The 72,089-nt window shown below is 42.2% G+C and overlaps 2 protein-coding genes across 2 annotated transcripts; both read right to left on the bottom strand.

The window, feature by feature from the left end:
* ANXA5 (annexin A5) lies at positions 28,910 to 64,204 on the bottom strand. The gene is made up of 13 exons (XM_018049165.1): positions 63,807 to 64,204; positions 63,591 to 63,638; positions 47,766 to 47,850; positions 46,260 to 46,354; positions 44,960 to 45,073; positions 42,993 to 43,083; positions 40,248 to 40,327; positions 39,780 to 39,836; positions 34,560 to 34,653; positions 33,601 to 33,696; positions 31,847 to 31,905; positions 31,521 to 31,643; positions 28,910 to 30,063 (listed from the first exon to the last, which is right to left on the bottom strand). The coding sequence occupies exons 2-13, from the start codon at positions 63,597 to 63,599 to the stop codon at positions 30,001 to 30,003; spliced, it is 966 nt and encodes a 321-aa protein (XP_017904654.1). The 5' UTR covers positions 63,600 to 63,638; positions 63,807 to 64,204; the 3' UTR covers positions 28,910 to 30,000.
* LOC108636199 (death domain-associated protein 6-like) lies at positions 58,311 to 60,880 on the bottom strand. The gene is given in 2 exon segments (XM_018049164.1): positions 58,311 to 59,112; positions 59,115 to 60,880. Coding segments are annotated over 2 exon segments (2,232 nt in total). The 5' UTR covers positions 60,745 to 60,880; the 3' UTR covers positions 58,311 to 58,510.

The following is a 72,089-nucleotide window of genomic DNA, read 5'->3' as shown; positions in this document are numbered from 1 at the left end:
TCTTCCAGTCCAGCGTTTCTGATGGTGTATTCTGCATATAAGTTAAATAAGCAGGGCATAGTCAAATAATTTCAGAAAAGGCCATGGCACCCCACTCCAGTACTCTTGCCTGGAAAATCCCATGGACGGAGGAGCCTGGTAGGCTAAGAGTCAGACACGACTGAGCAACTTCACTTTCACTTTTCACTTTCATGCATTGGAGAAGGAAATGGCAACCCACTCCGGTGTTCTTGGCTGGAGAATCCCAGGGATGGGGGAGCCTGGTGGGCTGCCATCTATGGGGTTGCACAGAGTTGGACACAACTGAAGCAACTTAGCAGCAGCAGCAGCAGTCGAATATTTATTTTTAAGTTAAAGATAGCAAATAAATGTATTAAAATACACTTGGAAGACAGAACCATTGTGATGTCCCCCTTGGGAACCAAGGTCACCAAACCATCTATAAACCAGACTGAGTCCTAAGTTCCTAAGGCATTCTCCATGAAGCCACAGGCATGGAAGCGAAAGACAATACAGCAGCAGGTAGCGCCGCAGGAGCCTGAGGCACCTGTTCCTGCAGCTGCCTTGCTGTGTTTTCTAAGCTCAGCTCAGCTCAGTTTCTTCTTTACCATTTTCATTTAATAATTGGTTGCTACTGCCCATATCTAAGTGGATGGCTCACTGGCTCAGAGAATGCCTGGTTATGATGGGTCACCCAGTCACATGATGTCCAATGATCAAACATTCAGTCTCTACTGGGGCCACGCAGCAAACCTGCAGTTATTTCTCAAAAGGATAGCTATCTGTAAAAGAAAGCATGAGTTTGCTATATTATCTGCCTGATAATTCTCCTATTAGAGCTTGCCAAAGTCTTCACAGTGCATACCTAGACGCCATAGGCTTTTCAAGAACCATCCGATCATAGAACCTCACTAAAGAAGCAGCTTTCATTTGCCCTAAGGTAGGACCACAAAAGAGTAAGTCCTGCCGTGCAAAAACAAACTATTGCTGTGGTTCTTACAGATTAGCATGGGGGGAGGGGAGCATTTTCCAGGTCATTAGCTGCACACCAGATGCCAGGCTGTGATTTGCTTTACTGATTTGCTTCAGTAAATATGCCACATCTTGAGCAGAAGCTGCAAGCACAGCCAATACTTGATTAAATATATGCTATTTGATGGTCATTCTCCAAGCTCCATCCCACTTCTACAGAGGCCAAACAAGCAAATGAAATAGAGATGCAACAAACATCAATACAGCGGCATTTTCCAAGTCCTTGATAGTGGCAAAAATCCCTGCAATTTCTCCAGAGACACAGTATTGAGCTTACCATCCTGCCAAGAAGGGGAAGTCCTAGGAGCCTTCCTACCTAATGTCTTTACTTCGTAAGTCAGAGAAGCTATGTGATGATGCTTCCAACTGACAAGCATGTCTATTCAAATTAAGCAGTCAGCAACTTAGGAGATAGCAACAGGAGTCTGAAGGTCTACTGAGCCCACAGTGATTTAAATTTAGGCCAAAACCACCCATACACCCTACTTTGACTAATGGACCACAGCAGCATTTTCCTTCCCCTGGATGTAGCATCAGTTCAGAACCAATGTGTAGTAATCCTTCAAAAGTCTGAGTATCTCCTTTTTCTCAGTGTTCATTCACTCTAGTAAAATGCTACAGTTCCCTTTGGAGAAAGCTTTTCAGTACATGAAACATTTTTTTCTCACATGACTTTATAGTTCAAAAACATAAGGATTTTTTGTGAAAACATTTATGGTAAATCAAAGAGATGATGAAATATTCATTTTCATCCATTCATTCAGAAAATATTACATTTACCAGACATGGTTAAAGCAGACATGAAGAAGTATCTACGGATCTTACAATTTAGTAAACAGAAAAAGGAAATCATCTTTTACTTCATATAATTTCACAGTGTGATAAATTGAAGAAAAGGAATAAACAACATGATACAGATATTGGAAGGAGATTGAAGTGGGGAGAGTGGTTGACAAAGGCCAACCTAAAAATGTGAAATTGAAGTTAAAAACTGAGGAAAGCAATGGGACTACCAATGACAAGCCGGGAGGATAACTTTCCATGCAGAAAGGAGTCTGGAGGAGAGCTTGAGATGGGAGGAAACAGCTGAAGAACCTTGAGCCAAAGGAAGGGTAGTGTGAGCAGAGCTCGGAAAGACAAGCTGGAGGCAAGGATCAAATCTTTTTTAAGTGAGGAATTATTGAAACAGTGAGTTCTACTATACCACAAGATATACATTTTTTAAAACCACAGTCCTGTGCAAAATCTTACAGTAAAAACCACAGGGCATATGGGAAAACACAGGACTAAAGGTGAAATACTCAAAATATCTGTGACGCTTTAAAAAGGATAAAAACCAAATCAAATATTTTAAACAATGGACTACATAGATACTAAAAAATAAATAAACAACTGTGAAACTTTACCTTTAAAAAGCCCTGAAGTTCGCAGGTCAAAGGGGACACGCGAAGGGCTGCTTTCTTCTGGAATGGCCAAGGGGGTTACATAAAACCCAGGAGAAGCCGCCAGCACCTAAGGGATGCGGGTGAGGCTCGGAACCCTCCGTGAACTGAGGGGGCTGCTGGATGTCGGAGGTGCCGGCAGGTGCGCCCCGTTCAGCGGGAGCTGTTCCTGCATTCTGCCTGTATTTTTGATACAGAAGCAAATGTGAAACTTACATTATGCTCAAAATTGTTCCTTTAGCTAGCTAGTTAGCTTTTATCATGCTAAACGCATGATAGCAGAACTGACTGTATTTTAATTGTAGGGGAAGCTATGGGCAGGTTTTTAAGTAGCAAAGTAGCCTGATGGGATTGTGTTTGAAAAGTTCACCCTGGCAGGTCTGTGGGAAATAGGTACAGATGGGTAGAAATGCTGATTCCTGATTTGGGAAAGATGGAGAGAAGGGCAGGTTGGAGGGAAGTGGTCTAGTGGGAATACAAGTCAGCAGATGGATCTTTGCTTTCAGTCTCAGAGGGAAGGTCAGATACAACCAGCATCTGGAGAAGATTTATGCAATGACACTACAGGAGTAAGCTAGGAGGGTGGGCGCCCGGGGCCTTTCTCCTCACTGCAAGGATGAATTTGAGATGCTATGCAGCTCACTTTTGTTGCTCTGATGGGTTGTTTGAGGTTTCTACATAAGGTCACAGCACCAGGACCAAAAGAAAACAAGAAAGAAAAGAGAGATGGAGGGAGGGAAGGGGAAGAGAGAACATTAGAGGGAAGGGGAGAGAAGGAGAGGAGAGGAGACACTATGATACAGGTCTCTGACCCACAACGCCCTGAGGAAACAAAGCTGCAGCAAGGGCGTAACCACATCACAGTTGGCCCTTGAACAACACAAGTTTAAACTGTGCAGGTCCACTTACATTTTTCAGCAGCAAATCCTGCAGTACTGCGTGATCCGGTTGGCTGAATCTGCCTCCCCGGCTCCTGAGGAGCCAGTTGTAAATTATCTTCAGGTTTCTGACTTTGCTGAGTCGGCACCCCTATCACCTGGTGCTATTCAAGGGTCAGCTGTATTTGATAAGGATTATCTACATGATGATCTATCATCTACTATCCTTCTTTCCTCTATACACAGTTCTTTAACCCATTATTCAATCTGGGACATTTTATAGGGTTTTTGGTAGAAAGAAAAATAAACACTGTTGTAGACCAAGTTTGGGTGTGTGTGTGTGAATACAGATGAATTTTTTTGTATTTTTCTCATACATTTATCTACTCCTAAAGTAATAACTTTAGGTATTTAAAGTTTCTAAAAGAATGAATAACCAGTACCCGCTGGAACCTATCTGATTTTTTTTTTCTCATAACTGAAGTTATAGATTTTAAGGAGCAAGACCATAGAAGTAAAATGCCATTTTCATCACATAAAATTCCTAGAAGAAAACAGAAAAAAGCTCCTTGACATGGATCTTGGCAAGGATTTTTTGATACAACACCTAAAGCAAAAGTCACAAAATCAAAAATAAACAAGGGACTATATCAAACTAAAAGGCTCCTACATAAGGCAACAATCAACAAAATGAATGAGAAAAATGTTTGCAATCATAAACTGATAAGGGGTTAATATCTAAACTATAAAAGGAATCATACAATTCCATAGCAAACCATAATCACCATCCTCATCCAATTAAAATCCAGCAAAGAACACAAATAGACATTTTTCCGAAGACAATATGTAAAAGGCCAACAGGTACATGCAAAGGTGCTCAAAATCACAAATCATTAGGGTAATGCAAATGAAAACCACAATGAGATATTACTTAACACCTATTAGAATGGTCAACATCAGAAGGACAAGAGATAAGAAATGCTGGCAAAGATGTGGAGAAAAGGGAACCATTGTACAGTGTTGGTGGGAATGTAAATTGGTATAGCCACTATGGAAAACTTCCAGTATGGAAGCTCCTCAAAAAAATTAAAAATAGAGCTACTATATGATCCAGAAATTCTACTTCTGGCAATATCTGTAAAGGAAACAAAAGCACTAACTCAAAAGGATATCTTCACAATTATGTACATAGAAACACTATATATATATACATATATATATATATATACACACACACACACATACATATCTCCTGCTATTTGCAACAACATGGGTGGACTTTGAAGGCATAATGCTAAGTGAAATCAGTCAGACAAAGAAAGACATCTGTGATATATGTGGATTCTTAAAAACATAGGAAAACTCAGGAAAACTCAGATTTGTGGTTACCAAAGCAGAGGTGGGGGTGGGGAGGGAGAACTGGATGAAGGTGGCCAAAAGGTACAAACTTTTAAAGGAAAATAACTACTAGGGATGTAATATTCACTAGAACATGACGACCATATCTAACACTGCTATATGTATATATGAAAGCTGTTAAGAGAGTAAATCCTAAGAGCTCTTATCACAAGGAAAAGAACATTTTCTTCTCTTCTTCTCTTTTCTTGTATCTATACAAGATAGCGGATGTTAACTAAACTTATTGTGGTAGTCATTTCACAACATATATAAGTCTAATCATAATACTATACACCTTAAACTTATACAGTTCTATGTGTCAGTTATACCTCAATAACACTTGGGGAAAAAAATAAAACAGTCTCTTTGCCGTACTATATCTTTGTCTCTTACCAAATGCTTTGTAGACATGCTCATCCTCCTGGGGTGAATTTAGCCCCAGCTCCTGTGTTAGGGTCCGTGTACTACACAGCTACACACTGCAGCCCACCTCTAGCATTGGACATCTGGATCCAGGTTCTGGTCCTTGAGTCGGCTCATTTCTGCATGACTTACTGGATTTTGTCTGGTAAAATTCTAAGATCTAACATGGGTCACCACTGTTTCTGTAGTCTTAACATAATGTTCTATTATATTCATCAGGTACATATCCCCAACTCTAGCTATTTATTCCTGTCTTAAACAAGAGTTATATTCTACACTCAGTTCAGTCAGTTCAGCCCTCTATTCAATTTCTATGCTTCCTTTTCTTTCTTTCTTATATGACTCATATGCTGAAATCTGGTAGCTGGTTTTGATCAACCACACTCTAACAACTAAGGAGTAATCAGATTCAAAACCAAGGTCAGAAAGTCAGTTAACTGATGTTATATAAAAACAGATAAAATAGTTGTCTGGGAGAAGTCCTTCCACACTGTCTCACCCCAAGTTACATAGCTTAGCCTTGTGTCTAGAAGATTATTCTGTCACTTTTTCCTATACCACTTGATAAATCACTTTCAATCTTGTACTTGCAAACTTGTACATAGCAAGTATGACATCTTGACATAAAACCACAGTCAGACTTTTTCTGTATGCTGACAAATATATTCCATACTTTAAAACCCTATTAAGGGAATAAAAATGAGAGGCAAATGTATATAGAGAACATATTTTTCAGCATTCTTAATGAATATTGGAAACAATTTAATTGTCCTATATAAATTATGATATAGTCTATAATGGAATACCATGCTGTTGTCAAAGAAAACATACAGTCAAAGTATATGGACTGACTGAAAGCAAGTCAAAAAGTGAGTAAAAGAGTTATGAAACATTTTGTAAACTGATTCCCATTTTGGTAAAAACTACATGTGCACTCATAGAAAGTTTTTTAAAGATATACTCTTTGAACACAATACAAAACATTAATCACAGTCATCACTGAGATGACTAATGACTTTTATGTCTTCTGTCATATCCATATTTTCTAGTATTTCTACTATGAACATGTATAATCATATAACAATAGTTTTAACTCTGAGCTGGAAACCATCAAATCATATTGTTTTCATGTCATCTGTGGGCTGTAAGAGTTCGTATTTTTAATTCTAGTTCCATCCTTAATTATAATTTAGTTGTAGTGATCTCAAAATTAAGGACTCACACATGTAGGGAAAAAAGAGACAGGTGAAATATATACCTTATTTTGTAAAACTATTCACGTTGGAAAATATGGTAAATGGCTATTTCAGAAGGAGAGTGTTGTACACTAAAATGTTAAGAGTGGGTCGTTCTGGTCATTATTGAGTGACCTTTTCTTTGCTTCCCTTTGTTTTCTTATTTTTCAAAATATGCTTCCCTTAAAAGGTTTTTAAAAACAGAAGTCAAATGAAAAGTTATTGGTATTGTGTAATATGTCTTTATTCCATGGAATTCTGAAAATGCTCAAACAAACAGAATAACCTGGGACAAGGAGCTTCTCAGCATGCCCTTTTCCTGTGGGGTACTTGACTGCACACCATTAACTGACTCAGAGTAAAAGACTTAAGGCAATTCGATTATAAACCACTTGACTGCAGAGACCACATCTCAGACAATTTGTGCCTACTGAGTGCTCCACATACAGTAAGGGCACAGTATTTTCTTTACCTTTTTATTTTGTACTGGGGTATAGACCATTAACAGTGTTGTGATAGTTTCAGGTGAACAGCAAAGAAACTCAGCCATACATACATATGTATCCATCCTCCCCCAAACTCCCCTCCCATCCAGGCTGCCACGTAACATTGGGCTGAGTTCCATGGGCTATATGATAGGTCCTTTCTGGTTATCCATTTTAAATATAGCTGTGTGTACAGGCAACCATAAGTTTGTTCTCTAAGTAGGGCACAGTATTTTTGTTGAAAGAAATAATGAAGCTCTCAAGATCCTACTCAGAAGTTTCAGGAGACTGACAGTCACCTGAATCCACCCTTATCAAAAATCACTTACGTATTCATTCTTTCTCCCTAGTCTTCAACCCGTCTCAATTAACCAGAATAGGCATCCAGTCCCCTGTAAGAGACGCAGTTCCTACCCCTACCTCCACTCTGCCAATGTCTCCTGTATATCCAGAGTTGCTCTGTTCCACCCAAGACTATCAGAGAAGGCTCAGACTTCTATCTCCAATATACAATAAGGGGCTGTCTCACTCAGGGGGTCTCCTCAAGCTATTGCAAAGGATAAGCCTCTTCTCAAGTTCCAGGCCATGACCTCAACAACCTATTGATAAAAATAATTGTGTAAGTACCATGATGTCCTGTTCTTCCTCCTACCACAGATATTTTTAGGATCAGGCTATTATAAAACATGCATCTTCTAGACAGACTGATAATATGGCATGCCTACAAAACTATATTTCACAAATACATGTTCAACATGTTTTAATAGTAGCAGGACTAGTGCCGGCAATGAATAATTTTTGTGAAGCTGTCATTTGTTACCTTAATTTCTTCTTTAGAGAACTGCATATGTTAATGGGAATGAGATATAGCAGTCTTCTGAAAATTATACCCATGTTTTAAATAAGGTGATGAACCTTTTTGACATCCTCTGTAACAGGTTAGCCTTCATGACCTCCATGAAAAAGGTGCAGTTGGCATAAAGGAGTAACATCCTGAAATAAAATGGCTAGACGGGAAAGAAGCCAGGTAAGAGGACTGCAGAGAAAGCAAATATTCAATAACACCTATAATTCACATTGGGAGGGGAAAAGATCAGAATTAACATTACAAAAACTTGATACCATGAGGGAAAGGACAAGTTTGAGACATAGTTTCAAAGCACAGAGAAAAATGATAAAGAAATGAAAACCAAAGTAAATACAGAAAAGAGATCCAACCTAACAGGGATTACATATTATATTTTTCCCTCAGGAAGAGATCAAAACAATCAGAAAAAAATAAAACCTATAATTAAACAATCCTCTAAATTTGAAAAGGAGTCTTGCTATCTCAGATTAAAACAGTTCACCTCCTTCCAGGGAAATCATTCGACATAGCCTGGCAAATTTTTTAAATCAAAACAATAAAGAAAAGAAAATCTTATAAACTTTCAGTCTAATGGAAATAAAGGGAGAGGGGGAAGTAACACAGATTGGTCTAATTTTTCTTGGTCTAAATTTGTCTAAATTTTGGTTTAATTGGTCTAAACTTGGTCTAAATTTTGGTCTAATTGGTCTAAATTTTGAAGGGAAAGTAACACAAATTGGTCTAATTTTTCTTGGTCTAAATTGTCTTTTAGATTGGTCTAAATTTGGTCTAAACTTTGGTCTAATTGGTCTAAATTTTGAAGGGGAAGTAACAGATTGGTCTAATTTTTCTTGGTCTAAATTTGGTCTAAATTTTGGTCTAATTGGTCTAAATTTGGTCTAAATTTTGGTCTAATTGGTCTAAATTTTCCTTTAGATTGGTCTAAAATTTCTTCTACTGTGCTCAAGAGAAAAAAAGAAACATCTACAGCTTTTGAACAATAACACATTTTACAACAAATCAAGCTGTTTTTCATGGGGAAGATAACAAAATGACATTCACAAATGTACAGACTTGAAAAATACTTCACAAATATTCTTGCTCAAAAAACTCATGGATTATATACTGGCCAAGAATAAGACAAGTCAAAATAATTAACACTAATATCAGGAAATCATATATAATAAGATTAATAAATCCTTGCTGGAATTAAATCCCAAATTCAGAAATTCATTTGAATTTTCTGTACTCAAGAGGATTCTGCCCTCTAGGGGTAAGTTTTAATGAGTCTGTCTCTGAGTTCCTCTTTGTTGATTTATTAAAAAAAAATAATGTGTAAGCACCTCCTTTGTGTCAGGCACTGCACTGGCCCTTAGACTATAGCAGTATATCAGATAATTGTAATTACTTCCCTTAAAAAACTTACAGTCTAGTGTTTCACTTCTGTTCCTTTCTCAGTAGAAAAGATCATTCTTGGGTCATATTTTTCATACTACATTAGGCAAGAATCTCTTCTCATATCTACTGTCCATTTAAAATAACAAAATTATTGTGTTCCAGCAACTTTAGTTAAATTCTTCTGTGCTGCCAGAGTTATTATATGAAAGACTCTTTGCTTCCCCTTAACAGAAGCAGAAATGCACAGGACAAAATAAGTCATTTTCATTGCTAAGAAACTCAGATAATTACTTTCTCCCTCTTTAAACATCACATTAATGAACACAGTCATTTGAACTTTTTAACTAGAAAAGATGCAGATATTATTTGTCACCAAGCATGTTTTCATATAGCCTTATATATAAGAGTCAGGGCTGTTTCTGTGTTGACTATGTCTTAAAATTAACTCTTACAGCAAGTAAGTACATGAAAATATTCAGAGTTCACAGGGGGCCTTAACTGATCTTGACTTCATTACCCTCTCCTTTAGCAACCACTTCCCTTATCAAACAAGAACTTGGTCCCAAGACCTGGAATATTTTTATTCAGTGCTCTTTCTCTCTCCCAAGCTTGCACTGGAGGTGGTACAGATCTAAACAAAAGGAACAGAAATACCAGAATAGTACAGAACAGAGTGTTCCAACACTTACACAAAATTAATTACTCAGAAAAATAAAGGTTATTTTCAAAATCTAATTCAATTTCACAAATCCCTCTTCCTTTTAGAACAATTAGACTGACTGCCCAGATATTTTTTGTGCCCCAAATTCAGGTCTATAAATTATGTCCAACATACCCAACGTGAAATATTCTGCTGCCATTAAATAATATTTAATTAAATACTGATATTTATATTAAATATTATATTTATACAGAACTTGCAACAGGAGACTCATTAGCCAGGTTGTGAGGGAAACTATAACCATCACATTTGATCAGAGAAGCAGATCCACTACAGAATATATATGGAGCAGGGGGGATTTATCCCTACACACTTGTGGGATCTGATTAAACAATCTATGTGTGTCTGGTGCCTAAAGACCACAGAGCCGACAGGAAGGGAAGGTGGAAATAAAGTGCTATCAGAATCTAAGATTTTAACCTACTGACAAGCTCCTAAGTTAGCTTTTTACTGTTCAAGGATTCTGGCAGTAGACATGAGATAATGTCCTCTTGTTACTCACAGTACAGCAAGCAGCATGAACATGAAGTCTGTTTTGGTTCCCCTTTTCTCCAGTCCCATGCAGGGCAAAGCAGAAAGTCTCCAATGGATGCTGCACAACAGTGAATTTACATTCCAGCTGAGAAACACTGAATTGAGAAAATTCACCAAAATAAATATCATAAGCAATAAGCAACTGTTCTCTGTCCCAGATGGAGGTATTATCTCTTCCTCAAGATGGCTTGCTGTAAACACAACCCTGAGAAATGTCCAGGCAGGGGCAGACCTGTATTCCTGGCACTCTGAGCGGGAACGTCCACGGATACTCACAGCTTGTGGTGGACTACCTCCCTCAGCCCCTGGGAGGCTGGGCTTAAAGCCATATGGATGGACTAGTCCCTGCCTCAGTCCCTTACCATCTCCAGGTCTCCAACTTTGCAGGAGATACAGCTGCCCTTCACCATAAAGCTAAACACACACCTAAGCCAGGAGCTGGGGAGTAGGGCGCTGAAGGAGGACAAGTCAGGAGCTGCAGTTGATGCGAGTCCAGCTGCTGTCCCATGCCAACCAGATGAGCCTATGGATAAATGGCAGCATAACACAAGCTACAACAGTGCCTCACTAAGCTTTAGAGCTTTAAAAAGCAAGATCACTGGCATTCCACTTCTGCCGTCCAAGTCCTATGCAAAATCTCTCTCGTGACCCATGCTAACCTGGAATTACACAGCAAAGGAAATCCTGGAAAACACAATTTCATTTTAGCTAAATGAACCTAATATAATCCACCACAGGCTGTGGATATATGGTCTTCATATCAACTTCCTTCCAAAGCTGTTAAGCCTTGATGTCCATCTCCAGGCAAAGAGACCCCTATCATTCTTGCTTCCTGAAGGAATGGCTGAAAACCAAGGGACAACAGAGATAATGTTGTAGACATTATCTAGACAACTAGTCACATTATCTCGGGGGCTCCCAAGACCACCCCAGGCTCAGTCATTCTCCAGGAGGACTCTCGGGCCTCAGCATATAATCATATTTACAGCTAAGAGTTATTACGGTGAAAGGATTCAAAGCAAACTCAGCAACAGAAAAGCCATATGCAGAGAAGTCTGAAAAAATACCAGGCACAAGCTCCCAAGAGTCCCCTCCCCATGGGCCCCACAGGATACTCTTAATCATCCTAGCAGTGAGTTGTAACAACATATGTGAAAAGTTGCGTGCTGAGGATGCTCATTAGTGATTACCTGCCTAAAGTTTTCCCTGGGGGCTGGTCACATCGCTACACTCTGCCTGGCATGTACCTGAGCTCCAGACTCCCAGAAGGAAAGCAGGGGTTCGGCATGAACCTTGCCGTTTGCACAGCACAGACCCAGTAAGCCTCTCTACGGGGGTCCAGCCCCGGTTGGATCCAGGGTATCCAAAGCGTGGATGGCGAGGCAAGAAAGATATATAGATATAAAGAGAGATAAGGAAAGAATTTGCAGTTAAGAGACTAGAGGAGACAAAAGAGGCTGATATTCCTTGGTTTACGCAGAAAGCCAATAAAGCCTCAGACAAGAGACTTTCTCTGTTCACGTAGGCCGCAGGCGCCCTCTCAAATAGTGGAAGGTGCCCAAGGTGGGGCACCTTCTCGAGTGGGTCTTAGAAGCAAGCCCAGGCAAGAAAGTGAAGTCAGAGGGCCCCTGCATTCCAGGGAGTTAGCCTGAAAAGGAGATAAAGAGAGAAAGAAAATATGACATGGGGAGGCCAAGCTTGTGCAAGACCCGTAACTTTATTTTCAAAAGGAGCTTATATACCCTAAGTTTTACATAATGGGAGATGCAGAGTCATGCAGGGGCAGCAGTCCTGACCCTTATCGATACCAGGCTTTCTTTCTGCATACCTTTCCATATACAAAGGTCTCAGGTGATTTACATTATTTTCTGGCCAAGAGGCCTGTTAACATTTTATGGCTCTTTTCCTTGATAAATGTTAATCAATCAGAAAACTCATTTTCCCTTGAAGTGTTTTTTCTTTAATCTGCATCACCCTCAAAGTACTAAATAAAGTTACATTCCTATAGAACAAAGGTGCAGTGGGTTATAACAAAGAAAGTACTTAACTCAAAGGTCTAATGTTGCTAATGCCAGGGCTACTACCTGTTTTTTTCTATATACCAACTATTTCAACAAATTAAAGATATGAAAACTTGGCAGCAAGTATTGGCTCAACAATGAAACCCTTAACCAGTTCTATTCTAATGATTTTTAACTCCTCCAAAGGCTCTACATTCCTAGAATGTTTTAAGCTTCCTGTGCCTCTCGTGGTTGGGAGGCTGTAAACAGTCATATGCGTAGTTGTAAAAGTCTGGTTAAACTTTTCAGGCAGGCTAGAAAGCCGTGAGAGGGGTTTTTGGATTGAAACACTCTTATTATGGCCAGGAGACTTATTAACCAAAGCTCTAAGTTGATTTTCTTCAGAGAAGGGTGGTCTGTTAATGTCAGAGGAGTTGGTGAAAGTCATAAAATAGTAAGACAGACAGACTCTGATTTTTGGGGTAGATGCTCAAGCAGTTCCAGGGGATCCCTCGAGTCCTGATCTGCCTTGCCTGTCAGGTCTCTCCGCATGACCTTGTCATGGGTGGGATCTCCCGTGCTGGCTCCTGGCACCCCTCTTAACAGTTGGGGCCATGATGGGAATCCTCTCAAAACCTAAGTTCCCAGATGCCAGCTGAAGGCCAACCAGACACGCTGGTTTAGAGCAAAGCAGGAGAGCAGAGGCTGCAGTTATGGGGCTGTGGGCAGCAGTCTATCTATGCAGGCAGACAGTGGGGGCCAGGACTGCAAAGATGGTTGCAGGTAAAGAAGAAGAGATTTGAAGTACAGAACATGATTTGGGTTTTACAGAGTTGCCTGCAGGAAGCTACTGAAGGCTTCTGGGCAAGTAGAAACAGGATGAATACGAGACCTCAAAAGTAAACCAGTGTTTTCTTTTTTTTTTTCATCAATGTCCCCTAATACACAGACACAAGCAGCTTTCATACACTTTTTTTTCTGCTAATTACCACTCCATATGAATTTTTAATACCACAGGTATTCTGCTTATTTGCTTATGTACCTATGTATATGTATCTATGCTTTATACACAAAAAGAGTAAATTCTTTTCAGCCCCCAAGAATCAACTTTCACCCTCTTAGGGGTGATATTGCCCCCATTGAAAATAAACAGATTGTAAGATGCATAGAACTGGAGGGTGATTTATCAACAGCTGGGAATACAAAGGATTTCTGTATTCCTTGCAGCAACCCAAGCAAGCGAGGAGGGGAAGAGGCTGGGGCCTCAGGGAAGAACACGTGTTGGGTCCAAGCACAGTTTGGCAGCAGATGGAGCCTACGGCAGGATGCGGAGCCAGGAGGACAAGGTTTTCAGAAGGTGGCCACTTCAGGGGCAATGCGGCAGTGGCTCGCAGTTGGATTACCAGGAGCAGGGGAGGCAGAGGAGCATGGTACCAGGGCATCCGAGAGGGCGACGGGGCCCGCCAGCCGTGACGGCCCTGCACGTATGCTGCGCAGGCGGCCGACTCACCAGACCACCAGCAGGAAAGAAACTGACGTGAGACAAAGGTGCTGGGAGGAGCAAGGAGGCGGCAGTGACGTGCTGGGGGCCTGGGGCAGAAGCCATGTCTGGAGGACAGATCTGGAGCCCGAGGTCAGCAGCAGGACTCCCCCCAGAGCCCAGCAGGGCACCCTGTGACCACTCTCCGTGAGGCAGGCAGGGAGACAGTTTAGTACTGCCTCCTGTATGTCACACTGATCGGCCTGGTAACAGAAATGGAGTCGAGGGAAGGAGCAATGCTGTTGGTGCCTAGGGAAGTAGAAACAGCAAGGGCATGGGGACTCAGTAGCACGGGCCAAGAGGCTCTCAAACGCAGGGCCGCTTAAACGGCATTTCAGGACAGTTTTCTCCCCCAAGGGAAATAAAAATTTGCTTTATTTAAAACAGTGAATTCTTTATATTGGAGCACTGGCTAAAATTCAATACTGATACAAATATAAATTCCTTAGGAAGTCAACGTATATATATCAGGTGAATTTTCTGAATTTCTTTTAAAGACAGCATTTTTAAACCATAGAAAACTAGAAATAATTTCCATCAACACGTGTAAAATAAGCCACAGTTCAAATCTAAGCTGAATAACCAAACCATGAAAATTACCTCAAATAATGTTTGCTATTATTTAGAACATCACGTGGATTTTCAACAACTTAAAACTGAATATATATTCTTCACATCTAATTTCCCCAGGAAGTAGAGACTTTTTTTTTTTTACTACATTTCATTAGATTCATTAGGTGAAAGTCTGAGCAGTTATGAAACCTGGACTCTAAAAACAAAACTGAGGTACTAAAAATCTCACAAAAATGAGACTGGGAGGGAAGTCATCAGTACGAGGGAAAAGTCATCAAATGTCTGGGAACTGAAAGATGGGAAGGAGAAGTGGTGTCTCACGAATCAAAAATACACAGAAAAGAGGCTTCAGATGATGAGAGACAGTCTTCCCCATCAGTCAGTTCAGTTCAGTTCAGTTGCTCAGTCGTGTCCGACTCTTTGCGACCCCATGAATCGCAGCACGCCAGGCCTCTCTGACCATCACCAACTCCCGGAGTTCACTCAGACTCATGTCCATCGAGTCAGTGATGCCATCCAGCCTTCTCATCCTCTGTCGTCCCCTTCTCCTCCTGCCCCCAATCCCTCCCAGCATCAAAGTCTTTTCTAATGAGTCAACTCTTCGCATGAGATGGCCGAAGTACTGGAGTTTCCAGCTTTAGCATCATTCCTTCCAAAGAAATCCCAGGGTTGATCTTCAGAATGGACTGGTTGGATCTCCTTGCAGTCTAAGGGATTCTCAAGAATCTTCTCCAATACCACAGTTCAAACGCTTCAATTCTTCAGCGCTCAGCTTTCTTCACAGTCCAACTCTCACATCCATACATGACCGCAGGAAAAACCATAGCCTTGACTAGACGGACCTTAGTCGGCAAAGTAATGTCTCTGTTTTTGAATATGCTATCTAGGTTGGTCAAAACTTTTCTTCCAAGGAGTAAGCGTCTTTTAATTTCATGGCTGCAATCACCATCTGCAGTGATTTTGGAGCCCCATAAAATAAAGTCTGACACTGTTTTCACTGTTTCCCCATCTATTTCCCATGAAGTGATGGGACCGGATGCCATGATCTTCGTTTTCTGAATGTTGAGCTTTAAGCCAACTTTTTCACTCTCCTCTTTCACTTTTATCAAGAGGCTTTTGAGTTCCTCTTCACTTTCTGCCATAAGGGTGGTGTCATCTGCACAGCTGAGGTTATTGATATTTCTCCCGGCAATCTTGATTCCCCAAAAAGCTTTTGACTCACAGGTATCAGGGAGCATGGACATGAGAATGGCATGTAGGACCTAAAACAGAAGAATTAATTGAAAATCTGTCTTTGAAACAAAGCTCATACACACACAAAACACTGGAGCTCAAGAAACCTCTCACCAACTGCCTCCCCCATCCCTACCCCCAGCCACAGAAAAAGAAAGGAAGGAATGAGGGAATGAGGGAAGGAGGATTGGGAAGTGAGGAACGGGAAGAGAGGGGAAAGGAGCGGAGCACGATGGAGCGGAGAGCAGAGTCCTGAAGATTGCAGGGCACGTCTAAGGAGAACCAGGTCAGTGAGTACGGCCACCCTCGGGGTTAAGCCACACACGTGCTGGTATTTAGAGGTGCCCGCTGTGTAGCACATCTAGAGAGAAATCAGCTTCAGGACAGAAATCCCAGGAGGAAAACGGCGGGCAGGGTGCCATAGACTTGCAACAAATTACCAACACTTAAGAAACAATACAGGCAGACAGCATGAGGATGGGAGATAAAAGTACACCAGGACGGAAATAAAATCACAGAACACAGCCAGGTTAGAGATTCGTCAATACTTTTCACTTTTCTGTTTCAAACTGTAGAATCAATAAACTGACAAAAGACTTAATTGGGATCGTTGACCAGGGTGTATATAATGAAAACACCTAATTCTATAAAAGCAGACAATGGCCCTGCCTATATTTCCAAACAGTTCAAACAATTTTTACATTCATTCTCTATTAAACAGGTTACAGACATTCCTTATAATCCACAAACATAAGACATAATTAAACAAACACATTACACACTGAAACTACAAATAAAAAATTAAATAAGGGGGAATACACAGAAACACTTTATCTTCCTTATCCGGAACAGACTTTACTAGATTCCAATGCAATATATTCTTTTTTTTAAATATAAATTTATTTATTTTAATTGGAGGTTAATTACTTTACAATATTTTATTGGTTTTGACATACATCAACATGAATCCGCCACAGGTATACACGTGTTCCCCATCATGAACCCCCCTCCCTCCTCCCTCCCTGTTCCATATATTCTTTAAGCCTATAACTATTGTTAATATATCTTTATTTCTGTTTCCAGTCTGTAAGATCCTTAAAACAAAATAACATCAGCTTCAGTGCCTATTTCACAATACAAAACAAAAACAACATAAAAAAAACACCATTCGATGCATGATACTGGATGCTTGGGGCTGATGCACTGGAGCAACCCAGCGGGATGGTACAGGGAGGGAGGAGGGAGGGGGGTTCAGGATGGAGAACATGTATATACCTTTGGCAGATTCATGTTAATGTATGGCAAAACCAATACAATATTATAAAGTAATTAACCTCCAATTAAAATAAATAAATTTATATTTTTTTAAAAAGACACCATTTGCCAAATAAGTTATTTGTTCCTAGGAGTATCAAAAGTACAAAATATTCACCTTTTTTTCAGGTCTGTCTTGAAGGTATAATTATCTTCCTTGACACACTGAACAGAGAGATTCAACAGCTGCCAGGGGGCATTTTTTTTCCAGAGACAAGGTCAGGTATTTGGATGTGAGCAACGTTTCATTTGTCAAGTTGTTCTACATCAGCTTTTCAGTAATTTCAATTAAAAAAAAAAAAAGTTTGAGTGTTTCTCCTAATCCTTTGCCCCAAATAACACAAATCATTTAAAACAGTCAGATCCCATTTCTTTATATATATAAAAGTATGTACTAATGAAGAGAAAATCAACCTATTATTTCAAAACCACAGCCAAATTTTCATGGTTAGTCAATGACAACAGCAAGACTGTGGTGCCTCATGGGAGTTAGGACAGGCTTGCTTACTGACACGTTGCTTGGTTGAAGCTGGTGAACTCTATATTAGACAGACTGTGCCACCGACACCTGGGCCTAATGAAAAAAATATTTTTTAAATGGGTGCATGTGTCTACAAAGTCACTGGGCCAGTGACTGTCCCATCTGTTAAATGTGAGGCATAAACTGTATCAACTAGAAAAACCTGCCTCTAACAACATCAGTATTGTCAGTTCCAAGATACCGAAAGACCAAGAGGTTAATTTAAAACCAAAATTGGGTCTGTTTAATTTACATATGTGAAAAAGAAAAACAGTAACATTGGCTGAGCAAGATGGTGGCTCATACATTTGACACAGAAGTAAACAAATTCATGGAAACTACATTCAGGAAAAAAGGTTTAGGTAGTCAAGAGTCAAGGTTAGTTTAAAATAAAAGCTTCTCAGTGTCCTCTTTGGGGACATTATCTACCAGTCCCCATAGAGATCTCTAGATGATTGTTTTTGGACTGAAATATTTCCTAGAAATGTTTTCATCATTATCACTTTCCTTTCTTTCTATAACTATTGTTAATATAGCTTTATTTGTTTTAAATTTTTTAAACTTACCGCAAAGAGATATTTTGACAAAAGCAAAAAAACATTTCGAGACATTGAAAGACACCTCCCTTCCTTGCCCATTTGGTATCTAGATGGGTTAACTATCAATGAAAATCTAGAAAACTAATTTTACAGGGAAAGGGGTATGCTTCTTTTTCTCCAGACGGATCCAACAAACTCACATGGCTTCCTCTTCAGAAGATTTGACCTAAGGGGGGCCCCCAACATTCAAACTAGAGACAAAACACCAAAAACCCCAAGAGACAGAAATTCCAATACAAGCCATGGCAGCTTTAAAAATTTCCAAAAAATGCCTCACTTGATGTCATCGACCTCATGATTTTCCTACTTGGAGACAGATAAAAACCCTTACTAATCAAGCTGAAAATCTGATTTCTCAACAGGGAATGCCTCGGAATCCTAAAAAGATTTTTGTAATATGTTTGCTTTGCTTGCTTTTGCTTCCCCCTGCTCAGGCTGACTTGGTTGATTACACTTATTGGGCTTAGATACCTAACCTCCCCTTTTAGTGTAGGTTAGAGAAGGGACAGATATAGAACCAATCGTATCCACTAATGACTCAACACAGATGCCCCCTCCTTGGAGCTTGGAGGGGCCCTCTCCTCCTGAGGAAGAAGGAAGACTAATTAACATTCCCCTAGGCTATGAATCCCTTCCTTTATGCATGGGCCAAACAAAATTACGTATTAATGTTAGTCGACAAACATGGGCTTTCATCTTGGCTCCGAAAAAGGAACTTCCACACATTGCTTAGTTCACTGGCCTGTCCTTTTGTAAAAACCATGTCAATACTACCAACACTCAAGGAAAAAGACAAGAGTTAAAACAGAACGGGTTTACTTACAAAGACTTTAAATATACTCCCGTTTATTAAGATAAGTGTCAAGCTAAATTAGGGAAATTAATGTTTATGGCCATTTACACCATTGTTGACTGGGGACCCCATGGTATGTGGGTATCTAACTGCTCAGATGATACTAACAGCACTATGTGTGACTCTGCTACTCAAGTAGCGCAGGTCACTAACACTACAATGGAGTATTACCATGACAAAGGACTTCTTGGGGGCTTGATGATGGAATGACCCCCTCCTCGTCCTCGAATCATCCTCAATAAACAGACTGGGCCGGAACAATGGGACATCTGGAAACTTGCTGTGAGTGCTGAAGAACTTGGGACTTGGACTGGACATTTCACAGGGACCAATAATAGTCATAGAAACTATTTCTTTCATTATAATCAATCATATTTCATACAAGCTTGTTTTCCCCTTCCTTTTGTTCTAGCTATAGGAAGTTTACAACTCAGTAAGACTTTACATTCTTTTTTTTTTTTTTTTAATTCGCTCAGTCGTGTCCAACTCTTTGCGACCCCATAGACTATAGCCTACCAGGTTCCTCTGTCCATGGGATTTTCCAGGCAATAGTCCTGGAGTGGATTGCCATTTCCTTCTCTAGGGGATCTTCCCAACCCAGGGATTGAACCCGGGTCTCCTGCATTGTAGATAGACGCTTTACCATCTGAGCCACCAGGGAAGTCCAATAACTTGTATAGATTGCAAATTATATACTTAACTCTTCTGTTTCTTTAAGAAATGAATCCCTTTTGATTCTTCGATCTCAACATAGTCAGTGGTTACCAATAAATCTCCAGTGGCCCTGGGAAGACGGTCCCATGGCAGCACTTGCTTCCCGGTCACTTACTAAATTGCTCTGGTGATCTAAACGATTCATTAAATGGCTGATTTGGGGCATTTGGGGATTAATAGCTATTTGCACCACTGCTGCCGTCACTGACGTTGCTTTACAAACCTCAATTCAAACACATAATTTTATCTAAAATTGGACTAAAGATGCTCATACTATGTGGGCCACTCAGGCTCAGATAGATGAGGATATTCAAGATGAAATACAGGAATTAAAGACAGCCATCAAATGGGTTGGAGATCAATTAATAGATGTAAAAAAGAGGTGATGCTAAAATGTGATTGGAATTCTACTCAATTTTGTGTTCAGTTGAGTTCAGTTCAGTTCAGTTGCTCAGTCATATCTGACTCTTTGCAACCCCATGAATTACAGCACACCAGGCCTCACTCCTGTTCAATTCAATAATAGTCCCTACAACTGGGCACAAATCAAATTTCACTTTTAAAACATACATGATAATGCCTCTCTGAATGTACAATTATTACAAAAAGAAATCTTTGAAATGTTTTCTAAAAATCTGTCCTCTTCCACTAATTTGAAAACTTTAGCTGAACAACTAGCTGATCAATTATCTGGGCTAGACCCACGCAGATGGTTTCAAAGCATGACTCACAGCATCGGGTCTAAAACTGTAATTTTTGTGATTATCTTGACAATTATATTTGTCATTTACCGTTGCCTTCATGCAAAAATTGTTAAAACTAAACAAATTCAAATGATCAAAACCCTTTTCACAAATATTATAAATAAATAAGGGGGAATTGTCAGGGAATGTTTAACAGGAGGATTCCTATGTGCTGTTTCTCATAAATCCTCTGTTCCTTATTAGTTCCTGTTATCAGAAACCAGTGGAGCAGCACGCTGCTCCCAGGACTGAGGTCATAGTGCGAGGGTAACAGGCAGGAAGGCCAGGGGTCTCCAAATGGAGGAAATAGCCTGCACGTGTCAGTCAGACATTTTTATCTCCCTTAAGTGGCAGGAGGAAACAAACTAGCGATATTTTTTTCCTTCTCTATACAAATTTAAAAGCAGGTTTCTCTTAAAATTCTGTGTTGCCATGACACCTGTTTCACCTGAAGTTAACCAATGCCTTTTTCTTATGGAAATGTTTATCTTAAGCTATGCTAATGTGCTATGCATTTACCCCAAACTCTGTCTTCAAGTTGGTTCCGCCTTTTGGGCTCAGAACCTACTTGATAAACCAGTATGTTATACTCCGATATTGTCCCTCTAATCTATGTAAAGGACACTATTTGTATGGTGTTCTGCCCTTCAAGATTCAAGTTAATCCTTTTATGGCCCAAGATAAACCATTTGGAGCCAAGATTATCCCAAAATGCATCTTATGGATGAGGGGCATGGTGCCATTCTGAGTTTTGAGACATTCCTTTCTTTCATTAACAGGATGCTGGTGACCATAAAACATCCAGCTGAAGACTAGCAGGGGGGTACTCTTTCTGCCCCCTTCTGATGCCTATGTCAGAAGCTTTCTCTATCTCCTTTAGACTTTAATAAAACTTTGTTACACAAAAGCTCTGAGTGATCAAGCCTCGTCTCTGGCCCCAGATTGAATTTTTCTCCTCTGGGGGCCAAGAATCCCAGCGTCGTGATTCAACAACAACCTTTCAATAGGATGAGACAGGCTTGAATCTCCTTCAGTAAACATTCTCCTTACAACAAAACTGCTTAGTCTCGATCCTCTTTCTTGAGATATGGATTGTCTCCTGAACTTCTGACCACTATTAGTCTCTTGTCCTCTTGGTAATGGTTGCTGTACATTTGGTTTTCTGATCTTTATCACTGTCAAAAGAAATTTCTTGCACAACAGCCTATATATACTCACAGAAAGATCACTAAAGCACCTTTGCTCCATCAGACCATTGGTCCCCGTGTCTTTCTTTCTTTCTTCCTCTCTCTCTCTCTCTCCCCGCGGCTCTCTCTTTCACTTTCTTATCGTTGACTCCAGACCACCAGGTTCCGGTCCATTGGTCCATTAAAGGACCCCAACACCGTCTCTTTAAGAATTTCTATTTGTTGTGATCCACACAGTCAAAGGCTTTAGCATAGTCAATGAAGCAGAAGTAGAATGCATATACATATCTTTTCCAGATGTTCAAACTGGTTTTAGACAAGGCAGAGGAACCAGATTAAATTGTCAATATCTACTGGATTATCAAAAAAGCAAGAGAGTTCCAGAAGAACATCTATTTCTGCTTTATTGACTATGCCAAAGCCTTTGACTGTGTGGATCACAACAACTGTGGAAAATTCTTCAAGAGATGGGAATACTAGACCACCAGACCTGCCTCTTGAGAAACCTGTATGCAGGTCAGGAAGCAACAGTTAGAACTGGACATGGAACAACAAACTGGTTCCAAATCGGGAAAGGAGTACGTCAAAGCTGTATATTGTCACCCTGCTTATTTAACTTCTATGCAGAGTACATCATGAGAAATACCAGGCTGGATGAAGCACATGCTAGAATCAAGACTGATGGGAGAAATATCAATAACCTCAGGTATGCAGATGACACCACGCTTATGGCAGAAAGTGAAGAAGAACTAAAGAGCCTCTTGATAAAAGTGAAAGAGGAGAGTGAAAAAGTTGGTTTAAAGCTCAACATTCAGAAAATGAAGATCACGGCATCTGGTCCCATCACTTCGTTGCAAATAGAGAAAATAGGGGAAACAGTGGCTGACTTTAGTTTCGGGGGCTCCAAAATCTCTGCAGATGGTGACTGCAGCCATGAAATTAAAAGATGCTTACTCTTTGGAAGGAAAGGTATGACCCAACAAAGGTCCATCCAGTCAAGGCTATGGTTTTTCCAATAGTCATGTATCGATGTGAGAGTTGGACTATAAAGAAAGCTGAGTGCTGAAGAATTGATGCTTTTGAACTGTGGTGTTGGAGAAGACTCTTGAGAGTCCCTTGGACTGCAAGGAGATCCAACCAGTCCATCCTAAAGGAGATCAGTCCTGGGTGTTCATTGGAGGGACTGATGTTGAAGCTGGAACTCTAATACTTTGCCCACCTGATGCAAAGAGCTGGCTCATTTGAAAAGACCCTGATGCTGAGAAAGATTGAGGGCAGGAGGAGAAGGGGACGACAGAGGATGAGTTGGTTGGATGGCATCACTGACTCAATGGACATGAGTTTGGGTAAACTCCAGGAATTGGTGATGGACAGGAAGGCCTGGCGTGCTTCCGTCCATAGGGTTGCAAAGAGTCAGACACGACTGAGCGACTGAACTAATCCATGTCTCAGATATATATAGATATATATCCACATATGTGTATTTGACAAGTCAGTCAGTCATGTCCGACTCTTTGCGACCCTATGGACTATAGCCTACCAGGCTCCTCTGTCCATGGGATTTTCCAGGCAAGAGTACCAGAGTGGGCTGCCATTTCCTATATGTGTGTATGTATATATAAATGTGTGTGTGTATATATATATATATATGTGTGTGTGTGTATCAGAAATATGGATAAAGTTTCCTAGAAAATTTTAAATGAAAAATGATTAAAATGTTTAAGGCTTTTGATACATGGAATGGGCTGGGAAGTGAAAGGATAAGCGCTTCTTCCTTAGAGTTAGTTCCACCCTTTTTGACTTTTTTAATTGTTCCATTTATTGTTTTGTTAAAAAACAAAGAAATTTTTCTTTAATAAGTTAATAAGCTAGTTAGTTCCAGAAATAAGGAAGTAGCAGGCATGGAAAGGAGGGGGCAGATGTGATAAACATACTGAAGGAAGTATTATTTGGACTTAATAATTAGTTTAACATGAAACACAAAGAAAGGGAGGATATAAAAATATTTCCAAAATTTCGAGACTGAATAATCAGGAGAATTTTAGAGCTACTGTCACAAATCGGGAATTTGGGAGGGCAAACTTGTCTGTGGGGTGTGTGATGAATATAGATTCAGATATTTGTCTATAAAAGCCAACGTTTTAAAAAGGTGAATTTAAATTTTTAAAATATTTCTCCATTTCAAATATCAAAACCCGGAAGACAAATTCATTCTGTAGAAGGCGCACTTTTTCTCTATGTGCATCTCCGGCTGTATCTTCAAACGTTGTCAGGTTGAAAAATGAAGAGAAATGTATATCATCCATAGAAAATATTCAAAGACTGTAGGAAAAGGTGACTGTCCTCCATGCTCCATTGCAGGGTTGGGAGCAGGAGAGGAGGTGAGACTAAATTAACTACCAAACATCCTGGGAGGAAAACAAATCAGTGCTTCAGAAAACAACACTGACTTGCCTAAACCAGGGGAAACAAGATGATTCTAAGCCACCAAGCTACAGATGAGTAACCTAGAAGGGAATTAAATTTTAAATTCACTTTTTGTCCGAGGGTTGAGGTGAGGAAGATGTGTAGGGGTATCTTCTGTTGCTGAAAAATGAACAAGCTTAGTTTATGTGGAAGTGCAGTTTGTAAATGTATGCCAACAGCACCACCTACTGGACACAAGATAGACTGTCACAGACCTGGTCTGACATTCCTCAAAGTGTGCATGTGTACACACAAACACACACACACATTCGAGGGGGAAAAATATCCACAGAGGTTTTGATCTTAAGTATACATTCAAAATCCAGTAATAAAATATGTTTCTCCCGTCTATGTTAGCTAAATTAGCTAAGGGTATCTATGTGATTTGGAAGTTTCACTTATACTTGGGATATAGAATATCATTCCTACCCTAACAAAGAGAAAATACTGTGTGTACAATGTATTTTTTGGAAACCATCTGTGGCTGGCAGAAAAATGTCCCCACTCCCAGCAAACAAAAAAAAAAAGTCAATGTCTTAATTCCTGGAATCTGTGAATACATGATCTCATGTGGCAAAAACATCTTTGCAGATGTGACTTTGGAATGGAAAGAGAGCCTAGACTACCCAGCTGAGCCCAGTATAAAAACAACAGAGGTCCTTAAAAAGGGGCTGGGGAGAGAGTCAGAGACAGAGAAGGAGATGAGAGGTCAGGAAGCAGAAACTGGAGTGAACTGATTGCTGTTTTGAAGACAGAGGAAGGCCCCAACGTGGAGGAATCCAGTTATCCTCTAGAAGCTGGAACAGACAGGATGGATTCTCCCCAGAGCCTCCAGGACACAGTCCTGCCAACACCTTGATTTTAGCCCAGTGAGAATGATTTTGAACTCTAGCCTTTCAAACTCTTAAGATAGTAATTTGTGTTATTTTAAGCCACTAACTTCATGATTATAAAGAAAGCTGAGTGCCAAAGAATTGATGCTTTTGAACTGTGGTGTTGACTCTTGAGAGTCCCTTGGACTGCAAGGAGATCCAACCAGTCCATCCTAAAGGAAATCAGTCTTGAATATTCATTGGAAGGACTGATGCTGAAGCTGAAACTCCAATACTCTCGCCACCTGATGTGAAGAACTGATTCACTGGAAAAGCCCCTGATCCTGGAAAGATTGAAGGCGGGAACAGAAGGGATGACAGAGGATGAGATGGTTGGTTGGCATCACCAACTCAATGGACATGAGTTTGGGTAAACTCTGGGAGTTGGCGATGGACAGGGAGGCCTGGCGTGCTATGGTTCATGGGGTCACAAACAGTCAGACACGACTGAGTGAACAACTTCATGCTATCTGATGTCTATATCGGGGCGTTGGCCCCAGAGAGCCGGGGTGCATATCCAAGGGGTGATCTCAGTGAGCCCAGACTCCTGCAACTTCCTGTACAGAGAAAAGAGCTAAATTCTTTGAGGTATTTGGTTTCCTTTAACAATGATCCTTTGACATTCAGACTACCTGCCTGTTGTTGCTAGACTTCTATATAAGCTGGCTCCCCACCAGCTGCCTCCTGGAACAGTTCTCTCAGGGTTCCCTGAGATGCTATTGACCAGGCTTGAGGTCCTAAAAATTCCTGCCAAAGAAAACGTAACTCTCAACTTTCAGGTTGTGCGAATTTTTTCAAGTTGACAATAGACATTTTAATTTGTAGTTTAAAACTACCCTTCTCCCCAAAATAGAAAGCTCATGACAGGCTTCAATGGCAAACCCACCAAACACCAAGCATAAAAGGAAACAGGAAATTTTTCATACCAGCTCTACATAAACCCACACAAGATAGATTAGAAATACTTCTCAATTCATTTTATGAGGGCAGGCTTACTGTGATATCAAAACTAGACAAAAATGTATTTCAAGAAAACTGCAGGCCTGTATCCCACATGAACACAGAAAAATCTTCAAACAAGTATTAGAAAAAAAATCCAGCAGTACTTAAAAATGATAAAGCATTGTTGACAAAGTGCAGTTCCATCCTGGGAATGCAAGATCGTTCAAGAATTGAAAACTGTTGACAAAAAGCTGGCGCTCGCCAATGGCGTTTGCCATCTACCTCTGTGGGGACTGAGTCTTCTGCATGCAGCTGTCGACCTTTGACACGCCTGAAAAGAGTTCAGGGTGGACAACAGGAATGAGGCACTCTGTGCTCCAGGAGAACTGGTGAAACAGTTATTTTCAGGAACTGATTTTACGAGCCCAATGCTTGCATCTCTTAATATCCAATAAAAGTACTAAATCCCTTCATGGTGACATCAGCTCTTCATCACTAGCAGAAAACCTTTTCTCCGATAAATGCCTGACTGCATGAACTCTCCCTTCACCGGAATCACATAAACTGACCTTCCCCCACACCCCACCTCTTTGGAGCAGTCTCTCAGAACCATCGAGGTGCTGTCTCCAGGGTGGCAGTCCTCATTTTGCTCCAAATAAAACTTAACTCACATCTCTCATGCTGTGTATCTTTTTTAAGTCAACAAAATCAGTTGATGTAATTCACCTTATCAACAGAAAAAGAAGAAAAACCAAGAGTCTGATTCAAAATGGTGACATAGAAGGATCTTGAATTTAATCTTCTCTAATGGACACTAAATCTACAGCTAAGAAGGCAAAATTTTCCTCTGTGGGGGATGAAAAAGATAAAAATCTCCTAGCTAAGTGACTCCTATGCATCAGACAAATGGGGAAAAACCTACAATGAAGCTGGGAGGTGAGACTGAGACACAGTCTCACCATAAACCTCACCCGAGCACACTCACTCCACCTTGCCCCAGACTGCCAGGATCTCCCAGGACTGCTTGCACACTCACTCCACCTTGCCCCAGACTGCCAGGATCTCCCAGGATTGCTTGCACACTTGGTCTGGCTCAGCAGTCACAGAAGCTGCTGCTCACGAGACACCTCCTGGTTGCCTGGCTCTGGTGGCCACTGGGGCTTGCACGCAAATGTCCCACAGGAATGTTACGATCAGTCATCCTTGGCCTGTTCCCCCTGCTCAGAGACAGCAGCTTGAAAGAAGTAAAACTGTCATTATTTACAGATGACATGATACTAAAAAGAAAACCCTAAAGACGCTACCAAAAACTACTAGAATAAACGAATTCAGTAAAGTTACAGGATAAAGAAAATATATAAAAACCCCCCTGCTTTCTGTACAAATTAAGAAAACAATCCCATTTACTACAGCATCAAAAAAAAAAAAAAATGTTTAGGGATAAACTTAACCAAGGAGGTGAAAATTCTAAGAAACTGATGAAAGAAGTTCAAGACATATATAAATGAAAGATATATATTCCATACTTATGGATTGAATAATTAATAGTTAAAATGGAAAGATATACTCCATACTTATAGATTGAATAATACTGTTAAAACGGAAAGATATGTATTCCATACTTATAGATTGAATAATTAATACTGTTAAAATGGAAAGATATATATTCCATACTTATGGCTTGAATAATTAAAAGTCCATGTGACCCAAAGCAATCTACAGATTCAACGCAATCCCTATCAAAATCTCAATAGCATTTTTCACAGAAATAGAACAAACAATCCTAAAATTTTTATGTAATCACAGCCTCCAAATGGCCAGAGCAAATAGCATCTTTCACAGAAATAGAACAAACAATCCTAAAATTTTTATGTAATCACAGACTCCAAATGGCCAGAGCAATCTTGAGAAAGAAGCACAAAGTTGGAGACAACATGCTTCTTTATTTTCAACTATATTATACAGCTATGGTACCAAAACAGTAAGGCACTGGCTTAAAAGGGCTTCCCTAGTGGCTCAGATGGTAAAGAATCTGCCTGCAATGCAGGAGACCTGGGTTCAATCCCTGGGTTAGGAAGATCCCCTGGAGAAGGGAATGGCAGCCCATTCCAGTATTCTGGCCTGGAGAATTCCACAGACAGAGGAGCCTGATGTATAGTCCATGGGGTCACAAAGAGTTGGACACGACTGAGTGACTAACACCAACTATTGGCATAAAAATAGACATATAGTTTATACAGATCAACACAGCAGACTAGAAAGCCCAGAGATAAACCCAGGGATATATGGTCAATTAACGTTCGACAAAGAAGCTAAGGATATAATAGGAAAAGAATATTCTCCAGGATACAGTGTTGGGAAAACTGGATGCCACATGTAAGAGTAGAACTGGGCCTACACCATACACAGGACTTAACTCAGAACGGATTAAAGTCGTGAATGCAAGACCTGAAACCACAATTCTCAGAAGAAAAACATGGATGGCCACCTCCTTGACATCAGTCTTCGTGGTGATTTTCTGGACAACAAAAGCAAATATAAACATGTGGGGTTACATCAGTTGAAAAGCTTCCGCACAGCAAAGGAAATCATCAACAAAATTAAGAGGCAACCTACAAATGGGAGAAAATATTTGCAAATCCTATGCCTGATAAGGGGCTAATATCCAAAATATTGGAGGGTAATATCCAAAATATATGAAGAGCTCAAATAATAGTAACAACAAAAAACAATCTGATTTAAAAATGGACAGAGGATCTGAATAAACATTTTTCTACTTAAGATGTACAGATGGACAAGATATACATAGTGTGGGGCGTCTCCGCAGGCTCACATGAGTCATCTTCGCCTCCACAGAGCAGCAGGAGGGCTGTCCCCAGACGTGTCCCCCTGAAACTCAAATGCACTCCATTAACCTTCATGACTCATAGAAGCCAGAGAAAAGAAAACATTAAGACAGATCTGGTAACATGTTTTATTCATATGACTTTTCTCCGAGTGACTTTCACATCAGGAATGTTTGGGTTTTGTTTTTTAGTTCAAGTTTTTAAATCAACTTTTCCAACAAGCAACTAGTGTTAGCACTGCTTTAACTGATGCCCACATAAAAGTCCTACCAATAAATGAGAATGCTTCACGGCTTATTAGATGCTATGTATGTGCTTAGTGGGTAACTGGTGTCTGACTCTGCAAGCCCATGGACTGTGGCCCACCAGGCTCCTCTGAGAGTCCAGGGGATTCTCCAGGCAAGAATACTGGAGTGGGTAGCCACTGCGTTTCCCAGGGGATCTTCCCCACTCCGGCATCTCTTGCGTCTCCCAAATTAGCAGGCGGGTGCTTTACCATCTGGGTTACCAGGGAAGTCCCCCACTTCAACTCCTCCCTCATCCCCTACTGCCCAGGAAATTCTTTCTGCAGTGTTGTATTTCATGCTTTTCAACCAAAAGTCAACTTTTAATAACTTTCGACAATTCAGTGGTCAACTGATAACACTGTCAACTGATAACACTGTCAACTGATCAGCCTGAAACAAATACATCCTTGTTCAATACGTAAATCAAATAAGTTTTCTAGACATACACCCACGAGAAATTCAGGAAGATGGAAATGTTTATTATTCACTAATGTTTTGATTGCAACCACCACAATTTTTTTGGTTTAACTTGGTAGCAAACTTGATTAATAACACTTCCAGGAGTTCACAATTTCAAGGCTAAGGCTCTGACTAAGGTAAGATGGTTATCAATTTAATATAAATGAAGCTTTTAAAAAAGGGTGAAAGCAGTCTGCCTCTTACAGGAAAATATAAATGATCCAGACTTTAGTCCTAGTAACATAAGTACACTTTAGTGCTACAACAGTTAAAGAGAAAGATCTTAACTAAAGATCAGAAAGGAGCACCGCTACATTCTTTTACATTTATGTTTTGGCCACAGCATGCTAGCGTGAGTAAGGCAGTGTGCTCAGCACTGGCGTGTAGAGTGGTTAGCTGCGCTGCAGGAAGGCAGTGGTGCCGGGCGGACACGGCGGGGGGCGGCTCCCCAGGCTCCCGTCAGTCATCTTCGCCTCCACAGAGCAGCAGGAGGGTTTTCTTATAGTCCCCAGACGTGTCCCCCTGAAACCCAAATGCACTCCGTTAACCTTCATGACTCACAGAAGCCACAGAAAAGAAAACATTAAGACAGATCTGGTAACATGTATTATTCATAGGACTTTTCTCCGAGTGATTTCACATCAGGGATGTTTTAGAGAGTATCCTACTGATGAGACTGATGTTTACCTTTTAATTTTACCCCTTAAAAGCTCAGTCCTGTCTAAGACAGTGAAGTGTGTTCTCCCCTCCAGTAACACAGAGAACAGGGAAGCTTTTATAACCATGTTCAACTCAAGCTTTCTGAACAAACTTAAGTCTCTGTCACACAGTATATGTCTGGCCATGGGGGGTTGTGGGCCACACTGGACTGCCTGGCTATATGGCTTTGCCTCAGACAGGAAAGCAAGGTACATTTTGCCTCTGCTTGTCCCATGCACAGATATGTGTGATCAGTTATGTTTCAAGCTCTGAGTCACTGGGAGGACTCTGTAGTGCCCATCAGCCGAGCCACATCTCACACACACACACACACACAAGGAAAAAGCTTGCTCAACTGAAACGCTGCTTTGCACACAACTCAGGCAATGGCACCCCACTCCAGTAGCCTCGCCTGGAGAATCCCAGGGACAGAGAAGCCTAATGGGCTGCCATCTATGGGGTCGCATAGAGTTGGACACGACTGAAGTGACTTAGCAGCAGCAGCAGCAGCAGCACCAGATTCCCCTTTATCAAATAGAAAGATAGAGACAGGAAGGAAGGAGGGAAGGAATAAAGAGGGGGAAGGAGGAAGGGAAAAGAAAGAAAAACTCAGAAGGCTTAAGCCAAATTTAATCACAAACCAGTGTCCCCTGCTTTTAAAAGAACAAAAATGATAGCAATACTTAAGCTCTTTACTGCTACTGCTAAGTCACTTCAGTCGTGTCCGACTCTGTGCGACCCCATAGACGGCAGCCCATCAGGCTCCCCCATCCCTGGGATTCTCCAGGCAAGAACACTGGAGTGGGTTGCCATTTCCTTCTCCAATGCATGAAATTTACTTATATCTAATATGACCTGTTTGGTTCTTTGCTGAACTATGAACTAGTACTAGAAATCAGGTGATAACAGGCAAGAAAGAAAAGACTGATACATTAATAAAAGAAAGGAGAAACTGATAAAGACAGCTGGAACTGATAAAAGGCAGAAAGAACAAACATCACTGTGGACAAGACTGGATTTAGTGAGTCATCTGTCATCACTACTAAATAATGCTCCTCAGCTCACCTGGAGCCTCAGCCTCACCAAGAGCCAACCCTGCACCCGGGAGCCAGCACCTGCACTTCAGGAGACACTATGCCAAATTATGTACCTCAGAGCTCTATTCACACAACTAGAATTTAAAGTTGACAGAAGAATCGGGTTCTCCCATGCATGTCTTCCACGCTATTTATTGTCTTGCTGAGGATTTCCAAACATAATTTAAAGAAAGGTTTTACTACCTTAATCATAGAATAAAGAGAGGTGCCAAAATTCTTCCTAAACTCCTTCCTAATGTTATACAGATCAATCTCACTTCTGGAAACCACAACTCTGATGAGGGTATGATCATCTGTTCCAGCTCCCTTTGAAAAAGAAAGAGAGAAACACACATTGTTTAAAAAATGTCAATTATAGCATCAAACTCTCCTGAGTTGGGCGAGTCAATAAAGTAAAACAATTAGTAGAATTTAACCACCTGTTTTAAGGAGGGGTGGGGGAAATCTCAAGGTCTATTCTCTAAAACATATTAGAGAGATAATTTAGAAGATTCAAGGCATGCACTTACCTTCATAGCATAGTAGAGGGTTTCTGCAAGGTAGGCAGGTATACTGCGAATGGATTTCACTAAGAAAATAAATAAATATAATGGTCACATGCTATTTTAATGTGAAAAGGACTAAGTAATTAAAATCAAAGGTGCCTCATGCCTCTGGCTCTTCTTAAACGCAAGTATGAAAGTAACACAGGTGAAAGAGCTGCTCATTCACAAGCTGCTCTGATTTCCTTGCTACAGAGCATCTCCACAGACAGCGGCTTGAGTCCTCGGAGTTCTAAAGTCTACACAGAAAGGCGTGCGGCACAGGGGCTGCTGCACGGCTTTCACCCCCTTTCTGCTATCACCCCCTTTCTGCCGAAGTGTTGGCAGCCTGCACTGGTAAGCCATAACCTTCTTCATCCCCGTGAATTATACAAATCTCCTAGAAGTTTTCACTTCAATATATTCAAGCTAACAATGCACGCCATTCCCTATGTACTCTGGCAAACCTCAGACCAGCTGCCTGGAGTCTTAATCTAGGTATCCCCTCTGTATTCTGTAACATCCAGGATTCACACAGAGCAGTATGAGACTTGCCCGTTTTGGTAGAAACACCCAAAGAGAAGAGCACCTTCGCTGAACATGTACACATCTACTGTATGTTAGAACTCCTCAGAACCAAGTCCACTGGTTTCAGAAACTATCACACAAAAGTTCCTTAATATTCAAAAACAGGGGATTCCCCGGCGGCCCAGTGGTTAAGACCCTGTGCTCTCACTGCCAAAGGCTTGGGCTCAGTCCCTGGTTGGGGAACTAAGATCCCACAAGCTGCATGGTATGGCCAAAAAAAAGAACAGGAACACTTAATACACAAAAATAACAAATCACTGATTGGAGGCTGTATTTTCTCTTTTCCAATGCTTAAGGAAAACAGCCACTGGTAACTAAACCTGTCATAACTTTTCTGTGCACTCTATTTTGAACAGACCATCTAAAAGATTTCTATTAAAATTCATTAACTACAGATTGAAATGAAAGGCTACTGTTACTGCTGGTTCATGCACACATTGAGCTTATTTTCCTGAAGACAGCGCAAAAACTTCAGCTCAACACCATATACTTGGAACAAACAGCAGACAGGGGTTCACTCCAAACCCGTATGAAAACTGGGACTACAGCAAACTCACAGACTAGATATTCCCTGGATCTGGAGAGTGTAATAATGCTACCGTAAAATGCACAAACTCGGCCTCCAATTTTCCACGCTATTGTGAATATTTAGCTAAAATAAAATTCTAAACTATTTACTCAGGTTAATAACCACTACCACATTTTCCATTATAGCAAAGATACTTTTTCTACATCAGACCCCAATTTCTCAGTGTGCTTCAAAACTGTGACAATGGTATTCTAAAGAAAAAACTCGACAGGTATCAGAAATAACATTTACAAGAAAAATGTTTACCTCTTGAGATAATAATACCCATACTTCAAGTTCACAATGAAACAGTAATATTTTTAATGGCATTTCAAAGTGATTTCTAAAAAAAAATTCTCTTAGTGTTTCCATAAGATAAAATGAAATAACCAGATATTTCACTTTTTTGCAACATCAAAGCAGATTCTGAATTGGAAATCTAGGAGTTTGCTTCACCCGTATGTCATGACTAAGCTCTTTTTTTATATAAAGAAATTGATGGATATTTTTCACAGATAGCTTCAACTGAATAAAATACTTTAGCTCTTAACACCATGAATATTATACACATTATAAAATTACTTACCAACAGCAAGGAGAAGCTGTTCCAAATTGCCAGAAGTCTCCCGGTCAATGGTTTCTTCTATTTGAAACCCGGATATAGTCATGTATTTGTCAAACACTAGAAAACATGAAGACAATTTCTTAATCACATAGGAACCACTCTTTCCAGAAAGAAGACATTTACTCTAAACAGGTACTGTCCGACCAAACACAAATTTCCCCTTTATCCTTGCTGACAAACCTTGATTTTGCTCAGAGTCTCAATGTGCCAAGCTCAAAACAACAGATTATAAATGTTCTTTGTTCACTCATTTCCCACTAGTTATACCCAATAAGACCCAAAAGTAAATTGGCTGGAGAGGATTCTGAAAAATCTTTCTCTTTCCTTATTAACTAAAAGTAATGAACGAATAGGATTAGTTTACCCTTGTCTTCTGGCTGTGAAAACGTTTGGAGCAACATCAGCCGTCTTGTGACAATGAGGTACGGAGATGAGAAAGAGAACCAGAGCAGAGAACAGCCGAACAGCAAGCAGAAAGAGCCTGGATCCTGCCAAACCAGCCAAGCAACACCCGACAGAGAGCCCCACCCTAAAGCCACTCTCAGCAGGGTTCCCTGCTACTCGCAACTGAACTCTACCACCCACTAGAGGGACCCACCCACTAGAGGGACCGATGAAAATCCAGAGCAGAGCTCTGAGGTACCACCTACAGCTTGGTGATGTGTGACTACGAGTAACAGTCTAGTGGCCTATCTCCCTCGTTACCCTGACAGCAAAGAGCAGAATAAGGGTCTCAAGTTTTGTAAAACCTACAATGGCAGCAAAGAGAATTATGAGATTTTCCAAGGTCACCAAAGGAAGAAAAAACCAAGCCAGATTCATTCAGAAAAGCCTGTTATGCATCAGGTATTTTGGCATACTGGCTCTTTACTTTCAAAATTAATCAAAGTACCTGTATCATACACATTTTTATCACTCACCTCTTCTCAAGTGAGATACACTTCGTGTTCCAAAGATGGTAATAAACTTTTCTTCATCTGTTCCCCATTTAAGTTCTCCAGCCTGAAACAAAGCCTATTAAAAAAAAAATCAACTTCAATTAATAAATTGTTCTCCCATCTCATTTCCAGGTTCTTAATCACACATGTGCTGTATTCCCTGAATATTAATTTGCCTGACTCCTATTTATATTTCAATTCTAATATTTCCTACTCTGAAACTCAGTTCACTAAGTTTGGAGCCACCTCAAAGCTCACCACTGAACTCTGCTGCAGCAAATTAATGGCACAAAACAACGAAGCCAGACAACAGTGCTAGGATAAATGTGCCCACAGTGTCTATCATGACCAGCAACCAACAAGAGCAAAGACATGTGTGGCAGAGAGCTCTGACTGCCTCACTGCTCAGACACCACCCACTTATAGGCCAGAAAGCGGTCTGTGATGTGTGTTATGCTTGCTCAGTAGTTGCTTGATGCTGCTGCTAAGTCTGCTAAGCCGCTTCAGTCATGTCCAACTCTCTGCGACCCCATAGACTGCAGCCCACCAGGCTCCCCCACCCCTGAGATTCTCCAGGGAAGAATACTGGAATGGGTTGCTCAATAATATATGATAAAACTCCACAGTCTCTTTCAGTTCAGTTCAGTTCAGTCGCTCAGTCATGTCCGACTATTTGCGACCCCATGAATCGCAGCACGCCAGGCCTCCCTGTCCATCACCAACTCCCAGAGTTCACCCAAACTCTCATCCATCAAGTCAGTGATGCCATCCAGCCATCTCATCCTCTGTCGTCCCCTTGTCCTCCTGCTCCCAATCCCTCCCAGCATCAGAGTCTTTTACAATGAGTCAACTCTTCTCGTGAGGTGGCCAAAGTACTGGAGTTTCAACTTCAGCATCATTCCTTCCAAAGAACACCCAGGGCTGATCTCCGTTAGAATGGACTGGTTGGATCTCCTTGCAGTCCAAGGGACTCTCAAGAGTCTTCTCCAACATCACAGTACAAACGCATCAATTCTTTGGCGCTCAGCTTTCTTCACAGTCCAACTCTCGCATCCATACATGACTACTGGAAAAACCATAACCTTGACTAGACGGACCTTAGTCGGCAAAGTAATATCTCTGCTTTTGAATATGGTGTCTAGGTTGCTCATAACTTTTCTTCCAAGGAGTAAGCGTCTTTTAATTTCATGGCTGCAATCACCATCTGCAGTGCTTTTGGAGCCCAAAAAAATAAAGTCTGACGCTGTTTCCACTGTTTCCCCATCTATTTCCCATGAAGTGATGGGACCACATGCCATGATCTTCATTTTCTGAATGTTGAGCTTTAAGCCAACTTTTTCACTCTCCTCTTTCACTTCCATCAAGAGGCTTTTTAGCTCCTCTTCACTTTCTGCCAAAAGGGTGGTGTCATCTGTTTAAAATGGCCCAATATCCATGGAGCTGTTTTAGCTGAGGGATCCTCATACCTCCTCACTCTCCCGCTTCTCTAAGGGGCTTTTCAGTTCCCCCAAGCAGTGTGATAACCTCCGAATCCCATGAGAAACAGAGGTTTAGGAATCAGAAAACGACCTGGGCCTTGTATTTATCTGTGTTTGTATTTATTTATCTTAGATGAATTCTGAATCGCTTCTTAAGCCTCAGTGTCTTCATCTACACGGGAATACTGTTTCTATAGTTACTGATGGGGAGTCTATAGCTTACATGATGACTTCATGGAACAGTGTTAGGGAATCAATAGAAGGAATTCAATAATATTGATGCCCTTGTCCCTCCTTCCTTTAAGAGCTCAACTTTCTCTCCACAGAAAGTAGAAAATAAAGATCTGGTGCGGGAAGAAGTAAAATTCGATCAACATACTAAAAATGTTTTTTAAACAAGTGAATTATCTACAGAATGTTCAATTGCCAGGTGAATGACTCACTGAGGCTTACCAGATTCCTGACATAATAAGAATCTTCTTGATGCCAGCCAACAGCAGAGAAAAAAATTCAAAAGCTTATGAAAGGGCCCTTTAGATGTCTTGGATTACTCTGAATTATGAAATCTGAAGTTCTCATTAGGGCTTCCCTGTGGCTCAGACAGTTAAGAATCTGCCTGCAATGCAGGTGACCGGGGTTCAATCCCTGGGTTGGCAAGATCCTCTGGAGAAGGAAACGGCAACCCACTCCAGTGTTCCTGCCTGGAGAATCCCATGGACAGAGGAGTCTGGCAGGCTACTGTCCATGGGGGGTCGCACAGAGTCAGATACTGACTGAGTGACTAACACTTTCACTTTCAAGGGATTTACAGGCACACTGCACCTCTTTACAGTGCGTGCTCCAAGCAGAGGAATCAGAGAAACGGGGGTGAGCATGTCCAGTTCGCACTCCGTGGCCTCACCCTGCAGCAGGGCTCCCATCACACCAGCAGCCCCCCACCCGCTAACGCAGGCCTCGCTGCGGGCCCCAGAGACAGCTGAAGCTGCTCCTCTCACGGTGCCCACGGGCCCTAAGCAGCAGCCAGGATTCCACTTCTGAGACTCAGAGTGTGACCACCACGGCTCCTACAGAAGCGCACACAACGCCAAAGGGCTCATCTCAACCACTCAAAGCCCTAACGTCGGGGAGTACGAGTGTGCGGGCTGCGTCAGCTTTGTTCCCTCAAGGCCAAGGCGAAGCCTGATCTTTCCCTTCAATCTATTTCAATAAGCACATTTTGGGGAGAAATAAGAGAGAGAAACTAACAGGTAAGAACAGCAAGACTGTGGTCTAGTGAGAGAGGAGGGGCTTCAGAGGCAGATAAGCCCAGGTGGAAATTCCAGCTCCACCGCGACTCAGTGGGGGCCACGGGCTTGTTTCTCAAACCCCTGAGCTTCAGCTTCCTCGTTTATAGAAGAGAAATGATGCCCCTATGTTAGAGTTATGCACTGGCTCACTCATTAGTTCTTTACTGAGCGCTAACCCTATGCCCTGGGTGGACACTCAGGTCAACAGGCAGCTTCCAGGTCAGGTGGCACGGCCTTGACAGGAAGCTTGAGATGCTCTCGTCTCCCCTGCAAGGAGCACCCGGCACGTCTGGGTGTCGCAGGGCGACCTGCAAGGAGCCAATAGGAGGGCTGAGCCCTGAGGTGGAAAGAGGTGATGGAGCGGAGGCAGGGCGGGAGGAGAAAGCTGGAGGCGTAAGAAAGCGAGAGACGGATGACAAAACCACATTTAGGGGCCTGAACTTTATCCTGCAGACACTCAGCTCCACTGAAGGTTTTTAAGGTTTTAAACAAAGATGGGACATAACAGGTTTGCGTTTTATAAGGGATAATGAGGAAAACGTCAAATACTTCACAGACATCCCCCCACACACATTCACTTCCTCTCCTTTTTCTTCTCCAGCCACACACAGAGATGACAGCATCCTAACACCATAACAATATCAACCCAATTTAGATTAGAGTAACGTTCTCCTCTTTTCTATTAACAAAGTCACATCACACATCCAAAGGCTGCTTCACAGTGAACAGTCAACTGGAGGAGTGAATATAGCTTTTTCTCTTTCAATGGTGAATATCTAACAATCAAAATTTTATATTTTATTACAGGCATACCTCTTTATTGCATGCTTTACAGATATTTCATTTTTCACAAACTGAAGGTTTATAAGCAACCCTGAGTCAGGCAAGTTTACCAGAACCATTTCTCCAACAATATTTGCCCACTTTTGTCTCTCTGGGTCACATTTTGGTAATTCTCACAACATTTTAAAACTGTTTCATTATTATTATGTTTGTCATGGTGATGTGTGATCAGTGATCTTTGATATTACTATGTAGTTGTTTTAGCATTTTTTTAACAATGAAGTATTTTTATTTAGGGCTTTCCAGGTGGCACAGTGGTAAAGAATCTGCCTACCAACGCAGGAAACACAGGTTCAATCCCTGGGTTGAGAAGATCCCCTGGAGAAGGGAATGGCAACCCACTCCACTATCCTTGTCTGGAGAATCCCATGGACAGAGGAGCCTGGCAGGCTACAGACCACTGGTTCGCAACGAGTTGAACACTACTTTGCAACTGAGCTCGAGCACTGTTCATTTAAGGGAGATAGTTTTTAGGTAAAATGCTACTGCACACTTACTGAAGTATTGTGTAAACATAACTTTTATTTGCACTGAGAACCCAGGACAATTTCTGTAACTTGCTTTATTCTGATAGTCACTTTAGGGTGGTGGTCCAGAACCAAACCCACACTATCTCCGAGGTAAGCCTACATGGGAAACGTGACCGGAGAGACAGGACTCTGGTATGTGCTTCTAGGAACCCAAGTAATTCCTTTATTAACATTTTCCAATTTTCAGGTCTCGTGTTTCAAATTTCCCAACACTTATTTCCTACATTTGACTACTTTACAAACCACATTCAGACTACAATGGGATTTAAAAGCAACTTAGGTATAAAAATTTCATTAGGGAGTCGCTAAAGAGCAACTGACGAAAGGACAATTCCATTTACAATTCTATCAAGGAAAAGGAGATGGAACCTTCAAATACTACAATAACGTGTCATCTCTTATGTAATAAAACACCATGTATCACTAAAATACTTTGTTTTTTCTTGTTTGCCCTTTCCTGCCAAGAAACTGACTGCCACATTGCCGGTAGCATTCATAACACCTGGTTTTCCTGTAAAATTCTCTATTTTAGGAGTGTTCCATAATCTAAAGAAAGGTAACACATCCAGGAGGAATTCAATACTTATATGCAATTTAATTTTTTCTGTTTCAGCTTTGGGATAAAATATCTTGTTGGCCAGATCCAAATGAGCGACATTGACTTACATGTATCTTGTGATTTGTAAATAACTCATTAGGTTACTTTTAGATGCTATTATAAGACGTTATGGAGAAGGCAATGGCACCCCACTCCAGTACTCTTGCCTGGGAAATCCCATGGACGGAGGAGCCTGGTAGGCTACAGTCCATGGGGTTGCAAAGAGTCAGACTCGACCTGAGCCACTTCACTTTCACTTTTCACTTTCATGCATTGGAGAAGGGAAACGGCAACCCACTCCAGTGTTCATGCCTGGAGAATCCCAGGGACGGGGGCTGCCGTCTATGGAGTCACACAGAGTCGCACATGACGGAAGTGACTTAGCAGGTAGCCTAAGACGTTACGGTTTTCCATTAGCATGGTTTTCTTTTATGTCATAATAAAGCCATCACCTAAGTCTCACTTACCTGAGCATCTTGTTCAACCTGTGCCTCATCAATTCTAGCGTCAGGGTCTCTATTAGCCTAGAAGAGATATGTCATATTATTGGACGACATGAGCATTTTCATTCAAAAAAAAACAACAGCTCCACCAGATGGTTATGCACACAGAGCTTTTTCTCTTAGGAATAATAGGCTTTTACTATTTTAGATTATCAAACAAGCACTCTTCAAAACCAACCTAACCCTTTTGGTTTTAAAATCTATGAATAAAAGAGGATAGTGGTATTAAAAAAAAAAAGAAGCAACTATGAGTTAGCTATTAAGAATTCAGGTCAGATATGCTGAAATACAAACAAACACTGGCACCACACAGCCAGAATCAAGCAAGTACCAGAAATAATTACAAGAATTTTAAGTGACCTTACATAACCAATTTCAGACTAGTCCAGCTTTAGATTTTTAGTCAAACCACAAATAGTCTCTAGCCAATACCTGAAGGAGGACCACCAACATCCTCTGGTAGTACCCTGAAGTATCCCCCACCACATCATCTTCCAGGCTCGAGCCATACTCTGCAACAGAATAATGTCACTTATTTACAGCTTCTGTCAACTAGAAAAGGGTATCTTGCTGCATGAATCAAATGGAAGAGACATGAAAGAAGAAATATTTGATTAGCATAATAGTTTATCCTTCTCTGAGTGCTCTACAGACTGAAGGGTAAATGCTTTGAGTGAGAGGCTGGATGAAAACAGTCTCCCAAAAGCATTTGGTTCAAACCTAAATCATGACTTAGTCTTTTAGAAATGCAGTTATGTAGATACTGGATGATGCTGGAAAGCTTCTAAAATATAATCAATCTTAACTTCAAATTTTTGCTTTGCTTTCCTTTCAAATATTTTACCTGATTCATTTCCTAAGGTCTCCCATTCTCTAATATTCTGAATTTTTTTCCTTTGGGGAACGGCCTTTCCCTAACAAGATATTTCTCCTCTGCAACAGAGTTATTTCTGAGACCGCAGGGATATTTTTAAATATGTCTTTCCCCCCTCTATTTCCAGCTGTTCAACATAAAACCACAGCAAAGGGGAGAACGAGGATTTGCACAAGTCCAGAGGCACCTTTCACTGTCTCTCTACCAGCTACTGTTCAAGGAACAGCTACAGGAGGCACTGCAAGTGAAAGTCTGTCGCTAACGGAGTCTTCCACATCTCATGGATGCCACTGCACCAGGCTCCTCTGTCCATGGAATTCCCCAGGCAGGAATACGGGAGTGGGTTGCCATTCCCTTCTCCGGGGGATCTTCCCCACCCAGGGATCACCCCTGCATCTCCTGCTCTGGCAGGCAGATGCTTCACCACTGAGCCACTGAAGGTGTTACTGCAAGGCATCTAAAGACTTCGTTATTTGAAAGGAGACAAACTTTAAAAGCTTGAAACTTCTCCTTCTAGAAGTACAAAAGAGATATGTATCTATTTCAATCAGTTGCTCAAATAAAAAAACTTTGATGGAATTTTTTGTTCCTTCCTTTACTCCAACACCTACACATACATAATCAACCCTCAAATGCTTTTAAATATTTCTCCTCTTTCTGATGTATTTGCCTCATACCTCCCACCAACCTAGGCTGAGCCACAACTGGCCAGCTTACCTCCCCCAATACAGCTACCTAATTAGTCTCAAGTCTTCCCCCTCCCTCAATTGCCCCTTTTGTCCCCCCATCATCCATTCAGGAGCTTACAGGGCCTTTGAAGCATGCCCAAGCTTCTATTCTAGCCGTACGAGACCACCTGTAACAGAGGCTGACTGCAGCTGTTCCGTTTAGCCTATCTCCACTGTGGACGTGCATATCCCCCCACCAGTCAGGTCCTCTCTGTCCCTCAACCCTGTCTCCATACCATGGCACTCAGCGGGTGCATGGGGCTGAAAATGCCCACTTCACCCATGCAAAGCCCATCCCGCCTGGAAACCCTGGCTCAGTGTCCGACTGCACTGTGAAGCCTCCCTCAACACCCAAAGCCACAATGACTTCTCTTCTCTAAGTGAATTCTTGCATTAAACACGGTTTGACCTTTACTAGCCTTTAACTCTTGAAGTTTTTCTAAGTCACGTCAGAAACAGACTGCAAACTCCTTGAGGACAGGAGCACCTTTTGCATCCTTCCTGACAGCCAGTCCACTGCTGGACACAGAGCAGGTGCACACGAACACAGGGATGGACGGACCACACACAGTTACTATCCTCTTAGGCACCACATCTGCCATCCAGCGGTACAAAGGCTCACTCATCAGTGTCGACAACCCCGGAAAGAGACAGCTGAATATTACACCAGGTGAGAATCAACAGTGATACATATATCCCCTGAGACACATATACCCCCTTTGCTTTAGTGGCTTGGCCCTATCCAACAATAGAAACAGGAGCAGGAAAGGAAGATCCAGCGACTCAAAAGGTCATTATTTAGCTGCCACCGAGTTCACAGTTCTAAGCAGCTGGGTTCCAGTGTCATTTCTAAGATGAACAAACCAATGGCGAGACAGGAACCTGTTTTCCAAGCTGCAGGTGCTAGGCCTGGAGGCCTGCTGACTGAGCTGACAGCCTGGATGGTCTGATCCTCCTCAGCCAGGCAGAGGGCAGAGTCCTCTAGGGAAAATCTGATGAGAAAAGAACTCTACTTCTACTTTTCATTACATTCTTTTGGTTCCATTAACAGGATATGCTTCAGATCAAAGATTTTTTTTACACACACACACAAATTTATTAAAAAAAAGAAAAATCAAAATGCAGAGCAGTCAAGTCCTGTGCTTAGCTGAAACAACATACAAGTACTCAGACATTATCACCTCTGATTTGGGTGAGGTTTCCTTTTCAGTAACTTTTAACTTCTACTAACATAAAGCAATGTTTTTAAGGAAGAAAGACCACTTACATCTTAAATTTAATGCAAAAGAGACAACCTGTATATTTCTACACTGACTGTAAATCCTGTGTGAAAATAAGCTCCATCCTCATCAGAAGGTTTCTACAAACAATAAAATAGTTACAGATACAGAAAAAAGGCAGTCTTTTCCTCCTGAAAAAGAAACTACTTTGAATTGTTGCTTATCTGTTTACTCATTCATTCACTCATCCACTGGTGTACGGCCTACCTCCTGGAACTCTGAAGGACTGCATTTACTTTGGAGAAATGAAACAGTGACAGCAGAAACGAAGGGAAATATAATTCAAAACATTTACCTTCTTCATAAACTTGTTTTATGGCTCTCAGTTCTTCAGGTGTCCTTGACGCAATGATTTCTGTCAGGACTTTTTCATCTGTCCCAGCTCCCTGTTTGGAGATTTATTTTTTATAGAATTAAAAAAAAAAAACCATGCTAATAAGATTAAAAAGAAAGTGATTTTCCCAGAATAGCTGTTATTCAAATTGCAAAAATACAGAAATATTATCCAACATAACATTCACTTCTTGTATATGGGTTCTATTAGTTATAGAAATATAAAATTTCATATTAATTTTCTTTCTAAAGAAATTTTATCATTTTTTTGTCTAATAAAAAATGTTTATTGTATGCTATGTGTATATATAATATATAACAGATCACATAAATTTGTAATTTTATCGGTTTAATTCTAAATAGTTTAAAAATGAAACATTTAATGAAACAGGAAATGATAAAAACAGTAAAATATTAAAATGAAAAATTTACATAAATTTACACAAATGAACATTGATACTTAAGTCATATACCTCAAAGCATAAGCAGTTCTGCCCTCAAATTAAGTGCTCTATGGATCACAGGGAAATTCTATAATGAAGGTAACAATAAATGTACCATGGCTTAGCTATTAGGAACCAGTTATTGGATCAGTATAAAGGAACTGGCACTTGCTGTCTGTAGTTCTGAAGAGTAATTGCAGTTTGTCCTCCTTCCTGATAAAAGTCTTATCTACATTGCTAAACTAGAAGATACAAGAATGACGCAGCTGAACTTAATTTTAAAAGATAACATACTGGAGACTTGATTTCTTTATATTTCTGTTTCTTTACCAACAATGAAACATTGAAAAAAACTAGGTTTATGCTCTGGCAAAATTTTAGCTACTGGTAGCTCAGAGGTTAAAGCATCTGCCTGCAAGGCAGGAGACCTGGGTTCGATCCCTGGGTTGGAAAGATCCCCTGGAGAAGGAAATGGCAAGCCACTCCAGTATTCTTGCCTGGAGAATCTCATGGACTGAGGAGCCTGGTGGGCTACAGTCCACAGGGTCGCAAAGAGTCGGACAGGACTGAGCAACTTCACTTTCACTTTCACTAACATTCCAGAAGGCTGAAGAAAGATTTTCTTTATTCCAGAGAATCACTGTAAGAAAATGAAGCAGCATAGAAAGGCTCTAACTTGACAAGCCCTCTCCTCCCTCCGCCTGAGCTACATGAGGATCTAGTTGTTAATTTGCTCATGCAAAACCTAGATACTAAAGGCTGAGTTACTTCCACTCCCGTAAACATAAACAAATGATTCAATGTAGCCATATTTCATACAACATTCCAAACAGGAAGCAAGGAAATACGCATTTAAGTTACTTGCTACAATGAAATTATATCAAGCTTACCAGCTGCTTCATTTTAGTATTCAGAAGTACAGAAAAGTACAAAAGGGTACTAGAAAATCTTTATCTCAAAGTCCCAAAGTTCTCTTCACTTCAAAACTTCATCTTTTAAGCTAAAACTATTCACAATATTGTTTCCTAATCAGGTAACTTTCCAAACTACCCAGTCCAGTATTCTTGCCTGGAGAATCCCATGGATGGAGAAGCCTGGTGAGCTACAGTCCATGGGGTCACAAAGAGTCAGACACGACTGAGCGACTTCACTTTCACTTTCCAAACTAAAGGACTGAATAACTAATCTGTAACATTTTGAAAACATATCTCAAAATTAGGAAACAAGCATGAAATAAAACATAGAGGTCTGTAAAATATATTAAAAATTTAAAAAAAAAACACTATTATTGAGTTAACTATACAAAAGGGTTAAATAATATACATGTCATTCTTTCCCTCCTTTTCTTATTGCCTCCTACAATTCTGTCGTTCAAGAAACCCTCAGTGAAATCAGTTTGTTTTAATATAAAAAACACCATCAAGTAATTACCAACACAAAGTAATATTGTTCATGACAACAATGTTCCTTGCACTCATCTTTTTACCTTAAGAGCATGCTTCAGTTCATAGGCATCATAAAGCCGAGAGGGTTTCATCAGAGCCACGATTAATTTTTCAAATTTTCCAGTCAGTTCTGATTTCAGGTCATCCAGAAGGTCCTAGGACACAGAAAATATAAAGTTGTGAACCAGGTAGAAACTTTAAGGAGATTCTTCTTAAACATGAACAACAGCCCTTTGCACTAATGAATTCTTGACATTGCTATCTCCAAGTAAGATGCATGAGATAAACTATACCCTACAGCTTTGCATGATGCACTTTTGATATCTGACCTACCATGTGAACAAAGTAAAGACACTCATATGTCAAGGTATTTGTTTTTAAGATGTTTTTCTTACTTTCAGAGATTTTAAAAACTATTTTTAAAGTAAGCTAAAAATATTTTAAAAATACTGTTCTGAGAACCATGTCTATTGCAAACCCCCCCCACCAAAAATCATAAATGCATTTTTACAAGGAATAAAATTTGGCCTATTGAATCTAAACAATGTTTTCTCTTCTCTCCATATCTAATAATACTATAATACAAAACATACTATGTTCTAATACAGAATATGTTCTAAAACATAATGGATTATGTATTTCAGAACATAACAGATTATGTTCATTACTATGTCCCCGACTACTGCAGGACAGTTGCTACTATGGGGAACTTGTCTGTGTAATTTCAAAGATAAAAGCAGTACTTCTCATCCATTTCAGTTTCAGGACACAGGTAAACAGAACTTGTGTTTAAAATACTTTCTTTTTTTCCCCTTTTTATTTGTTTCTCAAAATAATGAACAAAAATTGTCAGAATGACAAAAGTACATTCAGCTTTTCACGTCTGTACTAATTCACTTAGTAACAAATTTAGTTTTGAGTTGTTAATCAAGTAAGAACATTTAAACCAATGAATTAAAATTCATTTATTAAAACATCCCTCCAATGGAACCAGACTGTGACTGTGTCGTAACAAAACATGCTGCAATATAGGTTTACACCTGGGAGATAATACAACAATCCTGACTATGGAACACAGAAGGGAAGAGGGCTGTTAGCACCATGAGATCTTTCAGCGACTTATGGTGTCAAGCAAGGAAAATCAACCACATGAAAGTAAGCTGGGTGAGCACCTTAACCAACAGCTCATAACTAAGAAACTAGAAAAGAGAAAAGGGGGAACAGGATTTCAGGATCATAAAATAAATGATATTTACAAAAGAATATCAGTAGGTTTTCAAACCAGTCTTAAAAGATAAAGCTGCTCTCACAGTTCTACCTTGGGATGAAGTATGGTCTTACCCTGCCAAACAGAGTTTTAAAAGCCACAGCAATCTCCTGGCGCTGAGCATTACTGCGGGATGTCAACAGAGTCAGGATGCTCTCCTCATCCGTGCCTGCAATTACGTTTGAACCATTACACCATGGCTCCCGTGCCCCCTCTCTCAAAAACCTTTGTAACCAGATCCCCAGTCACTTCAATTCCTTGCCTCATAAAAAATATTTTATTAAACCATTTATTAAAATGCAAAATTTACAATATGAAAATGTTACTATTTCCAACAATGCATACTACCTACCCCTAAACATGATAAAGTAGATACAAAAATTCTTCTCACTTTTTAAAAACTAATGCACCTATTTTTTTCTTGAAACAAAAGTTATTCAAATAACACTTCTTCACAAGGCATAATGTGTTGGGAGTTATAGGATATTGAGAAAGGAGAAAGGATACAGACCCTGGTTTCAAGTTACAAACAATGTAGGGAAAAAAAAATTACAAAAATACAAATAATCTCAAGCTAAGGTAAAATGTGACAAGGACCTTAGGAGAGGTCCAGGTGTTACACGGGGGTTCAGAGGAGGTTCTCTAAGCTGATAAGTAGTGGAAGACAGTTTTGGGAAAAGCTTCTTGGAAAAGGTAAATCCCACGCAAAAGAGTTTTAAAGGATGAAAAGATTTTGACAGGCTTTTGACAGTGATATAAAGAAGGGAAACTGGCTTTTAGAATTCAGGAAAAGCTCAGCAGTAGGAAGATGCAGGTCTTTCCTCATCACCGGAGAGCAGCTGGGGCAGGGGACACACCAGGCGGTGATGTGAGCTGGTGAGAAAGTGGGCTGGAACGCCAGGGAAGGCCGTGCAAGGCCAGAAGGCCTGCACCTGGCCCTGCTACAGCAGGACGTTCAGAACACAGAGCGCTGGGATCAGAGCAGGAAGACTGAGCAAGATGGAGCCGTTCACATGGACATTAGTGTAGGAGGAGCCTGAGGACGAGGAAGACCTCACGAGACATTCAGAACGCTGAGCGCTGGGGTCAGAGCATCAAGACTGAGCAAGATGGAGCCGTTCACATGGACATTAGTGTAGGAGGAGCCTGAGGACGAGGAGAGCAGTTATCTGCGGGAATTCCCATGGTGAGAGGTTTCCAAAAGGGAAAAAAAAAAAAAACAGCAAAAGAGAAGACAGTGAGATGTAAGACACTTACAGAACCAGATATCTGATCAGACACTGAGAGTAAAAGGCTACACATCTCATCACCCTCAGATATGTCTGCTTGTCTACTCAATCAGCTACTGTGCAGGTAAAGCTGAAAAGCTAAAAAAATAAAGAGGCTGAATTTAACTCCCGTCCAGTTCTACAGACTGAATATTGATGGTTAGTCATTATTTTTGTTATCTTAATTACCTATTCCTTCTATGTACATTCAGCTCAAAACATTCTAAAATTAGTCTTACTGTCAAACAAGACTTTTTGTTCAGAAAAACAAGTGTCACATTTTTTTTAGAACAAAAAGAAAGCTGAATTTACCCAGGCCTTTCATGGCCTTCCGGAGAGTTTCTGCATCAGCCCGCTCATCGAATCCAGGGAAGTCAGTCACGGTGCCTCTGAGAACCTGGCTCGGGAACATTTTTTATTATTAACGGCATGGCTAAGACCACAAACAGCATAAATTTCCTCTGTATCATGTTCAGACTTTACATTAATTTAGTAAGATACATAGCTTCATTTGAAATGGGAAATACACCATTACAACGTGGATCAGCAGTGCACGGATTCAGCACACGCGCTCTCCGGGCCCACCTGCACTCCCAGGAGTGGGAAGGCTGGTGTCCTGCCTGCAGGCACCGCCCCAGTGAGCAAGCCCCACCAGCATGTCCTGGTTCACGGAGGGTGCCTCCTTACAGGCTTGTTTCCCATTCAGTCTCTCATCACTTTGATTTGCATGCATGCTCAGCTTGTATTAGAATTTGATGCCTTACCCTAAGCACTCAACTCTAAGCAATGCTTTTAATACATCTAGTCCTATCTCTTAGGGATTTGAAGGTTCAGCAAAACCTGAAAAGATACTCAGTTGCTCATGTGCCCGAAGAATACAAATTTCTGAATTTAGAGTTGTATAAAGATATATTAGAATTATCAGAATATTATATTTATAAGATTGCCTATTTTATCATATATAGTACTTTTAATCATCCAAGTATTTTAATATTTTAAAAAATGTTTATAATATCATTAGATCTTTAGAATCCAAAGGCTTTACTAATCCTGAGCCATAAATTTTTATCTTGTGATAAAAGGAGGCTCCCAGGATTTATTTTTACTAATAAATGTTCCTGAAGTACCTCACAACTCCTGGCAAGGTTCCATCTAAAACTGAGAAATAAACAGTTACAAGGAATGGAGGTTGAGAATGCTTGTCTGGTTTATAATCACTTGTGTTTTATTATGAAGGCATGGAAGCGCAATCTCCTACAAGGAAAAAAATTCTCTTCTACCTTAACATCCAACTGCTGCATTTGCCAACAATATCATAACACCAACCAATGAAACAAACAAAAAAAAGATGACAAAAAAAAGAGCAATATCCTTGGGGAAGAACTTCCATGGGACACAGCACCAGAGGTCAGCTCAGTGACCTCGCTTCAGTGGAATGAATTACACCTCCAGAAGTAGCACTTGAGATTCAGGAGACAGATTCTCTCCTTGACCAAACTTTAGACAGAAACCTCAGAGCCTTCTTTTTGACAAGTCCAGCTGCACAAGTTCAGCCTGCCAAGCCCAGCTGCACAAGAATCTTGCTGAGTCAGTTTACGGAGAATCCCCCCAATACTTAGTAACTATTCAAGTTCCTCCTCTTCCACCTTTGATGAATGAATCTGTGGACTGCCTTTAGAACAAATCCTATTCAGTTCAGTTCAGTCACTCAGTTATGTCCAACTCTATTCAACCCCATGAATCGCAGCACGCCAGGCCTCCCTGTCCATCACCAACTCCCAGAGTCCACCCAAACGCATGTCCATAGAGACAGTGATGCAATCCAGCCATCTCAGCCTCTGTCGTCCCCTTCTCCTCCTGCTCCCAATCCCTCCCAGAATCAGAGTCTTTTCCAATGAGTCAACTCTTCTCATGAGGTGGCCAACGTACTGGAGTTTCAGCTTTAGCATCATTCCTTCCAAAGAACACTCAGGACTGATCTCCTTTAGAATGGACTGGTTGGATCTCCTTGCAGTCCAAGGGACTCTCAAGAGTCTTCTCCAACACCACAGTTCAAAAGTATCAGCTCTTCGGTGCTCAGCTTTCTTCACAGTCCAACTCCCACATCCATACATGACCACTGGAAAAACCATAGCCTTGACTAGACGGACCTTAGTCGGCAAAGTAATGTCTCTGCTTTTGAGTATGCAATCTAGGTTGGTCATAACTTTTCTTCCAAGGAGTAAGCGTCTTTTAATTTAATCCTATTAGGCCAGTTCAAAAAGAACCTCTCTGCCCTTGATGTCTCCTCTCAGTAACTCCCCACCCATGGGCACCCTCAGTCTGCTCAGTGGTTATACATCCCCAGCTGCCTTTGCTCCATTTGCACTTGAACCCAATCTCTTCTACTGAAATAGTCATGACCCTTACTGCAATAGTCTTGAAATTCTTCCTTACATTTTAACAACTGTGAGAATAAATTTTTAACAGTAGTTTTCTCTCATTCAAAGAAAGAAGAAAGATTCTTCTTTCCTCTAAACAGTTAGCCTTGAGAGAACCTACAGGAAGACCTTAGGGCTATAAAGATGTAGCCAAAAGTACATAATCCCAGGGAAGAGATGTTTCCCAGTTTGATCTCCCAACCCAGACTACTGACTGGCAGCAACTTTCATCCCCACCCCTACCTTCTCCTCACACGTGGAAAACAATAATTTATGGACCTGGCTTGACCACGTAGGGATGAGAAAACTCCCCTGCCCACCCTGGAGGAGGAGCTGATGATGGAAACATGATGTCTACTCAAGGAAGACAAAGAAGTCTTCTCCCTCTCCCCACTTTTCCTTTGATTATAAAACTGCAGCCCAGTAAACTCTCGGCATGGCATTTCTCCCCCATCCACTTGTAAGCCTCACAAGCGTCCTATTCTAATAAATCACTTATCTATCACTTTACCTCTTACTGAATTCTCTTCTGCACTGAGACATAAAGGACTATGGTACCCGAGCTCTTCAGACCCCGTAAATGACACACGATGCTTTCTTTCCCGGATACCTTGCCCTACATATCTCTTCATCTGGCTGTTCCTGAGTTGTATCCTTTTATAATCAACCAGTGATCTAGTTAAGTAAAGTGTTTTTCTGAGTTCTATAAGCCAATGATGCAGTCACTGGAAACTCCAATCAGTCAGTTGGAAGCACAGGTGACAGTCTGGACTTGCAACTAGCATCTGAAGCGGCTGGATACCAGAGGCTTCAAATGGTTCAACGTAATTAAAACAAGAACATTAGGTTGGGAGAAAAACTGGTAAGATCTGAGGCAACGGGCCCTTCAAAATTAGCATGGGTTAGGAAAGTTATTTCTCTCAAGTCCAACTGCAATTTCTGTTTAGTAAGACCACTTCAAATCGGTGAGAAAGATACCATCAACATCATCACAAAAACGAATAAATGCCATGGGTTTTCTCAGTGTGAGAACTTGAATGACTCAGTTCACCTGTCTGCTTATTTATTCATTCAAAACCATTTTCTGAATGGCTTCCTCATGCCACTCATCACTAGGAAAAAGTCATGATCCCCTAAGAGAAAATGACAGACATGTAAATAATCAAGTGCAATAGAGTATATTCACACAGAAGTTCCATTAGGGTGATGTGAGCACACGAAGGAGGGACTAAGACGGGAAAAGTGGGAAGAAAAGAAATCAGAAAACCTTCCCCATAGCAAGGGACAGTTAAGGAGTCTGGGATAGACGTGTGCACGTTGCTATATTTAAAACGGATCAACCTACTATATAGCACAGCAAACTCTGCTCAATTTTATGTGGCAGCCTGGATGGGAGGGGAATTTGGGGGGAGAATAGATACATGTATATGTATGGCTGAGCCCCTTCACTGTTCACCTGAAATTATCACAACATTCTTAATTGGCTATATACCAATATAAAATAAAAAGTCTGAAATGTGTCAAAAATAAAAGAAAGAAAGAGAAACTTCCCCCCAGTGTCTGAAGAGATGCCTGTGATTTTGCCAGGCAAGCTCAGGAAAACAGCGAAGGGCAGGCAGGTATTTCAAGGGGCATACAGCTGTGAGAGAAGGAACCCACGTGGCATTTTGGACAAGGGGTTAAGCGTTTCAACAGCCTGGAACAAGCAGGAAGACTGGAGAGAAACACAAAGAAGGGAAAGGTCGTCACCACAGAGGGAAAAGGAAGGCTGGAAGCCACAAAGCCAGACTTCCCCAGTCGGCAAGGGAAGCCCCTGGAGGGCATTTTACCAACAGGGAAGATCAAAGCTGACTCCGCAGGGCAGCAGCGGGGAGAACAGGACAGAACTGTGCATGAGTGGAGACAGAAGGACTGGCTTAAAAACGACTAAACAGAAGAAGCTTAAAACAGACCTGATCAAAGTCAGGAGCAGGAGAAATGGAAAGGGCCGGGGCCAAGGCAGAAAGAAACCATTCAGGATGACTTGCTTTTTGGAAAGGGAAGAGGACGGCTGGTTCTGCCTTTCTCCACAAACTGAACCAACAGCAGGCTTGTCAGTTGCTGGGGCACATCAGCGGTAACTGGAGCTGTGCGTGGTGTGCGTGGCGCCTGTCACCAAAGACAATACTAATGGAATGGAAAGAAGAGCCAGAGGAGAAGGGGAAGTCATCGACAATCAGAAGAGCAGATAATATCAGCGAGAGCGGCAGTGAGCTCAGAGCTTCACGGGGTCCTCAGTGAAATCCCATTTCACATATGAAGAAACACGCTGGCTAGAAGGGTTTGGCAGGTCACTCAAGTGACTGGCAAGCAAACAAGCAACAGAGCTGGGACGGAACACAGGCCACGGGACTGTGGGCTCTTGACTAGGATGCTATTCAGCCTCTCAAAGGCAAAAAGATAAAATCCAAAGAAGGTGATGGAACAGAAGCCAAAGCAAGGAAAGGAAGAAAAGGCAGTGTGCAAACAGGGCGTGAGCCACGGGAGAGAAAAGGTGGGAAAGGGTCCACTGGGCCTGGCAACCAGGAGATCTCTGGTGGTGGTGGGTCTGGCTGAAGGATACCGACGACTGAACTGAGAGGCAGAGCATCTCTGTGAACTCCCATCCTACAAACAGGTGGGGTTTTATATATATATATATATATTTTTTTTTAAACACTTTATCCAGTTTACAGGCTCTGAAGAAGCTGCCAGTAATAAGAGAAGTTAAAAATAGGGAAGAGATTAAGAACAGGAGACAGGAGGGGTTTGCCTTAGAAAAGAGAGACATTTGACCCTGATCCTGAAGAAAATGAGGTGAAGAATGGAAAAAAGAGACAGGGCTGTCTCCTCACGTCTTAGCACTGTGAAGAAGAAGAAACAGCTGAGAGTTTTCTAGAAACTGGGGAAAACTCTTACTACATTCCACGTGATCAGTCATCGTGAAAGCTTGCAAAGCCACGCAGCAGCATTAAGGGGCCAGCTGTGAATCACAGGACATGAGTCACACAGACAGAACCCTTGCTTGGACAGCCGTTTCCAGCTCCATCCCCGCCCTCGCCCACACCAAACCATCTATGTTGGGCCAACGGGACTCTGAGTGACTCATAGAGGGCTTACCCTGCTTCCTAGCATCACTGCTAGCCTCAAGCTCCACACGCACACCTTCCCCAGATGAATTCCAAGGGTAAGCAGCCACTGTTCCCTGTACCTGTCCTCAGTTCACCTCATTTACCCTGATTCTCTGCCACCAGTGCCATAACCAAGGGAATTATCATATATGCTTAGACAATAGGTGGCCAAAACATATAATTCACTCTAACTCTCAACTTCAAAATTACCCATTCTTCTAGGTCTATAATTTTGCAGGCTTTGTTTGTTTGTTTGCTCTAATTGAAAAAGTTCTTTACCTTCAAAGAGTAGTTATGCAAAATAAAATGAATAAAATTAAACCAAAACACAAGTGGAGGGCTGCTTTTCTAGAATTTAAGACACAAGAAAATAATACCAGAAATACCCCTTCAAATTTAAAGATGAGAAAACATTCAGCTGGGTCTGGAACATTTTAAACTGAAGGCACAGAGAACTAAACTCTCTTCAGGTCTGTCATCTAGTTCTATGAAATCAATACCTAAACACCTACCAATCATTCTACATAGTATTAATTGAGCCAGAAATCATTAAGCAAAGCCATGTAGCTGAGCAGCTATACAGTGGGTTTTAAGTACAGTTCTTCTGAGGCTCAGGTTTTGCAGAAAGCCTTCTGGAAGCCACCAAGAAAGGGGCAAGGGGGGAAGGCCAAGGGCAGTCCTGCCTTTCCTCTCGAGTCAGAGCAGCTTAGGTCTCATCTAACAGACAAAGTACAGGCCCATTAATATTTCCTGTGATAATGGGACTCAGAGATCAGCAGAGGAAAAAAAAATTGAAAATTACTGTACTGGGAAGGAAATGAGATAAGCAAGAAAAGGGAAAAGCCACGGCAGCATGATCATGATTTGAGACACAAAGTAAATTAATATTAGAAAAAAGCAGAATCTCCAAGAGTAGTGAGAGACACAGGACAAACACCTATCACGAGGGCTCAGAAACTAGGTAACTTACCTTCCCCATTGCGCAATGCCATCAAAACAGGTAAAAACTACAATTCAAAGTCTCAAATTCAAACTATCGCTATTGTTAAGTTTCACGTAGCTTCCTTTCCCTTTCATGCTCCTTTTTGGTTCCTTCCATTCTGTCTAGTTATTCAACTACCTCTGACCTTTAAATGTTAGGTGTAAGTAAAAAAAGCATCTCTATAAAGCAGTTTACACTCAGCGGTAAAGACTCCTGCAATTGAGGAGATGCAGGTTTGATACCTGGGTTGGGAAGATCCCTGAGGTGGGCATGACAACCCACCCCAGTATTCGTGCCTGGATAAGCCCATGGACAGAAGAGCTGGCGGGCTACAGTCCATGGGACTGCCAAGAGTCGGGCACGACTGAAGCAACTGGGCCCGCACGCACACACAGTAGAAGAAAAGGTTTAGTAACTTAATAAAGATTTTTGTCAATTTAAGTTAGACTTCTGTTGTATTCCTTTAATGCACCTATGGCTACCACCTTGCTAATTATAAGAATGCCTTCCCTTGGCAAATACTAATAAAATGGAAAGTTTAACTGTCTATGAATAATGGTGATAGTTTTGAATCAGTTAAGTGGGCAAATTCATTATCCTCTGATGAAGGGGCTATTGTATCTAGTTGTTCAATGGGCCATTTTGCACACAGCGCATGAATACCTATTTTACTAACCAATTCATTCTCACCAAAGCTTCAGAAAATAATCAAGTTTATAGATTTCTCATATTAGAGAAGAGTGTACATGGATTCACAACTTCCTTTTGCATTGAAACAAGAGACAGAATGAACATGGCTGGTCCTACACAGAGGCAGAAAATAAGCTTCAAATCTTTAGTTTCAAGAAGAGATAAATAATACATAACAAAAGGATGAACTACAGAGATGAAACATTATAGTCCATGGAATTCTCCAGGCCAGAATACTGAGTGGGTAGTTTTTCTCTTCTCCAGGGGATCTTCCCAACCCAGGGACGGAACCCAGGTCTCCCACATTGCAGGAGGGATTCTCTACCAGCTGAGCCACAAGGGAAGTCCAAAAATACTGGAGTGGGTAGCCTATCCGTTCTCCAGCAGATCTTCCTGACTCAGGAATCGAACCAGGGTCTCCTGCACTGCAGGCAGATTCTTTACGAGCTGAGCTATCAGGGAAGCCCTTATACGTAAACAAACAGATGACCTATAGAGATGAAAGAGGGTAAAATCATATACACCCGCTACACAACCTAAATGTTTTATAAAGAACTCAAGGTCAACAAATCTACGAACTGTTTTTCTCTCACCTCAAACCTGCATTCATTTCTCAAAAGAGAAACACAATCTACCACTCATCAAGCAAGCCACTCATCTTGAAGGGTGGTGTCCCTTCACTAACCCCCATTCATTCACGCATCCAATCTGCCCACTTTCTCCTACAGTCCCCTCCTACCCAAAGTCCCAGCTACTGCCTAGGTTAACATCTTAAAATTTCACAGTGGTAACAGCAACAGATTCCCAAGTAGCCGTCCAGCCTCCCCTTCCCTCCTCAACTCCCACACCACCATCCGGGCATGACCCTGGGGCCATCTTCGTTAATGCAGATGTGCCTGACGATGGCACAGCTCAGCCTCTGACTATACGGTAGCCCCCCATTCCCTACAGAATGTCCCGTGTTAACTCTGGCTCTTGGACAGCCTCTCCAGCACACTTTCCCAAGGCAGGCTCCATCACCCCACCTGCCTGCCCCTTCAATCCAGCAGAACCAGACTGCCTGAAGCGCTGGGCCCTGCCTCCCAAATTCCTCTACAGCCCTGAGCATGAGCTTTTGCTCTCACTGCCTCAATGTATCATGCCTTTCCTCTTTTGTCCCCTATGACTAACACCAGCTAAGGAACCTCCATTTCCTCTTCTGTGAAATGGAAACAGTAATACTTATTTCCAAAACTGTACAATAAGCACCAAACACAGAGGACAATGGCAACTTTGTATCAATAAATCTCAGTTCCATTCTCCTCTTTATGTCCCGCCTCTAAGAATCCTGGCACAGAGAAGGAATTCAAAAGCTTCAAACGTTCACAAATATATGCATGAATGGCAAAGTAAAGAGAACAGTTAGGAACTGGAGTCCAAAGAAAACGACACCGACTGGAATATGCACTCCTTTCAAATAATCAACTGCTTACAGATTTACATATTCTACAAACCAATAGACGTGTCCATGAAACACAAAGCAAAGGTGTTAGGAGCACTAATTTTTGTTTAAAAAAAAATCAACTGATATATTTGTGAAGTTTTAGAATAGTATATTGGTTATATGAATAAATTTTATTTCAGAACTAGACCTCTAACTTGCCACCTGTGTCAAACGGGCACTAGTTCAAGATAAGAGAATTAGGTTTACTGAACAACAAATTGCTTTGCCAACAAAGGTCGATATAGTCAAGCTATGATTTTTCCAGTGGTCATGTACAGATGTGAGAGTTGGACCATAAAGAAGGCTGAGCGCTGAAGAAGTGCTGCTTTTGAACTGAGGTGCTGCAGAAGACTCTTAGTACCTTGGACTGCAAGGAGATCAAACCAGTCCATCCTAAAGGAGACCAACTCTGAATACTCATTGGAAGGACTGATACGGAAGCTAAAGCTCCAATACTTGGGCCACCTGATGTGAAGAGCTGACTCAATTGGAAAAGACCTTGATGCTGGGAAAGGCTAAGGGCAGGAGGAGAAGGGGACAACAGAGAAAGAGATGGTTGGATGGCATCACCAACTCAACGGACATGAGTTTGACCAAACTCCAGTAAATAGTGACGGACAAGGAGGCCTGGCATGCTGCAGTCCATAGGGTCACAAAGAGTTGGACATAACTTAGCAACTGAACAACAAAAATGAATTGCTTAGTGGCTTGCAAAGCTGTCAAACAGCTTGGGATCGAGTTCTTTCTCAGCATCCAAAATGAAGGAATTAGAAACTAAGAGAGACTAACCCAAAGCAGCAGAGGCTATGGGTAAAAGGTAAGCTAACCTAAGAACCACGAAGAGAGTAACTACAGAGACATTTGACCTTAAAGTGAATGGCAAGAAAAAAGGCACTCAAAATCCAGCCAACTCCTCTGGAAGGAAGGTCATTTCAAATTTCTCCATTTCCATTGATACTGCTTGCTCTGCACAGGACCTTGTCAACTATCATTGAACAAAGATGTCAAGCAAATCAAAACAATTTCTTATTCAAATCTTGGAGAGTTTAAACATGAATCAGGCTGATAACTATGATGTTCGTGAAGCTTCTAGCCAAAAATTATGCAGCCTCCTTTTGCTTCATGACATTCCAAATGCCCTGAAGATATTAACTCCTTGTAAACAACACTATAAATAAAACTAAGTTTAGACAGTCAAAAATCTAACTTTTTAAAGTTTCATTATCTTAAAAGATAGCTAAATGACATAAAAACCTTAAGTTGAATTAAAATGTATTATATGGATCATTTGTCTAAGAAACAGAGCCAACTCTTGATTTTCCAAACCAAAGAACACAGAAGTACACAATGTACTTTTAAGTACTTAAATAAATTAACTATCTATGAAGTAATTTGGTTCTAGCTAAATACTGAGATTTAAAAAAACCTATGTAAGCAAGTAAAGCCAGAGGAGAGAAACAGGTCAGGACTCTATTTAAGAAATCCAACCCAAAATATTGCATATCAGATTAAAGAGATGACCCTAAAACATAATGAAAAATTCACTTTTATAATCAGAAGTTGACTGTTGAGAGGAAAAACGGTGAGAAAAGATTCAAAAATATTTACTATATATAGTAATTCAGGCAATTTTAACAGCTCGTTGGTTATTCCTTAGTAAATATCTTCAACCAGCTTATATCCAAAGTTAACATAGTAGATTATGTGACTGATTCAATAATCATAATAATTTATTATTCATTTGGCACTTTATGTGAAAATAACATGAATGCTGTGGTTTCAAACCATATAAAAATAAAACCATCCAAATGAATAGTTTCAAATCTAAAAAAGAAAAAGTAAATATTACCCAGGTATTGTTTACACACAGGCACATTTGTAATTTATATTCTTCTTGTATGTCATGAGTAGTTTACAGTTAACCAGTGTGCTCTCTTTAAGAAAAACTGGGAAGCTTCAGGTTAGAACACTTCTCTCCCGTAACAGTTAAATGGCTGAACCTCACATATTTCAATACTAACGGACAAGGATTAGGACCAGAAAGAGGTCAGAGCTCAAGTAGTAGCTGCCCCACAAATGCCTCTAACTCCACACGCATTTATCTAACATCATGTCACTGTTTAAAAATTTTATTTAATTTTTTTTACAGTAAGAAAAGAACTTTATTGTTCATTAATGTTTCTGTGTAAAACTTAAGCTTTGTTGTTGTTGTTTTTAAAAAGAAACCACCAAAAGGCGATTAGCTCAGTCCATCCCTTCCTCAGTCATGTGCTTCCTACCATCCTCCAAATACCATCCCAAACATTTTGGGGGCAGGGAGGAGGGGGAGGCGGTTAATCAGAGTCTGAGAGCACGATGATCTCCTCGGGATCACACTGTGGGGCCACACTCATCTTATAAGTACCAGGCCTGGAGGGTTGTGACTGGGGAGTGTGGGACAACCGGGCTGGAAGTGGGCTACAGAGGGAGCTGGTCACCAAGCCATGGCTAGGAGAGTCCACCCTTGTGGAGGAATCAGCAACTGGAGCCATAGAAGCCAAAGGGGAAGGCGGGCTGGCCAGGGTGCGTGTCTTCCGCCCGTTCTTCTGCACGGCCCTTTGCATTTCCACATGGCTCGGTGACGGCCCAGCTTCTGTTTGCTTCTCCTTCCGAGATTTCTTGCGGGGGGGACTGGAATCCCCCCAGGTGTGAGGAGAGACACCCCCATTGAAGGAAGTGGAGGTGACCATGGCGGCCCCGTTCTCCAGCACAGTGGTAAGGAGGTCCTCTGACTTCTTGGAAGAGGAAACGTCCCGGTCCTCAGGGGAAGGGGTCATATCCAGGGGCAAGGCTTCAATCTCTAGCTCGAAGAGCTGAGACATAGGGCTCTCTTCCTCCAGGGGCAACTCCTCGAGGTGCTCTTGCCTGCTTTCAGCAACTACACTGGAGGGGCCGGGGGCTCTTCTGCCGGTGAGGATGGTGACTCCGTGAGTCTTTTGTTTCGCTGCTCCTCTGAAGACCCACTGTTCCCTTTATGAGGTTCCAGCTTCTTTTCAGTGGAGACCGGTCGTGGGGACATGGGGCTCTTACCTCCATTCTTCTCTGCTTCCTCCTCCTCCTCTTCATCGTCCCCCTGACCTTCCTTCATCTGTTCCAGATCCTCCTCTTCTTCGGAATCTGTGGCCTCATCTTCTTCCTCCTCGTCTTCCTCATCTTCCTCCTCATCTTCCTCGTCTTCCTCTTCCTCCTCCTCCTCTTCACTTTCCTCATCTTCTTCATCGTTGATCTCAGCCTTGGAAGTGGTAGGACACTCCTGGGATGCCACTCCACTAGGGCCCTCACCAGAATCCAGCGAGGATTTAGGGGTATCTTCAGAGTGCGAAGAGGTGGCTTGGGGGAGCCGGGCTCTTCTCTTCTGTCTCTCGCTCTCCTCATTCCTGTCTTGCATCATCGTGTACTTGGAGATGACCTCATCCAGCCGGCTCATAGCCAAGCTTCGGTTCTCCTGCAGGCGCCGGGCCAGGACAGGATCTGAGAGTGCGGGATCAATGCCTGGCCTATAGTCATCTGTGAGGTGACAGCCGAAGTTGTAGATGAGATCCAGGTGGCGACGCTCCTGTAACCTGATGCCCACATCGCGGAAGGCATCCTGAGCCATGAGCTGGAGCTGCTGTCGGGGGAGGCCAAGGCTGTGCCGAGCAGCTGCTTTCTCTACGGCCCGCAGTACATCTCCATAGTCAGGGAAGGTATCAGGCCCTGGCTTGTTGATGAGCCGCTCAATGCGCCTGTTGACCTCTGGGTAACGGGTACCACGGTAGGGGATGCGCTGCTCTATGACCCGGCCTGTCAGTGAAGAGCAGTCTTTCAGCTCACACAGCCGCCCAAAGAGACGGATCAGCTTACGCTTCAGCCTTGCTTCCTGCAGGTAAGTGGAGTCTGGGTCATCCAGTTCTGAGAGATCCAACTCCTTTTCTTGCAGCCGCCGGATCTCTGCCACATACAGTGCCAGCAGCTGCTCCAAGCGCTGGATCTGCCGCCGGGAACCACGGGTCCTTGGGGCCTCAGAGCCAGTGGTCTCAGCATTTGGGTCCGAGGAGGGGTCTGTGGGAGGGTTATTCCCAGAGGGTTCACTAGAGGTGGTGGCAGCAGGGGCCAGGTTCAGCTTCTTCTTGGCTGAGTGGGCCTTGAGAACCGTGCAGAGCTCATTAATGTAGACATAGAGCTTAGCTGGCCAGTTCTGGGCCCGAGAGAGGACCCGAGAGAGGATGTTGCAGAACTCCACCGAGGCCAAAAACAGAGGGTGGGCCCGCTGCTGCCGGCTATAGAGGAACAGGACCACCTCGGGGTGGTCCGCCGTCTGCGTCTTACACAGCGCAAGGAACTCTTCAAACAGCTTCTCATTCTCCAACTTGTAGCATTTCTTGCCGCCCGAACTACTGCTTCCTCCAGCCCCATGGGGCTGAGAGGAGCCAGGGGTTTCTGCCCTGGGTGAGGCCGGATTAGGGGGTGGGTGGGAGGGCCCTGGCAGAGCAGCTGCTTCATCTTCATCATCATCATCCAGCACGATGATGCTGTTAGCGGTAGCCATAGGGGATCAAATCCCCCGGAGGGAGGAAGTGTTGGGGATTTCGTAATTCCTGCTCAGAAACTGTCTCTCGAGGCGACCCTCTCCGAGGATCTCAGAACCTCGCATGGTTCCCTCCGTCTTCCTTCCCCCTCCCACCCTAAAAATTTTATTTATTTTTTAATTGAAGGATCATTGCTTTTTGTTGTTTTCTGTCAAACCTCAACATGAATCAGCCATAGGTATACATATGCTCTGTATCAGCCCACCCCCTAGGTTGATACAGAGCCATACAGCAATTCCCATTGGCTGCCTATTGTACACACGGTAATGTACGCTTCCATGACCCTCTCCACACATCTCACCCTCCCCTCCCCTCTCCCTGTGTCCACAGCTCTGTTCTCTATGTCTGCGTCTCCACAGCTGCTCTGCAAATAAACTCATCAGCCATCTTTCCAGACTCCATATATATGCATTAGCATGCAATATTTATCCTTCTCTTTCTGACTGACTTCACTCTGTATAATAAGCTCTAGGTTCATCCACCTCATTAGAACTGACTCAAATGTGTTCCTTTTCATGGCTGAGTAGTATTCCACTGTGTATACATCATGTCACTTTTAAGTAGTTTCCAACATTTGCTATAGCTCTGTCCCCCTACACTGACATCATTAGGGTAAAATTTAACTAAAAAGGGGGCATTGATATGAATTATATTAATGTTATCAATATAAATATGCACAAGAGTATAAAATATCCCTAGTATTTGTTTACATAAAAAAAGAAACTCCAGGGTATCTGTCAAAGATTCATCAATACTATCTGTCAAAGATCTATCAATAGTGTTTTTCTTAATAAAACAGTCATGACATTCATCTAGGTATGTGATAACTGATTCCTGGGTATCTGCTGTTATCTGCAGGGTGGTCTCAATATTAAGTGAAAAGAGAAAACCATTGGTATGGAAGATTTAGTTCATATTTTCATTTTTCAGTAAGTAAGAGACACTCACATTTAACAATACGTTTTAAATTGCCAGAATGTGCACCTCTTCAAGCCAGGCATGATTCCATTACTCTACAGATGGCCACAGTGTGGAGGCCTTTGGTTCCCACACCACACATCAACAGATGGAACTACCATGGAAACTGTCTGAAACCTAACACTGAAGTGCTTCAGCTTTCCTACAATTACCTGAGAGCCCAAAGGAAATTTTAGACAGTTAAAGTGCAATTCCATAATGTGCGCATTCAGCACACCATCAAATGTTAAGCACAAAGCCAACAAAACTCCCATCTTAATATTAAATATTTTAACAAACTATTTCACTTCCATGGTTTCCAAGGATAATAACAAAGTCACTGTAAAATTCAACACTGTATTTCTTAATATTACTTGTAACTTTTATGATAACTAAAAACTGACTTGGCTAGAAAACAGTCCTGGTTATACTGTTATAGAGATCACATACAAAATTCTATAATACAAGTCACCAATCTCCCAGGTTTTGCATATACAAAGGCTTTTACATTATTTTTAATTAATGTAATTACATTAATTTTCTTTGAAATTATTAATATCCACATTTGGAAAAAATGTGTTCATTTATGCTATTTTGGGTAAGGAGGCTACATAATTAAAGGAATTGATTGGAAAACTTCAGGAATCACGAGGTAAACTTACAAAAGAGATAAGAGAAACAGCCGAATGAGCTAGAATAAAGATAATTATTCTCTGATGCTTGCGAAATCATCATTTACATCAACACCAGCATATCAAGATAGGAAAAATAATTGTCAGCGAAGTTAATCCCATATAAAGGCAGAATCTAAACCAAAGTTTCCACTTGAAGTAATATGAGAATTGGTTTGCTGTAATTCTTAAGTGCAAAAGAGGAAGTAATTTAATAAAATTACCAACGTCTCTTAATCCTCCCATTTTCTCTTGGAGAAGACTATAAAACCTTTTTCAACTTTGGTAAGTCGACCTGATTTTTTTTTTAAGTGAACTATACATGAAAGAGGGCATTGTTTGAGCAGTTTAAACACTTGTTTAAATAAAAGTTTCTGGACTCTAACAAGCCAGTTAGATCGATGAGCTCTGTGAAATTAGTTTCGGGGTGGAGCTGTCTTAAGTACCGATTTTTTTATTCTCTGTTGAAGACTGTATGACACAGTCAACTGTTAACAGAGTTCGACATAATTTAGACGACCTTCTCTTCCCTACACTTTTGATAAATATATGCACAGCAAAGAAAGCAATATTATTAGGTAATCAAATTCTGAAACAGTCCCAAGGCAGATTCAATTCAGAACTCGTTGCACGAGTTACTTAGGAAAAGCAGCTCTTTGGTTTAATCTTTTGGCATGGGGCCGGGCGGAATCAGTTCCTTTGGGTGAGGCTAGATTGAGCAATAGGAAAAAGCTCCACTACAACTCTACTAGAAAAAGCCAACGCCCACCCCTAGTATTAAAGTACAAAACAGTTACAGAAAATAAAAAAGTCAAAAGAAAAAAGAAATGCGTTCGCATCAGATGACCAGTGAGCTGCATTTGCCTTGGTTCTAACTTCAGCGACTCTGGGCTTTCTGAAAGGCTCCCTTTCACATATTTACTCACGAAAAAAAAAGCGCACAAAGTCCGGCCACGTCACCGGCGGCTGCGCCCGCGGGCTGCAGCGCCGGGTGGGAGCAGGTTCCGGTGGACTTTCCCCAGGCAGGGGAGCAAAGGGGGAACGAAACAGGAATAGGAGGGTTCCCGCAGGCAGATTCAGTTTACTCTTAAACTTTTCTGACTTCCCAACAAATTCTGGAACTCCTGAGCACTTTACAAAGCTGGTACCGAGCGCTGCGCGGGGGCGCACCGCCTTACCTGTGCCATGGCGCCTGCCCAGGTCAGGAGAAGGTGAGCGACACAGGACTGCAACAAAAGAAAAAGACCGCGGCTTCAGCGGACCTGACCCCTCCACGAGGCGCCCAGACAAACCCCGGCGCCCGTCCTCCCCGCAACCGGGACCGCTGTCCGCCCAGCGGCCGCGCCCGCCCGGCGCCCCCGCTCCCTCTGCGGGCGCGGCGAGCGCTCACTCACCCAGACCCAAACTGCGGGGAACGCGGCGGGGCGGCAGAGCCGGCGAGGGTGAGCGGAGGACGCCGCGGCAGCTGCTTACTGGCTGCCCAGGCAACGGAAACACAGCGGCTCGGCCCGGCCCCGCCCGGCCCCGCCCGCCCGGCGCTGCCCGGCGCTCCCCGCACCGCCCCTGCGCGCCCCCGACCGCCGCAGGCCTCAGTGCGCCTGCGCGGGGCGCGGCTGCTCCCAGTCCTCACAGCCTGGGTGGAGCCCGGCCGCCGCTGCTTTGGAACCCAGAGGGGGTCGGCTCCGCAGGGCACCGGGCAAAGTCTGGCCTCGGTGCTGCGAGGAGGCCGTCGGGAACGGCGCAGGACTCCGAGTTGGGCATGAGGGATGTTCCTCCGCTCTGTGGCCGCAGGAGCGTGGGCCGCCCCCAGTGCTGGGGCGGCACGGTGCATGCGCATCTTTTTGGAAGACCGGACTGTCACTGTCGTCCAGGAGAGCGTGTCTTTGACCACGCTCTCAAATTCCCGAGTTTATTTTTGTTTAAAATAAAAGAAAGTGTCACTTCTTGCTTGTTAGATAGCCATGTCTTTTCTTTGATGTCTTACTTGGAAAATTTCAAAACCTCTGTCACGCGAGTGTATGTTCCTCAGTTGTTTGTCTCCACTCAACAAAGATTTGGAGTGACGGACATTAAAGCCCCCTGGGCGTGTCACAGCTCTCAGGTCTTGGATAGACCGTGTTATAGCTCTCAGGCCTCGAATGGGCCATGTTATCGCTCTTAGACAAATCAGTGCTACAGCTCTATTTTATTTAGAATATAGCAGGAAAATCCATCTTTGAGGCCTGAGAGCACGTCGATCCAAAGGGGCGAGGAGAAGAGCGCCCCAGCGCGTGGGGGAGAGAGAGAGCTAGCTTTGGCTCCTCTATTTCTATGTTTATTTCTCCCTGGGCCTGTCCTATGTAAATTGGGCCACCCAGGAGTGTTGTTTATTTTACCTGAGGTCCTCACTCCGGTCCTCGGACCTTCTTTTGTTCTATTTTCACGGGCTTTCCCCTTCCTTGTCTTTTAGCCACTGCCATCTTGGACTCCTTTTCCCTATCCTACCTACCTAAAACCTCCGCCTGGGGTCAGTTTCTATACTCAGAACCAGCCTGCTGCTGCCGCTGCTGCTGCTGCCAAGTTGCTTCAGTCGCGACTCTCTGCGACCCCATAGACGGCAGCCCACCAGGCTCCGTCATCCCTGGGATTCTCCAGGCAAGAGTACTGGAGTAGGGTGCCATTGCCTTCTCCAAGAACCAGCCTAGAACCTTCAAATAACTTAAATTTGGCTCATTTCCTATTAGTAATTAAACGTAAAATATATGCATATCTGTGGCGGGGGCGGGGGGTTTGGACAGAGACAAAGACCCAGACACAAAAGGGTACTGTAGTAGGCTGATAGAGAGAAGGCAGACAGAAAGACAGTGCCCTTCTCAGACTCGCAGGCCTGGGGAGGGGAGGTACTGGAGTGGGCTCCAGGAGGCAAGAGCACAGAGCTTGCAACTCTAGACACAGTAATATATTCTAGGATCAGAAGAGCAAAGTCCTGTGGCGATACAAGATAGGTAAGCTAGTCTGCTTTGGGGAATAAAGAGGTTTTTCGCATAAATCATTAATAAATGTAGAACTAGTGTGGTTCTTTGTATGGATAAAACTTCTTTCATTCACGTATGAGCCACGTGCTTCATCCGGCCCTGACACAGTCACAACAGAGTGATTATTTACTGGAAATGGAGGCAAAACTTCAAAGTATGTGGAGCTTGCCGCACAGGAAGGCGCGCGCGCACACACACACACACACACACACACACACACTCCCTCTCTCTCTCTCTCTCTCTCTCTCTCTCTCTCTCTCTCTCTCTCTCCTCTTTCAGCTTGCCTTTCCTCTTCCCTGGAAGCCTCTTCTCAGGTGGCCCAGCGTCTCTGCAGTGGCCTCATGCTGCCTAATTTGAACCTCTCCCGGAGCGCTGTAGACAGGCGCAGGAGTGTGAAGGCAGCCCTGCGCGCTGCATCTAGTTCTCCGCAGTAATGCTTTTCATTTTACTGAACTTCACCAAGAGGAGCTCCTTCAGCAAGGTCTGAAGCATTCTCTTCTCCTTACACATCCGCTTATTTAAAGTCCTTTTCTTTATGGTCTTTCTCACTTTCTACTCTGAGAGTGAGGGTGCAGGGGACTGCCCGTGAAGGGTTAAGTCTTGGGAGCTGCTCGGCGTTATGCAGAGCTTTAGGCACATCCCTAAGCTCCCTGTCCCGCCCCCCTGAAGAGTTTACTACCCTTAAGGCTCCGGGACGTCTAGTTCTTGCAACATTTCATAGAAGATAGATTAGCTTATTGTTAGAAGATAGATTATCTATTTGTGATCTGTACACAATGGTAAGGGTCTTGTGATTGTATCTGGAGATTAAGAACAATTTTGTGAATGTCAGCAGTCACGTACTTTATCCTATATATACTGCAGCACAATAAAGGAAGGCATCAGCCATTTTGGTCTGATCCTCTCAACCCCATCTTTTGTCTCTCTCTTATTTTTCTTAGCGGGGACGCTCCGTTCTCTCCCTGTGCAGGTGCGACTCTTGCTTGTGCTGGCCGCGGCAGATGGAATGCCACCAGACCTCAGCGATTCTGTTCTTAACAATGTTGTTGATTTTATAGGAGAATGATGCCTATTATAGGTTAACAATTTGCTCTGTGTCCTGCGGCTAAATGATAGAGTCAATGAATTATTAAACAGCATTTTGATATACATACTCAGTTGGTATTTCTTTCACTTTCAGTCACTTGGATCTATTCAACTCCTACTCTGGATCAGGCATAGTCCTAGGCACTGGCGGTAGGATGATGCAATAAATGAAGCAAAGTGCCTGCGCTCACAGGTCATACATTCTGTGCAGGAGACAGACAATATAATAATACTTATGTCCAGTATGAAGTTTTCTATAAGGAAAATAAAGTGGGGCTGGGGAATCAGGCTGAAGGGAGCATTGTTTTGCAAAGGTGGTCTGAGGAGTTTCTGAGAGACTTGACAAGAAACTTGAATTGATATCACTTAATTACATTTGACAACAATTTACTAGGTACCTGTGAAAAAGGTCTACACAAGAGTCTAGCCGTTAGTATTATAGACAGAGCATGAATACAGATACTACAATGGGACAGCAACCTAAATTTTAAGAGAGATATAAAACACAATCAAACTCCAGTTGGTGTCGGAAGTTCAGTTCAATCGCTCAGTGGTGTCCAACTGTTTGTGCGGTAATGCCCAAACTACTGCACATTTGCACTCATCTCACACGCTAGCAAAGTAATGCTAAAAATTCTCCAAACCAGGCTTAAACAGTACATGAACCGTGAACTTCCAGCTGTTCAAGCTGGTTTTAGAAAAGGCAGAGGAACCAGAGATCAAATTGCCAACATCCGCTCTATTATCAAAAAAGCAAGAGACTTCCAGAAAAACATCTATTTCTACTTTATTGACTATGCCAAAGCCTTTGACTGTGTGAATCACCACAAACTATGGAAAATTCTGAAAGAGATGGGAATACCACACCACCTGACCTGCCTCTTGAAAAACCTATATGCAGGTCAGGAAGGAACAGTCAGAACTGGACATAGAACAACAGACTAGTTCCAAACAGGCAAAGGAGTACATCAAGGCTGTATATTGTCACCCTGCTTATTTAACTTCTATGCAGAGTACATCATGAGAAACTCTGGGCTGGAAGAAGTACAAGCTGGAATCAAGATTTCTGGGAGAAATATCAATAACCTCAGATATGCAGATGACACCACCCTTATGGCAGAAAGTGAGGAGGAACTAAAAAGCCTCTTGATGAAAGTGAAAGAGGAGAGTGAAAAAGTTGGCTTAAAGCTCAACATTCAAACTAAGATAGTGGCATCTGGTCCCATCATTTAATGGCAAATAGATGGGGAAATGGTGGAAACAGTGGTTGACTTTCTTTTGGGGGGCTCCAAAATCACTGTAGGTGGTGACTGCAGCCATGAAATTAAAAGACGCTTACTCCTTGGAAGAAAAGTTATGACCAACCTAGACAGCACATTAAAAAGCAAAGACATTACTTTGCCAACAAATGTCCGTCTAGTCAAGCCTATGTTTTTCCAGTAGTCATGTATGGATGTGAGAGTTGGACTATAAAGTTGAGCGCCGAAGAATTGATGCTTTTGAACTGTGGTGTTAGGGAAGACTCTTGAGAGTCCCTTGGACTGCAAGGAGATACAACCAGTCCATTCTAAAGGAAATCAGTCCTGGGTGTTCTTTGGAAGGACTGATGTTGAAGCTGAAACTCCAATACTTTGGCCACCTGATGGGAAGAGCCGACTCATTTGAAAAGACCCTGATGCTGGGTAAAATTGAGGGCAGGAGGAGAAGGGGACGACAGAGGATGAGATGGTTGGATGGCATCACCGACACAATGGACATGGGTTTGAGTAGGCTCTGGGAGTTGGTAATGGACAGGGAGGCCTGGCATGCTACGGGTCATGGGGTCGCAAAGAGTTGGACACAACTGAGTGGCTGAACTGAACTGAACTGAACTGAATCTGTAAAAATGCCTAGCAATGATAAAAGAATTGGTGTTCCTCTTATGAAAAACCGGGTAATTCTCAGATGATTCAGCTGCCCCCCCTTCACATTTATAACAAATGAATCTCTGATGTTCCCACTGCTCCCCTGCAGCATGACCCATTCTATCGGCAGACGATCCCTCAGACCTGACAGGCAAGCCCCAACTCTCCAGGGCTAAGCTGATGCTTCCCGGTCCCCTCCTACGCTTCCACACTGGAGTCACCCATCAGTGGCCTCCATCACGTACAGCTAAAGGAGACTCCCACCCTCTACTCTCCTTTCAATATGCACGCCCCCACGGTCCCCATGTGCTGGGGCCAAAGGCATCAGAAGAAACATCTCAACTCAAGCCCCCTGCCTGGCCTCGTCTTGTCCATCCCTGAACCTTCTGGGTGAGACGGAGGGGAGGCCGCATGGTTCTGCAGATTCTGCCCCATCCATTTTCACCATCATCTCTCTCCCAGACGTGATACTGAACATAACCAGCATTCTAGTGGCTCCCCAACCTTGCCCTTTATATTTGAAGTGGTTGTAACGTCCCCTGGGGAACCAGGTCCAGACAAACTCGTCCTGAGCCAACAGTGTGAAATTATTAGGAGACTTCTTCATTTCCCCCTTATTGAGATTCACATGCTCACCAGAAACTAAAAGCAGAGACCCTTTGGGAGATATTTAGCTTTAGAAGTCCTTCCACTGCTTTTATTCAAAACAATATTTGTGTTTATCCAGTAAAAGCTAAGTCAATTTCCCTAGCAGGAGACTGGAATGTAGGTCTTAGGTAAATAATTATGTAAAAAAGATCTTAAAGGAATCTTTCAGGCAGAATGTTTAGTTAAGCTTGGTTAAATCTTCATAGAAATTAGTAGAAAGACTCACAGAAGTACTCAGCATATTTATAAATGGACAAGCATCCTGTCCCTCTTGCTTGTTGCTAAATCCCCAGCACCTAGCACAGAGCCCTTAGTAGCCCTTAGTACCTACTGAGTAACAGTTGGGTGAATGTTTAAAATAAATGAGTGAATGGCTGAATGAATCCACTGTGGTGTTGGTTATTAACTGCAAGCTGGTGATATTCAGAAAGATGAGGAAGACATGGGAAAAAGTTAGAAGGAAACCTTGTAAGTGAGAATTTTGCCAGTGGAATAAATGTATTGTCAGACTGGGATTCTGAATTCTGGAGAGGACTCATCTCCGGGTGGGTGAAGTTTTGTTTCATGATTTTATTCATGTGTGGCTTCAGACAATGATTTGATTTTTCCTAATTTGGAGTGGTGGTTAGGATTGCATGCGCTAACTTGTTTAAAGTTTAAAAATAAACAAGAGGGCTGGTTTCAACTTCTCATTACTCTTCTTCCTTCCAAAACCTCTTACCACTAAACCCCACCCTCATCTATTCCATGCTGATGATTCAGTCCCTACCAGTCTCCCTCAGAATCCCAAATTAAATCCCTATGAATCCAGTGCTCCACTGAGGCAGGCTTCACCCATCAACAGACAGCTTCTCAGCACTGGCCCCCTATACCCAGCCCACCCCCACTTCCAGGGCCAGTGTTAAGTCCTCTCAGCACTGGTTTCTTTATCTGAACTTTATCTTCATTCATTCAGTGACTTTATTGTGTGTCACATCTTGTCATTGGCACTAAGGAAACAGTAATTTAAAAAAAAGAATCTAATTATAGTGCTCGGTTTAACATTAAATGAGATATGTCAGCAGAATCTTGTTAACTTTAGAGTAGGAGGCAAGAGCAGGAAGTAGGCTTGAAACAAGGAAAGCTTTGCAGGGTGGGTATGTTTGTGTGATTGGGGGGCTGGGTGGGGGGCGTTGTCCTTCCCAGAAGTCAGCCTAACAGAGATATCCAGGCACGTGACGGATGGAAGCAGAGCTCCTTCTTTCCCCTTCATTCAGTCTGACTATTTGGATGCGATGGGCATGAGGGCTCGCTGTGTCACACCCCGAACACTGCTATCCTCTCCACAGTTCCTCCTCTAATACCTTTCTTACTATTTCTCAGCCCCAGCGGCTCCCTTCTGTCCTCCACGTTTTCTTACCTTTCCAATCGTAAATCTGCTAGTGTTCTCAGACTTCACCCACCTCTAGCCTCTCTTTCCACCCAGGCTGCCGTCCATCCTTTCTCCTGCTTTGTTTCTTCTCCATCCTACCTATGGCCTGTAGACTACCCCACCCACCCTCATCTTGTCACTTTCCTTCAGTCGGCCTACTCTCTTCACATGTCCCGCTGGCCACTATCCCACCATCATATGCCCCTATCGACTCTGAAAGCTCAGCTTCTCTGTACACCAGTGCCAAATCAAATCTCAGAGACAGAGTTTTGGGTGAAGTTCAGTTCAGTTCAGCTGCTCAGTCGTGTCCAAGTCTTTGCGACCCCAAATACTGTAGCATGCCAGGCCTCCCTGTCCATCACCAACTCCCAGAATCCACCCAAACCCAAGTCCATCAAGTTGGTAATGCCATCCAACCATCTCATCCTTTGTTGTCCCCTTCTCCTCCCACCTTTAATCTTTCCCAGCATCAGGGTCTTTTCCAATGAGTCAGTTCTTTGCATCAGGTGGCCAAAGTATTGGAGTTTCAGCTTCAGGATCAGTCTTTCCAATGACTATTCAGGACTGATTTCCTTTAGGATGGACTGGTTGGATCTTCTTCCAAGGGACTGTCAAGAGTCTTCTCCAACACCACAGTTCAAAAGCATCAATTCTTTGGTGCTCAGCCTTCTTTATGGTCCAACTCTCACAGCCATACATGACTACTGGTAAAACCATAGCTTTTTTTAATATAAATTTATTTATTTTAATTGGAGGTTAATTACTTTACAATATTGTATTGGTTTTGTCATACATCAACATGAATCCACCATAGGTATACACGTGTTCCCCATCCTGAAACCCCCTCCCTCCTCCCTCCCCATACCATTCCTCTAGGTCATCCCAGTGCATCAGCCCCAAGCATCCAGTATCATGCATCAAGCCTGGACTGGCAATCCATTTCATATATGATATTATACACGTTTCAATGCCATTCTCCCAAATCATCCTACCCTCTCCCTCTCCCACAGAGTCCAAAAGACTGTTCTATACATCTGTGTCTCTTTTGCTATCTCGCATACAGGGTTATCATTACCATCTTTCTAAATTCCATATATATGCATTAGTATACTGTATTGGTGTTTTTCTTTCTGGCTTACTTCACTCTGTATAACAGGCTCCAGGTTCATCTACCTCATTAGAACTGACTCAAATGTATTCTTTTTAATGGCTGAGTAATACTCCATTGTGTATATGTACCACAGCTTTCTTATCCATTCATCTGCTGATGGACATCTAGGTTGCTTCCATGTCCTGGCTATTATAAACAGTGCTGCGATGGACCTTTGGGTAAAGTAGAAAAGGATAGATCTATTGCCTCCCAAGGCAAAGAGGGACAAAGCAGGCTCATGCCCTCAAAACCATATGTTTGGGGAAAATAGTGCCAGGTTTTATAGTAATTGTTCAAAGAGGGCGTGATCAGCTCATGGGCATTTTCTTACTGTATTGATATCCGGCTATGCTCGGTCCTCAGTGCCCCCTGTGGGCCTTCTCTGGTTGCAGTGAGCAGGGACTACCATCTAGCTGCAGAGGGCAGTCTTCCCATTATGGCTGCCCCTCCCGTTACAGGGCATA

The sequence above is a fragment of the Capra hircus genome, chromosome 6 (genome assembly GCF_001704415.2).
Source record: "Capra hircus breed San Clemente chromosome 6, ASM170441v1, whole genome shotgun sequence".
Lineage (NCBI taxonomy): Eukaryota > Metazoa > Chordata > Mammalia > Artiodactyla > Bovidae > Capra > Capra hircus.
Note: the sequence above shows the minus strand (reverse complement) of the source record. Positions and strands in the feature narration are given on the sequence as shown.

Excerpts from the sequence above, each read along its gene's own strand:
- ANXA5 (XM_018049165.1), bottom strand. Across the intron at positions 45,074-46,259 it reads TTAAAACTCTGTTTGGCAGG|GACCTTCTGGATGACCTGAA; the intron begins GTAAGACCATAC and ends TCTGTGTCCTAG. Across the intron at positions 43,084-44,959 it reads AACTGAAGCATGCTCTTAAG|GGAGCTGGGACAGATGAAAA; the intron begins GTAAAAAGATGA and ends ATCTCCAAACAG.